This window comes from Musca autumnalis, unplaced genomic scaffold (assembly GCF_047663935.1).
Source record: "Musca autumnalis isolate F117 unplaced genomic scaffold, ASM4766393v1 scaffold_2, whole genome shotgun sequence".
Lineage (NCBI taxonomy): Eukaryota > Metazoa > Arthropoda > Insecta > Diptera > Muscidae > Musca > Musca autumnalis.
The window spans coordinates 108,661,652-108,733,740 of NW_027411755.1; the positions used below are offsets into that span (position 1 = coordinate 108,661,652).

General features: G+C 38.0%; 1 protein-coding gene and 1 long non-coding RNA gene across 2 annotated transcripts; both read right to left on the reverse strand.

Moving 5' to 3' along the window:
- Positions 1-11,218: 11,218 nt before the first annotated feature.
- Positions 11,219-12,561, reverse strand: LOC141393014 (uncharacterized). Its single transcript, XR_012409972.1, has 2 exons — positions 12,370-12,561; positions 11,219-12,292 (listed from the first exon to the last, which is right to left on the reverse strand). It is a non-coding gene; the product is annotated as an uncharacterized lncRNA (long non-coding RNA).
- Positions 12,562-32,964: 20,403 nt separating this feature from the next.
- On the reverse strand, positions 32,965-36,882 carry LOC141393015 (uncharacterized). Its single transcript, XM_073965968.1, has 2 exons — positions 36,680-36,882; positions 32,965-33,483 (listed from the first exon to the last, which is right to left on the reverse strand). The coding sequence occupies exons 1-2, from the start codon at positions 36,864-36,866 to the stop codon at positions 33,014-33,016; spliced, it is 657 nt and encodes a 218-aa protein (XP_073822069.1). The 5' UTR covers positions 36,867-36,882; the 3' UTR covers positions 32,965-33,013.
- Between the last annotated feature and the right edge of the window lie 35,207 nt (positions 36,883-72,089).

A 72,089-nucleotide genomic window follows, 5' to 3' on the forward strand; every position in this document is an offset into this window, starting at 1 on the left:
AATCCATTGCAGGCTGGATTGCCAATTGTGAGAGGTGTATAAGAGCTAAAGGTCCAACCCGGAAGAGTCGAGGCCACATGTAACAGTATAATTCAGGAGCTCCATTTGAAAGAATCGCAATGGATGTGGCTGGACCGTTTCCAATAAGCGACTCTGGGAAACGGTATGGCCAAATGGCCAGAGGTTTATGCCATTCCCAACCAGGAAGCCAAGACAATAGTGGATGTGTTGAGCAAGAATTGGATTTGTCGCTATGGTGTCCCATCCGAGGTTCATTCCGATCAAGGAAGAAATTTTGAGTCAGCGATCTTCAAAGAAATGTGTGACACCTACGGAATCAAGGAAACGATGACAACGCCCCTGCATCCACAATCAGATGACATGGTGGAAAGATTTAATCGCACCCTGGAAGAGCATCTACAAAAGGTGGTAGATAGCGGCCAAAGAGACTGGGATGAGCATATTCCAAAATTCCTTATAGCCTATAGGTCGGCCATTCATGACTCCACATCTCGAACCCCAGCCAATGTTCTGTACGGAAATGAGTTGAAGCTACCTGGTGACTTGATGTTCGGTGCCAAACCAAACCCTGAAACTGATAATGATGAAAACAGTCAAATCTCTTTCAGTGAAGTCCACGATGCAGTACGCCATCGGATAAAAATGATGAAGGCGAGGTACGATCGAGCGGCAAATACTGATGGGTTCCAAGAAGGGCAACTGGTACTATTGTTCAACCCACAATGAAAAAAAGGACTATTCCCCAAACTCCAAACGCACTGGGAAGGTCCCTATAAGGTAGTCACGTAAATAAATGACGTCGTGTATCGCAAACAGAAGAGCGACAGCCCTATTTCGAATATGAAGGTGGTACATCTAGAAGGTTGGCCCGCTATGGAATGAAGACTGTGCCCAGTGAAGACGAACAGGCTTTAGCAGGAGCCAGTGTTACCAATGTCCGTACCACCGAGAGGGAACTGTGCCTATTCGGGACGAACAGGCATAAGCGGGAGGCAATGTTACGAATGTAACTGATAGGTTTAAGTTAATTTAGTTTAATTTCCGTTAATTTAAAAATTTGAATTGTAACGTAAAGTTTTATTAAGCAGTTACTTTACTTAAGCAACAACAACTACCATGTAGAATTCTCTTTATCATTCTAGTTCTTACTTTACATGTTACTAATGTGCCTCTGTTTCCATTTGTTTTGTCATAATCATTCAATTATCGCCAAGTTTGCCATTTCTGTATTTGTTTTTGTTGTACTTTCTGGTATAATTGATTGATTGGCAAGTAGAAAAAAAATACTCAGGTATCTTTTGGTATTGTATTTTTCTGAAATGACAAAAGACGTAACCCACAATTTATTGAGACGTAACCCACAAATCAAAGACTAATGGGTCGATTTTCGATAGAAATTATAGTTGAGTGGAGTTGTCAGTTGTTAAAATTACTTTATGTATGGCAACCTTCAACTGAAGTTGGGAATCTCAGTTGACGAACAGGCTATTTCTCAGCAACAAGTTATTTTCAGTTGCAGTAAATATTTGTAATGTGGCAGGCAAGTATGACCTCTATTGGTTACCAAGGTGGACGTGGTACTCAACTACGTTGGCTCCGGCTAAGCTCTAGCGGCGAGGAGTCGCACTTGGCCACATACAAAAAAATAAATGTCATATCAAATTAAAAAATAAATAAAATCATAAACGGACTCGTTGTTGTATCGAATTTGGATGTTGTTGTTGTTGTGGGTACCCCTAGGTGAAGTTTGGGTACCCTTTTTGCCCTCCCTGTGGGTTTCTAACATAAACCCCCTAATGGGCCTCATGACTATGAAGACCCCCAAACGTAGATTATGACTGCCCAGTTACCTTTACATTACCTTATTATTATTTTCTCCAAATTAATTCATATTTTGATCGTTTTCCTTATATACAAGATTCATCACTACATTTATTCATGTACGTATAAAACAATTCAGGTTAAGGCTTACGATTACTTAAGGCTATTATGCTTAAGTCTAGTAATACTTTAATTCCATTTTTTCTGTTTAAGTGAATTGAAGAAGTAATATTATGAAATAATATTACCAATGTAAAAATGATAAACTATGAGGTTCTAAAAGGGTTAAGGATACACTCTCTGGTGATCTCCCTATTATTAGGCGTCTCCACGCACAATATAGAATTTACTTTAAAGCCAAAATAAATACCTCAACCTATCGAGCTCGAAGGGGTATTGGGGTTCGTCCATGGGGAGCCATGGATTTATATATGAATTTGGAAAAATCAATTAAATAGGGGTATCGCTGAGGTGCATCGTACAAGATTAAAAAAATTATAATTTCGTATCGATGGAAAGAATCAATATTTTGGTATTATCAACAATAAAAAAAATTAACAATATATCTGATCAACAATTAACACCTTTCTGAACATATATAAAAAAAATCCGTATATAAATGCATCCATGAGGGTATAATCAACAATTAACGGTATAATTAAACACATGCACAATTATAAGTATGTTAATAATTACACTCGGGTGTATAAATGAAATTATTCATTAATTTTTCTCTATATTCAAATCTGTTACTCGATCGATACACATATATATAAATATATATACATATATTCAGAAAGAAGGTGTGACTGATCTATAGGTTATGATATTGGGCAATAATTGTACTTAATAATTACGATGAGATCCAATATAAAATACTAGATAATTATATTCATACAGATGGATAGTATGTGACCGCAATTATTGAATGTTGATTCTAATATAACACACTTTAAAATCCATACGTGTTTAATTTAAACATACAAAATTTGTTATACGTAAATGCGTTTGATTATAATTCCGTGAACCAAATTATAACCAAGCTTATCTCAGTTCTTAGTAAAATCACATGAAAGATTCAATATGCTCAATCAAAGCCAAACTGTTTATGTATAAATGTGTTTGATTATAATTCCGTGAAGAAAATTATAACCAAACTAAAAAAAAATCACATAAAACATTCAATAATTCGATTGCTGCACTGCGGCTTCACTTAGGTCTTCAATTCAATCACGGTTCTACTTACAGTACATCCAGAGAATTTAGGCTATGTTATGATGGTGATGATGAAATATGATTGTGATAATGATGGGTATGATGATGAAAAATACTTAATGTCCAGTCTATTGGTGATGATGATCTGTGCTATTGCTGTTAAATGGGCTATTGGCATGATGTGATGAATGATGGCTGCGACTAAAGTTGATATGAATTAGATTCTCATCTAAATTCAATTGTGCACTGCAGTATATGGTCCACGTGGTGGTTAAATTTTCTTGAAAAAACGGTCACTAATTGTTCTGAACATCTGTCTCCGATATTGCGGGCATCAAAATTCAAATCCTTTTGGAAAATTGAGGTGTTTTGCGCCATAAAGGGGCCGGCATGAAAGCTCGAAATGTTTATATGAATGACGCCTCAGCGTTATGGCTGATTGGGGTGCAAAAGTTTATTGTTGGGTCTGGTGGAAATTTCCCAAAAATTTTCGTTTAGCAGCTGGCGAAACACACTGAAGTGTTTCCGCATGCATCACAAATTGAAAGCTTCACTTGAATGTCGTTTGGTAACCGGGCAGTTGTGGATTTTTGGTTACTATCCAAGTCGATGACTGTACTTGCATTAGCCAATTGGAAATCTTCCAATTAGCTGCCGTGGAACATGCTCGAAAACGGCATGAATCTGTGTTGAGTGGCATAAATGTATTTATTTCTTTTTGGGGTAACAATTTCAACAATTGTTTTATTATAAACCGGTGTTTGATCGCGTTTTAGTAGCAGGCATTGTAGTATAACAATTTGTTCTCAGCCAGATATAATGATGGTGTGGTACCATAGTACCGTTAGGCCACAATGCTTTTTCCAAAAACGTGGTTTAGCACTGGGTACAGTATCACCCATGTGACAATTCTGTAGGGACAAACAAAAAGCAATAAAATGCTTAAAATATTGTTTCGGTGTAATCCTTTTAACGTGCATTAACTCACCTTTTTAGTTTGCTGCACCAGGTTTAATTACAATTGTGTCTAACAATTGTTCCCACCAAAATCAATAAAACGTTTATGTACATCCAATTGGATGTACAATTCTCTAACTTATTTAGTATGTATACCACCAACACGATTTCTGCAAAATTCCTTATTGTTCTCTGTGATGTTGTTTCGCCGGCTGCTACTTTCAAAAATGATGCAAAAAACATATGCTGGCCGTATAGGGATCGCCACTGCGAAAAATGCATCGACCAATGTAATGGTGACACGTCAGCAACAAACATATGATCACCATACAGTGTTGCACGGAAGTGGTGATTCGTGTAATACGACGTAGGCAACAGGGTGACATAACAAACCCGAAGAGTTACCGAAGACCAGTCGGAGGAAAACTAATTCGGGAAGTCGACCTATAATAAACTTGACGTGGGGAAGAACCGCGACCCTGGTATTGGTCTCAAACCTATTAAACGCCGGGCATCTACTTCGTAGGTACCATATGTTGGAGATCTTTCGCGTGATAGATCCCTATTCTCCTACCCTGTAAATCCTCAATTTCGTAAAGTGAGTTACCTAGTTTTTGAACAACCCTGCACTTAACGAACTTTCGGCAAAGTTTTGCATTGAAATGGCGGGAAGCATCACTTTGTACGAAGTTTCTTCTTAAAATTTCTTGGCCCGGTTTAAACGTGACATCGCGAGATCTTTTATTGTATCGTGCCGCAGATTTTTCGTAAGATTCGTGTAGTTTTTTCTTTACCGCGCTTCGGACTAACTCCAAGACGATGTGTTTCGGAACGACTTCAATCGATCCGTCTTCTAAAGCGCCAAGTTTATCCGCGAGATCGTAAGCGCTGGCGTGTGTGACCATATGCGACCCAAATAATGAAAAATATGGTGAATATCCGGTAGATGTGTGTATTGTGGACCGAAGTGAACATTCTATGGCAGATAAAAATCGGTCCCAATCCTTTTGATCTTCTGATACATAAGCCCTTATCACCTGTGGCGAATACACGGCATTCCTCATCGGTTTACATCCGTATTTGTTTAAGAAATCTGTGAAATCGGTAGAAGTGAATTGCTTTCCATTGTCGGAATGGACTGTTTGAGGAACCCCAAACTTATGAAAAACTTCACATTCTAAGAACTTAATTACGCTTCTCGAATTGGCTTTCGGTAAAGGCTTTAACAAAACGAATTTTGTTAAGTGATCTAAAACAATGAAAACAAAACTGTTACCAGATTTCGATCTCGGGAAGGGTCCTATGAAATCTATAAAGATCTTCTGCCACGGTCTACACGTTACGGTCTCATCACCCATTTTGGGCCTCAAAACTTTGTTTGGAGATTTGGTCTCCTTACACAAAACACAAGCATTGATATAGTCTTGAATTTGCTGTGCCATTTTTGGCCAATAAAAATATTGCCGAATCGCAGCGATAGTTCTGCCAATACCACAATGGCTTTTTACAGAAGAAGTATGTGCATTTTCAATAATTGCCCTCGTCAAACCTGAAGGAATCCATAATTTCCATATGAAATTTTCACGGATTGGAGTGCCATCGGACGGAAGAGTTTTCTTATAAACGAATGAATCGCAGATCTTCAAGTCAGGAGGACTGTCTTGATTATCCTTGACCATCGCCACCAATTTCAAATACTCGTCGCTCTTGAATTCAGGAGAAGTTAAATCGATTATGGGCCCCTCATCTACAAATATGTTCAGCTCATCCGTGTGCAACCGCGATAACGTGTCGGCGACAACATTCTGAGTACCTTTCCTGTGCTGTATATCAAAATTAAACCCCTGGAGTTTGAGGCTCTATCTTGCCAACCGACCACTGAGGTCCTTCTGGCCCATCAACCATTTTAGCGCGCTATGATCCGTTACCACTGTGAACGGCATAAGTTCAATAAAGGGTCTGAACTTCTTGATGGCACTAATAACAGCTAAGCACTCACGCTCAGTTACGCTATAATTCCGTTCAGCCTTGGATAACTGAGCGGAGTGGAAGGCGATGGGGCGTTCCAGACCTTCAGCGTCTAATTGGTACAAGACCGCACCGATACCTAGGTTTGACGCGTCACACTGCACGTAAAACCTTTTATCAAAGATGGGATGGCTTAATACAGGACTTTTAGTGAGAGCTAGCTTCAATTTGTTGAAGGCATCTACAGCTTCTTCATCAAAAGAAAATTGTTTACCCTTCTTCAAGGTACGAGTTATTGGCGTTGTAATTTCTGCGTAATTCCGAATGAATCGCCTGAACCACGATGCCATTCCTAGAAAACGTCTGTGATTGAATTGATCTTTGAAGGGTCGGGTTTCAATTTCCCCTCACCGACGATATATCCCAAGTACCTCAATTGACGGCGACAGAACTTCGACTTTTTAATGTTTATGGTCAGATTCGCCCTGGACAACATCTCGCCTACCCTCCTCAACAGATCGACATGAGTCTCAAAATCTGGAGATACAACCAAAAGGTCGTCGAGGTACACGAAGACTTTGTTCTTCAGTTCCGGTGAGATCACTTTATCCATTAACCGACATAACCGTTGGGCTGCGTTACACAACCCGAACGGCATGACGGTGAACTGATAATGTGGTCTCCCCGGCACTGTGAACGCTGTCTTCGGACGGCTGTCAGCTGCCAGAGGAACCTGCCAAAACGCGTCTTTCAAATCGATACTTGAGATATAATACGTATCCTGTAACCGCCCTAACAACGCATCTATAAAAGGAAGAGGATACGCATCTTTAACGGTGACGTCGTTCAGCTTTCGCGCGTCCAAGCAGAGCCTATTCTTTTCCCCTCTACGTACGAGCGTGACTGGCGAATTCCAAGGACTGGTACTGGGTTCTATTACGCCTAACTTCAACATGCGATCAAGTTCCGAATATATCAAAGACTCAACAGCTGGAGACACTGGGTAGTGACGCTGTTTGATGGGGGCGGCGTCCCCTGTATCTATAATGTGCTCTTCCAAATCAGTTTTCCCAAGACCAAATTGTTCAAAGTCTTTAAAACTTTCTTTGGCTTTCTCGAGCATAGCTGCCTGATCTGGCGACAAAACATGCATATCAGAATCTTGAATATCGGACTTGATCTCTATACTGTGTATAAGTTTAGGCGCAACACTAAATTTCCTCCAAAAATCTACACCGCAGTACATTGGATTCTCTAGACCAGGAATCAAATAGATATCCATGGTCTCCGTCTGGCCATCGTACGAGAGCTCAACTTGAACTTTGCCTGAACACGAAACCCGCTGTCCGTTTGCTGTACCGACGCAGCACTTATAAATGGGAATAACCTTCAAATTCAATTTCTCAATCAGCGACAAACAATTTTTACCCAAACAGGTAACAGTTGCTCCACTGTCAAAAAGGGCTAACACTGGAGTACCGTTAACTAAGACTTCGCGGAATGGTCGAGGATCATTGGAATCAAAATGGCAGAAATTAGTCGAAGAAATACACAATCTCTTCTGACGTCTGATATTATAACGCTCACGAGCTTTCATGATGCGCTTGGAAACGAAAGCATTGGGTTCGGCAGAAATTTCGGCATTGAAAATACGATTACGGGTCTTCATATAGTTTGCCATGCGGACATGGAACGGTAAAGATAAGTCTGGTTTGGTTCTGGCTGGTAAATTGGAAAGTCCGGGTGAAATACAATTGTCAAAATCATTTGGATCTATAGATGTGAAACTATCTTTAGTACCTAGCCAGTCTACGGTTTGCGTAGACCGAGATTCAGGTTTGGAAGAATCAACGAAACGACTATTTTTCTTGCAATTGTTGCATTGTGGCGCACCAACCCCAGGAGATCCGCATCTAAAACAAAACAACGATCGTTGCGAACTTGTGCACTGCTTAAAGACGTGACCACTATGCCCACAATTCCAACAACGGGAGTTATCAGCTTTTAAAGCGGCATTAGGTCTTGACCTAATCTTCAATTCATCGATCTCTTCAGTAATTTCATCGACATCATGCTCAATGATTTCATTGACCATGCGAGGATTTCCTGTTGGCCTGAACCTTTGAGAAGTCTCTCTTTCTAAAAATTCTTCGGCCTTCTTACATTCGTTACGAAGTCCTTCTACTGAAAAGCACTCAGAACTAAAGATAAGGTGTGCCAACTTCGGCTTTAAACCATTCTTGATAATGTCGATAACTTCGTAATCATGCAAGGCATTTCTCAACTGGCTACGTAAATTAGTTATGGCGTCGATATACTGGGTTGCCGATTCGTCACGACCCTGTTTACGGTCCATCATCTGGCATAAAACATCAAGATTTGACTGATATCTTTGAAATTCTCGAATAATAGATAGTTTCAGATTAGTCCAACTCATATTTGGATGAAGTCGTACCTGTGCCCAATACCACTGATTTGGTCGGCCTTCAAGCAAATGATGAAAACCATCCAAAAGTTCCCTATTAGAACAACCATAGCTCCTTTGCAATCTTTCAACCCTGAATATGAAATCCTACACTTGAGGAGTTTTCGAAGTCGCATCAAATTTTATTCCCCACTTACTAAGGTATGGGTATTTGGGTTTATAAAAGTTGTAATCTTGAGATGGTCTATTCTGAGGTGGCCAATTAGGCACTTCCTGTCTTCTATCTAGTTCTGGATTAGATGGTGGTAATGTCGGTGGTATTGGTGGCAAATCATGTGGCCATTGAATATCTTGTGAAGTACTTCTCGGATTTTCAGCAGGAATGCCTCTCTGACTGCCTCTGCTATTGCTGTTTTCATCTCACTACGAAATAATTCTACCACCGAAGATTCAGCTATTCCTGTACTATTCAATTTCTGGGACTCTTGAATGCTACCACCTTTTTGTGTCAAAGGGCTAAATGACGGTTGGGTTATGGTGCTCGCTTCATCAGCACCTCCTATTGCTGAGGCTTGACCCTCATCATCAATATCAGAAGCATGAGAATGGTCAACCTGTGTTTCCTGAACATCGTCATTGGCCTTACTATTCGAACGGGTGATTGGCCCTTGATTTTTCTTCACAGCTCCCGTTGCAGGATCCATAATGGAAAAAACCAAAAATCGGTTCAACAAAATAAAAAAAAAACTTGTATTTCCCAGAAAATTGAATCACGAATAAAGTCTCAAATCGAAAATCAGAACTAGAATTATTGTTTCTATAGGTCAGTCTTCACCAAAAAGATACCAAAGGTAAGTCTCAAAAAAAAAAAAGATCAACAATATATAAATGCTTTTCTAAAGTCTTGGCACTTCAGAAATTATTTTCAGAATAATCTATAATTTTATACAACAATGTATTCATTCAATAATCGGTAAATGTAAAAAGGTTTGGGTCAGCCATAAATATAAACAACAACATGTGAACATCCAAAATTTCAACAACTGGAAAAATTTTCAAAAGGAATTGCGAAAATGATATAACATTAACTAGGCCGTTGGGTAATATCGCTAATAACACCTCGATCATAAATTTATCGACTGTGAATGACTATATATTACCAACTGCCAATATTGAAATGTGATGAATTCACAATAATACTTTGTCACAAATTGAAAATGTCATAAAAACTATTTTTCAAGACGACTAAAATATTTCTCAAAGAGATGGAATTTCGAGATATAAATCCTCTGAATAAATGTATTGCAATTGAGTGTTGTAGTTTAACAACAACTCAAGACTCATAATCAAAATCAAAAGATTTAAAAAGTTTTGCAAACAATTTTTAGATATGGAAATAACACTAGACATCTAATGCAAAGCATTAGATCCGAAACCCAAAAATTGCCTTAACGTTGGGCGCCATTTTGTAATGTGGCAGGCAAGTATGACCTCTATTGGTTACCAAGGTGGACGTGGTACTCAACTACGTTGGCTCCGGCTAAGCACTAGCGGCGAGGAGTCGCACTTGGCCACATACAAAAAAAATAAATGTCATATCAAATTAAAAAAAATAAAATCATAAACGGACTCGTTGTTGTATCGAATTTGGATGTTGTTGTTGTTGTGGGTACCCCTAGGTGAAGTTTGGGTACCCTTTTTGCCCTCCCTGTGGGTTTCTAACATAAACCCCCTAATGGGCCTCATGACTATGAAGACCCCCAAACGTAGATTATGACTGCCCAGTTACCTTTACATTACCTTATTATTATTTTCTCCAAATTAATTCATATTTTGATCGTTTTCCTTATATACAAGATTCATCACTACATTTATTCATGTACGTATAAAACAATTCAGGTTAAGGCTTACGATTACTTAAGGCTATTATGCTTAAGTCTAGTAATACTTTAATTCCATTTTTTCTGTTTAAGTGAATTGAAGAAGTAATATTTTGAAATAATATTACCAATGTAAAAATGATAAACTATGAGGTTCTAAAAGGGTTAAGGATACACTCTCTGGTGATCTCCCTATTATTAGGCGTCTCCACGCACAATATAGAATTTACTTTAAAGCCAAAATAAATACCTCAACCTATCGAGCTCGAAGGGGTATTGGGGTTCGTCCATGGGGAGCCATGGATTTATATATGACTTTGGAAAAATCAATTAAATAGGGGTATCGCTGAGGTGCATCGTACAAGATTAAAAAAATTATAATTTCGTATCGATGGAAAGAATCAATATTTTGGTATTATCAACAATAAAAAAAATTAACAATATATCTGATCAACAATTAACACCTTTCTGAACATATATAAAAAAAATCCGTATATAAATGCATCCATGAGGGTATAATCAACAATTAACGGTATAATTAAACACATGCACAATTATAAGTATGTTAATAATTACACTCGGGTGTATAAATGAAATTATTCATTAATTTTTCTCTATATTCAAATCTGTTACTCGATCGATACACATATATATAAATATATATACATATATTCAGAATGAAGGTGTGACTGATCTATAGGTTATGATATTGGGCAATAATTGTACTTAATAATTACGATGAGATCCAATATAAAATACTAGATAATTATATTCATACAGATGGATAGTATGTGACCGCAATTATTGAATGTTGATTCTAATATAACACACTTTAAAATCCATACGTGTTTAATTTAAACATACAAAATTTGTTATACGTAAATGCGTTTGATTATAATTCCGTGAACCAAATTATAACCAAGCTTATCTCAGTTCTTAGTAAAATCACATGAAAGATTCAATATGCTCAATCAAAGCCAAACTGTTTATGTATAAATGTGTTTGATTATAATTCCGTGAAGAAAATTATAACCAAACTAAAAAAAATCACATAAAACATTCAATAATTCGATTGCTGCACTGCGGCTTCACTTAGGTCTTCAATTCAATCACGGTTCTACTTACAGTACATCCAGAGAATTTAGGCTATGTTATGATGGTGATGATGAAATATGATTGTGATAATGATGGGTATGATGATGAAAAATACTTAATGTCCAGTCTATTGGTGATGATGATCTGTGCTATTGCTGTTAAATGGGCTATTGGCATGATGTGATGAATGATGGCTGCGACTAAAGTTGATATGAATTAGATTCTCATCTAAATTCAATTGTGCACTGCAGTATATGGTCCACGTGGTGGTTAAATTTTCTTGAAAAAACGGTCACTAATTGTTCTGAACATCTGTCTCCAATATTGCGGGCATCAAAATTCAAATCCTTTTGGAAAATTGAGGTGTTTTGCGCCATAAAGGGGCCGGCATGAAAGCTCGAAATGTTTATATGAATGACGCCTCAGCGTTATGGCTGATTGGGGTGCAAAAGTTTATTGTTGGGTCTGGTGGAAATTTCCCAAAAATTTTCGTTTAGCAGCTGGCGAAACACACTGAAGTGTTTCCGCATGCATCACAAATTGAAAGCTTCACTTGAATGTCGTTTGGTAACCGGGCAGTTGTGGATTTTTGGTTACTATCCAAGTCGATGACTGTACTTGCATTAGCCAATTGGAAATCTTCCAATTAGCTGCCGTGGAACATGCTCGAAAACGGCATGAATCTGTGTTGAGTGGCATAAATGTATTTATTTCTTTTTGGGGTAACAATTTCAACAATTGTTTTATTATAAACCGGTGTTTGATCGCGTTTTAGTAGCAGGCATTGTAGTATAACAATTTGTTCTCAGCCAGATATAATGATGGTGTGGTACCATAGTACCGTTAGGCCACAATGCTTTTTCCAAAAACGTGGTTTAGCACTGGGTACAGTATCACCCATGTGACAATTCTGTAGGGACAAAAAAAAAGCAATAAAATGCTTAAAATATTGTTTCGGTGTAATCCTTTTAACGTGCATTAACTCACCTTTTTAGTTTGCTGCACCAGGTTTAATTACAATTGTGTCTAACAATTGTTCCCACCAAAATCAATAAAACGTTTATGTACATCCAATTGGATGTACAATTCTCTAACTTATTTAGTATGTATACCACCAACACGATTTCTGCAAAATTCCTTATTGTTCTTTGTGATGTCGTTTCGCCGGCTGCTACTTTCAAAAATGATGCAAAAAACATATGCTGGCCGTATAGGGATCGCCACTGCGAAAAATGCATCGATCAATGTAATGGTGACACGTCATCAACAAACATATGATCACCATACAGTGTTGCACGGAAGTGGTGATTCGTGTAATACGACGTAGACAACAGGGTGACATAACATATTTTCGAAGAAACAAGAAGTAAAAATGAAAGGAAAAAACATTTTCTTAACAATTGTTGATTATTTGCATGATTAATTAATTTTGTGTATCAAAAATATGGTGAAAATAAAAACAAAACAACAGTTTGAAATATTAATTGATAAATTGAGTGCAAATCCAATGTGCACATGGGTTCCATCTATACAACCGACTACACCAGGGAATTTCGTTTTTGAATGAAAATGATTTTTGTTTTGTCTGTTTTTCTCCTCCGCCAACTTCGAAACGATCCAATTTGTCCTCTATCAAGTGGACAACTTCCTTCAATACGTTCGACAATGTAGATTGGGCCATGCAATTGTTGTAATCATTGCCATGGGACTTTTTGGAAACTTCCCTCCACAAAAAATTTTAAAAGTGGGGGTATTGCTGTTGATCTGTAACTAATGCTAAGTTTACATTTACGAAATCCACTCGATTTTAACTGTCAATTCTGAAATCCATTGGATTTCATTTGACGTTTAGTCTATGGATTTGACAGTTGAAATCGAGTGGATTTCGTAAATGTAAACCAAGCATTACTTTGAAGTCATCCTTTAAGGCCGCGGCACATACGGTCCGTTGAGCGTCGCGTTACAACAACCACATGAAAACTTCAAGAACAAACTTGGCATCACTTACACATTTTATATGTGGTTGTTGTTTTCAACGCGCAACGTGTCACAAAACGGACCGTATGTGCCGGGGCCATTAATGTTTCCACAATGTAAACTACGGCAACCTTTTCAATCGAAAATACTCCTTAAACCTAAAATAATTCACTGATTATACAGATATTTCTAACATGAGCTTCAACTTACAGTGCATATGGCACTTCCAATGGATTCGACTAGTCCCTCATATTTCTTCTAATATATGTCATGTCCTGTACATTTTCTTCACAATCAAAAAATAATTCCACTGAACTTATCATTTTAAAATATGTAGTTGTTTTTTTGCGAATTGTGCCTTTTGGATTTTAGAGTTCCCAAGTTTGAAAAAACACTGATCGATAACACGTTTGGGTTGATAACAATTTCTCTGTTCCAGAAGATGGTAGAACAAATACAAGCTAAAGTTAATACTACAACAAATACAACTCGAACAACAACCACAGAGGAATTTGTTTTTGTTTGTAACGTTACTGCCAGTTCTATTTGTAAACAAAACAAGGAAATGTCTATAAATTATTGGAATTTAAAAAACTAATAATTTTTCACAATTGATTGAATATTTTGGAAAACATGAATGAAAATTCAATACATTTTCAATTTTTATGTTTCCACATCATTCCACTAAATGCATAAATTCTCGCAGAAAGTAGAATTCTTGCAGAAAAGTTTGGGGTCGGTGGAAATTCATAGAAAAAGGGGAAGCTGTTTCAATGTTTTGTTTTAGAAATCAAAGAAGCACATGTTTATTAGGGCTTTATTTTTTTTAAATTTTAACAAAGTACCTCACATATTAACAAACGTTGTTTCGCCTCTACAAGCGGGGATTTACTGCGCGGCTTATCGTTCGAACTTGGAGGAGGTTACATATCATTGATATGAAGAAGTCTTTCTGGGAAATGGTTTTTTCCAAATGATATATTTTTTTCTCAAAAAATATATGTCCCTAATGTACATCGAAATAGAAATAAACGTATAAAATGTCATATGAAATTTGACGCTAACGTTACAACCCAGTTCAGTCAGCTGTGTATTGCTGCTACCTTTTCTTATTCTACCATGGTTCCAGAACCTGCAAGAAGCTACTATTTTTTACTACGATAACAATTTTTCCTTTATGTTATCGAAATATATAGTAAAAATTAGTAGATTCTTGCAGTACTGGAACAGACCAAATGATACATTTCATCTCAGTTGTGCTGACAATTGACAACGCAATTCAAGTTTATGCTAAAGTGGGGTACACACGATCAGTTTTGACTGTCAGTTTTGCTCAAATAATCAATTGTTTGCCAGTGTGGCCGTCGAAGTATTCATAGATATTGAAAGATACTTATAGGCAATTATAGCTGTGTCTGGTACCAATTGTTGCTGGAAGTCGTCTGTTAACACAAAAAACCAGCAAAAGAGAGCGATTCGAGAGAGACATTTTGACAGTTCTTTCACTGAGAGCTTGCAAATTCTTGCTGGACAAATTTCTTCTAGCAAGCACTTGCAAGCTCTTCTTCTTCCTGAAAACAATCAATCAGCCGTTTTTAGTTTTTTGTTGATTTATGTTTGTGAACATTAAAAACAATTTTATTGTGGAAATAACATAGTCTAATTGTATTGTTTTATGGAGAACAAATTTGTAAAGTGGAAAAATACTTTTTTGTTTTATTTTCTTTTTTATTTTTAATAAAATACAACGTGTTTGCTTCCTTTGTTGGCGGACAAATTGTTCTGTTTTGGCAAGTCACCTGATTGCTTGCTGGTTTTTGCTGGGAATGTGTCTGTTTACTTTTTAAAATTTTCTAGCAAAAGAGAATAAAAACCGCTTACTCTCTGAGAAAGTTCTTGCTGGACAATTCTTGCTGGGAAAGTAACCAGACAGACTTTATGCTTTCGATGGTAAGCTAATAGGCCATTTAGATATGACTTCATTAGCCGGATATAGCGTATTATCAGGTTTTATTTTCTAAATCCTACATGTTTAAATACCTACGAATAGATATTGAAATATTTTTTCTTTTATAGAATCAGAATAATTTTCTTAAACCATGTACCAAAAATCGTTGCTGTGCTTGAAAAAAAAATAATTTTTTCAAATGGAATTGCTAAAGAATTTTTTATTTCCCCATATGCATGACTTACACCAACTAACAATTTTACAAAAACAACATTTGCTTTGTTCCAATACAATATTACCTTGTTAATCGTTCTAAAAATGTTCTTAAGAAAAATATAGAAACAAACAAGGCATATTTATACAAGGTAGAAGTGACAATCAGCTGTATTCTTACTTTTTTTGTAAATTTAGTTTTCAAAATGTAATAGGGTCTACTCATGAAATTTGAAACTTCGAAATTTGCTACCATAAAATTCTTCTTTTAACAGTAAACGTGTAATAACAATGACCTACGACAGTTCTGAATGCTCTATATTTACATTTTGATTAACATTTGTTCTATTTTAGACGATTTTCAACATGTATTTATGTTTTTCCTGAACAAATTTTTGGAACGACCCTATTATTTAATATTTGTCTTTGACAAAAAATTTTCAATAAGAACAATGTTGTTTTTGTAAATTTGTTAGTTGTTGTAATTCATGCATTTACCTTATATGAATATGCCTTGGAAACAAATATAAAAGCATGGTACAAATACACAGGTAGCCGCATCGGCAATTGTTGGTAACATAAGATGTCAAAATTTGACATCAATTCAATGCAATTGACACATTATGTTACCATCAGCTGGCTTGATAATGCTACCTGTATTATTGTACCATGTATAACAGCTTTTAGTCAAAATATAATAATAACAGGTTCATGAAACGAAGTTATTTATGGATGCGAATTTCGTCTTAATAAATTTTATAATTAGACTCTTGCTCTGTTCCAGAACCTGCAAGAAGCTACTATTTTTTACTACGATAACATTTTTTCCTTTATGTTATCGGAAAAAATAGTAAAAATTAGTAGATTCTTGCAGTTCTGGAACAAACTCTTAACTCTTATGTTACACACGTGTACATTTGAAATCGAGTGGATTTATAAATCTAATGGCCTGTTCCAGAACCTGCAAGAAGTTACTATTTTTTACTACGATAACAATTTTCCCTTTATGTTATCGGAAAAAATAGTAAAAATTAGTAGATTCTTGCAGTACTGGAACAGACCATAAACGTACTATAACAGCTTTAAACGTAATTATATAGCTGTGCGCATAGTACACTTTTTTCGTAGGAAGTGCGTTATTATTAACATGGGTTTTTATTTTATTACCCTTCTATCTATTTTGGCTGGTGAGCCGCTTTTCTAGTTCAATTTATTAATTTTTTTCATTTGATTCTTTGAATATTATATATTATTGTTGATCTCTGCTTTGTAAACTTTGTTAAACATAAGTTTTAATTTGTATATGAAATTTAGATAATGGTTAGGGAATAATCTATCTGTTACTATATAATTGTAATGCAATTTTTGGTCCGAAAGACTTTCGCATTCCAATGTTTGAATTATAAATAAATAAAAACATATAGTAAAAACATTTAACAAGTGAGAAAAGGCTATAGTCGTGACTGGACCGACTATGTGATACCCTACATCACTACTCCTGTGCATAAGCTCTTCACGGTAAACATTTTTTAGGGAGGTACTATAGTTCGTGATGACCTCATTTCATTGGATATTTTGCATTGGTTAAAGAAAGTCGTGAAAGATACGATCTTTTCATCAACATTTGAACCCATTCGATCGATCCAATAGAGATGACATTTGTGTTTTTATTTACACACCTGCATATTTTACCGATTAAAATGTTTGATGACAAATCATGAATTGAATCATGGGTGCAAGTGATCTGGCATGTCATCTTTTTGTCATTTTCACTCATGATTTTTATATGAGCGTGACCCACAAAAGATGACGTTCTTTTTTGGATCCTAAGCATGTCATTTTAACCAATGCGTTGACATGCCATTTTTACCAATGCTTTGACATGTCATTTTCAACATGTCTTGTTCGGAAAATGAAAATTAATGTATTTAAATACGATTTTCATGGCAAACAAAACTTTTTATTAATTCAAACCAATACATGAAATAATTACAACTAATTTATCAGCAAAAAATTATATAAAAAAAAATCAATTTATCACCGTCGCTGTACCGCAACAGAGTTTACTTCCTCTGCTCTCCGCATTTTGATTTTGTTTCATCTTACAAAATGTTTTTTCTATTATGCTTTGTTTACATTTACGAAATCCACTTGATTTCAACTGTCAATTCCTTTGTGTATACGTCAAATGAAAACTCATCTGAAATCCATTGGATTTCATTTGACGTTTAAGCAATGGAATTGACAGTTGAAAGCGAGTGGATTTCGTAAATGTAAACAAAGCATTATCTTCCCAACACCAGTTCAGATTTCGACATGGTCTCAAACTTTATGCCATGTTCATACCAGTACTTTAATTACGTTGTTCGCTCTCACAATTACGTATACAAATTAACCCATGGTACATCCCAGCAAAAAATTTTGGAAGTTGTGCAATTGGAGTTATGATTTCACAACATCTTTCGATGTAGTCCAACAGAGTTATGAAAAATGCACTCCGTTCGATACATTTTATAAGCAGTTGCTGTAGAGATCCCTACAGAAAAAACAGTTGGTTGATCCCTACACATTTCTTCAAAAGATAAACAAGAGTGTATACATCTCGAAGAATTTGTTATAAAGTAAAGAAATAACAAATTAAGTTCCGAACATTTTTGCTGTAATTAACGAGATGGAAATTTTGAATGGAGTGGAGTTGGAGTCCATGTCGAAAGCTGAACTAGTGATGGGAAGGCAACATAAAACAACTTCAGGATGATGAAAGAAAATCAGATGCGCTTGGATTAAATCGCGAACGGAGGAAGTAAGCTCAAATTTGTGTTTATATAATAAAGTTCTTTGTGTTCTTGTTTTACACAAATAATTATTTATTTTGGTATATTTCGCAATGGATTGCATTTTAATTGAATCTTTGGACTGATTAAAAAGCATTCCGAAGAGTGCCTTTAAATTCAATCCAAAACACTACATCAGAAGCTGTGATTTGGATCGAAAATTGAGTGCATCCTAGCTGCGCGCTCTCTTGTAAAATTCATAAGTGAATTCATAGGAAAAGATGTACTCCAACGGCAAATGTACCGTACACTTGTGGTGATTCAACTGCATCCGCGGATGCAAACTTTTTGCTGGTATACTTCATACCAACATAGTTCATATTTTCATACTTTTTGTTTGTTGATTTTAAATGAAGTTTCAAACAAAATATATGCAAAATTAGTTGATATGAACTGGAAAAATAATTTTCTTCCCTCCAAACATCTATTTTATTTTATGCCTTGTTCATACTAAGGCTAATTCGCTCTCTATTCGTTGTTCGAACCCAAATTACCATATAATTACTTAATTTCCCATACAAAATTTTGATTTGATTTTTGTACATTGTTCAATTTAAATTACTCTCCGAACGACGATAAAATATGTCCCATCTCTAAGAAATGAGAGAATTTATCGAAATAAATTAATTATGACAGGAAAAATACAAAATTTAAAAATTTATTAAAAGCCCTAACATTTTTAGAAAAACTGCAGAACATGAATGAAAAGTAAACGTTAACGACTGTTATACACTCAAATCATAGGAAATTTTGTCTTCTCTTTCACTGCAGTTGCATTTCTTGTCCATCGTTTCGAATTCGCGTACAAATCTAGAAACATAAATCAAATGCCTGCCAGAAAGTCTGTATACCAAAAATATATTTTGGCAGGTCTCTCTCGTTAATTTTGAAAACAGAAAAATTAAAAAATTTACTGAAAACACCGAAATTGTGAGCAAAAATAGAAAACATGAATGAAAATTATATAATTTAATATTAGATAAATATCTGAGAGAAGGACAAATATTTTTCAGTTCATATCTATTAATTTTACTCGTCTTTTGCTTGAAACTTTCTTTAAAATCAGTAAGTCCCGGTCCACACTAACTGCAATGAATGAGAAGACAAAATCTACTATGCTTTGAATGTATACAAATCGTTCCACCGTTTACTTTTCATTCAGGCTTACCAGTTTTTCTAAAAATGTTTTTCAAAATTTTTATTTTGTCTGTCATAATTAATTTATTTCGATAAATAATCTAATTTGTTGGAGATGAGATATATTTTATCGTCGTTCGGAAAGCAATTTAAATTGAACAATTTACAAAAATAGTTCTTCGCTCTCAGAATTTTGTATGGAAAATTAACTAATTAATACATAATTTGGGGATCGAACAACGAAGGCATTACGAATTTCTTGCTAGTGAATTATTTTCAATATTATCAAAAAAAATAGAAATTTGTACTCTTTTATTTCGAAAAGAATGATATTTCTACGTAGGGATCTACAAAACGTCTTGCTTTTTAGGGATCTCTAGAGAATGAAATATCCGGAAAATATCATTTATGCGTTATTAATTTATTTTGTAGTCGAATTAACGAACACACCTATTAAATAAAACACATATCGAGTAACTGTTATGCTTGGTTTACATTTACGAAATCCTCTCGATTTCAAATGTCAAATCCATAGGTTAAACGTCAAATGAAATCCAGATGTTTGAGCTATGAAATTGACAGTTGAAATCGAGTGGATTTCGTAAATGTAAACTTAGCATTATCATGATAAAATAAGGGTTGTCAAATAAGTCGATGGTCAGACTAGCATGATTTCAACATGGCGACGTCAAGTTTATAGGCGAGGGGTATGAAGTAGTGAAACCCATGTACATGGTTTTCTGTGTTTGTTGTGTTGCCTCTTCTTGTCATTCGCTGCAAGATTTTTTCTTCCATTTTCTTTCATTTTTATTTTCTCAAGCAAACGTTAACAACTAAACAAGCATAAAAAAATTTAATAAAACCATTTAATTAACGAAATAGTGAAAATTTAACTACTATTATTAATTTACTTATTAATGTTAATTATTTTGTGTTGTTTTTTTTAGTTTATTTATGTTTGTTTTGTTTTTATCTTAAATTTCACGTTAACGTGTGTGGACACTAACGAAACTTGAAAAGAAACTTTAACGAAATTGGTTTCAAGAAACCTTGCTAGTCTGACCATCGACTAAATAATCGCGTCATTTGTGATCGGCAAACTGATGCCATGTTCATATCAGCATTTGAATCACGTTCTTCGCTCTCATAATTATGTACACGAATTAACCCGTTCATACGACATGGTACACAATTCATAGCAACATGATTCATATTTTCATACTTAATATTTACTGAATTTAAAGAAAGTTTCAGCCAAAAGACGAGTAAACTTAATTGATATAAACTGAAAAAATGTTTGTCCTTCTTTCAGATATCTATTTAATATTAAATAATAATATTTTCATTCATCTTTTCTATTTTTTTGTTTCTAACAATTTGGTGTTTTCAGCACATTTTTTAATTTTTCTTTTTTCAAAACTATCGAGGGAGAGACCTGCCGAAATAACTTTTTGGTATACAGACTTTCTGGCAGACATTTTATTTTTGTTTCTAAATTTGTACGCGAATTTAAAACGATGGACAAGAAATGCAGCTGTAGTAAAAGAGACGGCAAAATTTGCTATGGTTTGAATGTATACTAGTCATTAAACCGTTTACTTTTCATTCACGTTTTGCAGTTTTTCTAAAAATATTTGGGTTTTTAATAAATTTTTTTTATATTTTTTCTGTCATAATTAATTTATTTCGATAAATTCTCTAATTTGTTAGAGATGGGACATATTTTATCGTCGTTCTGAGAGTAATTTAAATTGAATAATGTACAAAAATCTTTGTCCGTTCTCAAAATTTTGTATGGGAAATTAAGTAATTATATGGTAATTTGGGTTCGAACAACGAATAGAGAGCGAATTACCGTCAGTCTGAACAAGGCATGAACGGACGTGTTTCAACAACTTCAGGTGTATAAACGAACGACGCTTAACCACCAATTGTGAAATAAAGACAAGCCAACCAATGAAAGTGTGATTTTAATAAAAGTTAATGAAAATTAAATAAATAAAATAAAAAATTGAATACCTGAGGTTATTGAAAAATAAACTTAAATAAAAAACTGAGGAAGTAAAAAACGAAACCTAATGCCAATTTACACTTACGCTCCAAAATCCACTGGATTTCACGAAACTCTGAAATACACCCCGATGTTTACACTTACAGCCAGTTTCTGTATATCGAAAGAAGTCAAAATTGTTTTTTTGTTTTTAAGCAAAAGCAAAGGTAAAATTATTTCGAAAACTAAAGTTTGGGCGTGTTTCATTCGCACACATTCTTCTTTCGACATACAGAAACAGGCTGTTATTTTTTGTTGATTTCAAACATATGTCAATAATCAAGGTAGATGCATATGCGCAGCTGACCGAACATGGATTTGCAAACCAAGTTGTTGTAAATTGAAGTAGTCGTTATATACGAACAAATGTCAAAGTCGGCCAATCAGACGCCGGCATCCATGTTACTATTTTTTACACGCTCAAATTTGTCGAGTAAAAAGTTTTTAAAGAGAGCGTCATTCAGCGCCATTTTTGTTTAAAGAGAAGTGAACATTTTACAACTTTTTTGTGTAAGGGAACGGGTTTTCGGGTAAAATGTGTAAAAGTCGTAAAAATTGTAAAAACTTTTTAGTTCTGGAACAGAGCTTATGTTTAAGAAAAGGGGACCCGGATCCCAGTGAATCATGTAAAAATACCGTGAATACTTTTGTTACCCAAATGATGAGAAAAAACATGGGCCGCTAATAAAAAATGAATTGAATAATAAACTGTGTGGTGTTCTTTTTAGTCCCAATAAAGGAGAAAAGCCTAACCCTGTAAAAGTAGTGATTATGGATAGTCCGTGTTTAGACACACAAATTTCTCGGGAAAGTAAATTTAGTTTTTAGGCAATAAGGGGTAGGAAAGAGTATTGAGGAGCTCTTTCCTCTCCGCTCTCTCCCAAAAAACTCAATTTACTTTCCCGAGAAATTTGTGTGTCTAAACACAGACATAAGGGAGTACAGGGTACGGAAATAAAACATATAAAGGAAATAAAGAATAATGAGAAGGTACAGGGTGCGGAGTCAAAACTTTTAAATATAATAAATGGTGGAGAATACAAACATAATGATCCCGAAAGGTAGATGGATTGTGAGGAATTTTAACCTTTTGAGGAAGTTAATGAGCCTGAGGTAATATTGGGAGAAGACAATCCCCTACAAGGAGTATGTGTTGTTAAGGAAATACAAAAGGCAGATGAATGTAATACGAACACTGAAGACATTGAGGAAAAGTGGGATATTAATCCGAATTTAAATGAATATGAAAGAAAGGAGCTTTGCATGTTGATTAAGAGGAATTATTTTGAAAAGATGGAAAGTGAACCAAGGGCTTCTGACTTCAATGCGTCAATTTTGGTGAACTCAGGGAACGCAACCTACTGTTCGCCTAGAAGACTGTCCTTTGCGGAGAAACAGGAGGTTAGCAAAATTATTGCGGACCTGTTAGAAAAAGGGATCATAAGGACTAGTAACTCTCCTTATGCATCACCAATAGTGCTGAGCAAGAAGAAAAGTGGGGAGATTAGGATGTGCGTGGACTGTAGAGCACTTAATAAGATGATCGTAAGGGACAATTACCCTCTGCCCCTAATTGAGGACTGTTTAGAATACCTTGAGGGAAAATTGGTTCACAATAATGGATTTGAAATTCGGTTTCTATCATGTGAGACTAGAAGAGGACTCGGTGAAATATACGTCATTTGTAGTGCCAAACGGACAGTATGAGTTCTTGAGGTTACCATTTGGGTTGAAAAATGGACCAGTGGTATTTCAACGGTTCATTGCGGGAATTTTTCACGACTTCTTGGGAAAAAAATGGTAATCTATATGGACGATATCGTGATAGAATCAAGAACATTAGGAGAGCATATCCAATTGATGAAGAGGGTACTGGACCGACTAGCCACGTACGGACTAAAGATCAAGATAGAGAAGTGTAAGTTTGGATATACCGAGATTGAATATTTTGGCTATAAGGTTTCGAGAAAAGGTATTGCGCCTTCGAACGGACAAGTTAAGGCAATCGAGGAATATCCGATGCCTAAGAATGTGAAAGAAATGCAAGCATATTTAGGGTTATTGTTAAAGGCTTCGCATTAATAGCAAAGCTTCTGTATGCATTAACTAAAAATGGAGCAAAATATGAAATTACCGACGAGTGCAGGGAGGCCTTCGAGATTTTGAAGCGTCATTTGACTACAAGCCCTATTTTAACGATTTATAACCCAAGTAGGGAAACGGAATTGCACTGCGATGCGAGTGCAATAGGATATGGGTCTATCTTGATGCAAAAACAGGATGACGGGGTATTCCATCCGGTAGCTTATTTCTCGAAGAGAACCATAGATGCGGAAACAAGATATCTCAGCTTCGAGTTAGGAACTTTAGTAATCATATATTCTCTGCGAAGATTTAGAGCATACCTTGAAGGAATACAATTCAAAATAGTAACATATTGTAATTCGCTCGCGTTAACGTTAGCGAAAAGAAACATAAATAGCAGAATAGCGCGATAGCGCATTAGAGCTGGAAAACTGTAGTTACACCAGCGTCCATAAGGCGGGCGAAAAAATGGCCCATGTGGATGCTAGGGATGCAGAAGTAAGTGAATTGAAAACAAAAATAGAACAAGGACCAGTAAATGGATATGACATGGTAAATGGGGTGGTTTATAGGAAGATTAACGAGGATTTGCGATTTTTCGTTCCGATGGACATGGAAACTGAGATTATTAGGAACATGCATGAGAAATAAGGTCACCTTGGAGTAGATAAGTGTTATTTGAAAATGAAAGAGCATTATTGGTTTCCAGAAATGAAACAAAAGATAGAAACATATAAGAAATTAGGGACAAAGCTGAAATAGCTATTGCGAGGACGCAAAAATATAACGAGCAGCGATCTGAGGAAAAAGGTATCAAAGTAAACTCATTTAAAGTAGGTGATTTTGTAGTGATAAAAAATGTAGATACGACAGTGGGCGTAAATAAAAAATTTATACAAAAATTCAAAGGGCCTTATACCGTACTAAGGTGTTGCCACATGACAGATACCTTGTGGGCGACATAGAAAATTGTCAAATCACCCAGATTCATTATGATGGGGTGGTAGAAGCGTGTAATATGAGCTAATGGAAGACAGATGACCCCGGTAATGGGACCTAGGGCTGCTCTGCCCGATGTATATAGTTGTAAAAAAATTGTACATAGTAGTTGTTAAATAGTTTAAGTATTTAGTCCATTAGTTTAAGCACACTATACACTTGCGTAGTTAACTTAACCCCATGTGGCCGGGGCGGTCACACCTATCAGGTTGGCCGAGCTGTAGTCGAATTAACGAACACACCTATTAAATAAAACACATATCGTGTAATTGTTATCATGATAAAATGCAACCACGTATTTGTAAGTAATCGATTTTAAGCTAGAATAAGGTTTGTCAAATAAATAATCGCTTCATGCAAGACATTCATTGTGTGATCGGTAAACTGAACGGACGTGTTTCAACAATTATTAATTTATAACATTTTCTTTCCAAAAGTCGTTACTTCTTTCTTTTCGGATTCTTGTTCCTTTTCTTTTCGGACTTTTTGTTAAAATTTCGAGAAGCAAGATTTGATTGTTTTCCTTCTATGTCAGATTTGGAACAGACAAGGGAATTTTTATAATACCAAAGAGTGCAGTCCGATTCTGTTTTAGCTCGATGATTAGGACTTCTTTTTTATTGCATTGTCTGAACGACGTTTCGAGCTAGGCGCAACACCAATTGTTTAGAAGTCGTACTTGTATGATATACAGGAAATGTAAGGCAACATTACGACGAGAGTTTTAAGAACCTTGGTCGTGATTCCGAGTCTCTGACAAGGTTATGTTAGGTTTAAGGATGCGCAGCCCTCCATTAGAATAGGTGACTGCTTCACTCGGAGACCGTTGGTCCATTGTGTTCATCCTGTGTAGGCTATTTAAAGATGATGGAGATGATGATTTAAAGATGATGAGGTGTGTTGTTGAGATGATTAAAGATGAAGGAGATGATGGAGTGTTGATGCAGATTGGTGAGATGAGGATGATAGGATAGAGATGATGATGAGTGTAGGATACTGTAGAGATTGACGTCAAGGAATTATCTGGAAAGTGAAAGGAGACTGATTATTAAGGGTTGTTAAGGACCTTTGCCAAGCCATGCTAGATGTCTGGCAAAGTTGAGTAGGACGATGGGATCTATGTTAGACAGGAAGGTCAGAGTGTTTATCTCATATCTGCCTAATGTACTGTATCTCCTTGTTTGCAACATGGGACACCTACAAAGCGGATGTTCGACAGTCTCTATCTCCTCCGCATCTTCACATAGTCTGCAGTAGTCAATGCCACTGTCGTTCCATTTTGAAGTTAGGGATCTCACTCTGCAGTGACCTGTTATAAGTCCCACCGCGATTTTCATCCCTACCTTATCAAGTGAGAGGATTTAAGCCTTTCTTCGACGGGAAACGACAGGCCAGATTGCCTTGGATACCCTACTACCAGGTTCCAATAGCCATCTTTGATGTGCTTTATCATTGAAGATCTCCCGAAGTTTGCCGATGTAGTGGCACATCGGTGGCCGGACGGCTTCATCAATTGATAAGTCGATAGACCTAGAGCCACCTCGAGCCAGTTCATGGTCCGTGACTTGAGAGCCTTGAGGGCCGCTTGACTATCGACATATATAGTCACCGGTCCTGTAAGACTGCCTTCAAGCCATTTCACCAATTGAGCTGCTTTCTTGATAGCAAGAATCTCCGCCTAAAAAACACTACAATTATCGTCAAGCTTATATGAGTTTTTAATTAGTGGATTCTCACAGTAGACGCCAGCGCAAGTACCTTCTTCCATCTTGGACCCGTCTGTGTAAATTGCCAGACCGTCCAGAGGAGATATGCACTCAGCCCATGCCTCTCTGCTTGGGAAGATAACAGTTAAGGAGTCATTAAGGAATGAGGTAGGCATATAATCGCTTACGCAACCATTGCCACATAACTCAAGTCGACTATCAACTAGTTTTAGGACATTCGAGTGTCCAAAGTGTGAAGCTCGCCAACACCCTGACTCCCGGAGTCTAAAAGCAGTTCTCGCCGACTGAAACTGGATTAGGATGTCCAGAGGTTGGAGATCCAGGATGACGTTTAAAACAGCTTGAGGAGTGCTTTTAACTGATCCGGTAATCAGCAGTGACGCGGTTCTTTGTACACTTGATAATTTGGAAAGTAACGCTTGTTCCCAAGAGCTTGGTACCGTACCATAGGTAAGTATGGGCAGGACCACGGTTACATACAGCCAGTGTATGATCTGTGGTCTCAATCCCCAGCTTTTCCCAATGGATTTATTACACGAATAGAGTGCCATGAGCACTTTCTTCGTTCGCTCCTCTACATTTATTTTCCATGACAAGCGATGGTCCAGAATAGTGCCGAGGTATTTAGCTTCCGTAGAAAGTTCCAGGGCCACCCCGTCCAGGACTGGAGGCTCGAAATTGGAAATTTTGCGATTCTTAGTGAATAGTATAAGCTCTGTTCTTTCCGGGTTTACTCCCAGACCGTTGTTCTGGGCCCAGTTTGCAAGTTGTACTAAGGCTCTTTGCATGAGCTCAGACAGGGTTGGCAGAAGTTTGCCACTTATCAGCACAACCACATCATCAGCATAAGCAACCACCTTGATCTTCGGCCGGTCGAAGCACACAAGTATTTCATTTATTACTAGAAGCCATAGCAGGGGTAAGAGAACTCCTCCCTGCGGACTGCCTCTGGTAACAGATTTCCTCACGGAACTCTCTCCTATGCATGAGTTGATGATTCTACTCTTCAGCATCTCATCAAGCCATTCCACAAGGATGGAGGAAATGCCTGTGTTGCTGAGAGCATTGTGGATTGATTCAAGTTTCCCGTTATTGAAAGTCCCCTCTATATCGAGGAAGGCCGCCAGCGTGAAGCCTGACTTTTCCATATGCTTCTCAACATGCCCGACCACCTCATGCAAGGCAGTCTCCACTGATTTGCCTTTAGTGTAGGCATGTTGTGATTTGCTGATGTTAATGGGGTTTAATTGTGTTCTAATTTCAAGATCCAGTAACCTTTCTAATGTTTTTAAGATAAAGGAAGAAATACTAATTGGCCTGTAGTCTTTTGGTAGAGTATGACTTGGCTTCCCCACTTTGGAGATGAAGGTCACCTTAACTAACCCAAGAATATCGCTTAGCTTTCTTGATTTCACTCTTGTACTTATTGAAATTGACCTTGTAGGCATCCCAATCCGTTCTGAGTTTCGTCTTACTGGCTTTATTGTTTCGTCCACCACACCGGTTGAGATTTCTTCCCCGGACAAGTGATTGCACAGGAGTCCTCATAGCTCGTCAGAAGGGTTTTGGTAAATCGAAGACAAAACTAAGGGTTTGCTCCGACCTTCTTCCATCCGTACCGTGGTTATATCACCTATACTGTAATTGGACAGATGGATTAGGTTAAGATTCTTTTTAGCAACTATACATGTCCTCACCTTGTCCCCATTTGAGGCAGCGAAAACAGAATAGTTCTTGCCGCTAAGCCCACTCGCCTTATTTTTATATAGATATCGATGTCTTGAGTCGAGAGGTTTTTCAGTAGTTCAGCAGCTTTGCAATGATGCAGGTTTATCTGCACAAAGCTACGCTTTTGCCGCTTCCTACCTACTGGTGCTTTGCTGGGATTCGGAAACATAATCGTCCTCATCCAAAGTTCAGCACCCCTCCTCGACTCCTTAGGCCTGCGTACATAAGCTGCTCTGCCTAATTGCCTTGCTTTCCTTCTTCATTTTTGACGTAATAAAAATAAAAGAATAAAGAAGGCCGAGGAAATTTCAAACTGGGTTGCCCTTTTCTTTTTTATTCTTTTATCAGAAGTAAGCAAGGTAAGCAGGCAAGGCAGCTTATGTATGCGGGCCTTTAGAAAGTCATCTCCGGACTTGTCCGTGGCGAATTTTATGACCAGTCCGTCGTTCTTCTTAAGAATCCTCCAATTTCCCATCTGAAGACCGACGTTCTGCTTCTCAACCAACTTCAGTATTCGTTCAAGCTTTATTGAAGGAGGAGGAGGGACCCACTGAGGTTATAATCCCACATGGTATCTCAGACAAAGCTACAACCGCCAGATTGCTACCTTCCCAAAGAGAGCCAATGTCATTAACTGTTTTAACAAGGAAATCTGCCGATTCCTTGTTTTCACAGCTAATTACCTTGACCCCCTTGTAAAGAGCAGACTAGCCCAGCCACACATTTGCCTTTTCAACCACGTCCGAGATGAGGATGTCCCGAAGACGACCCTCAACTAGCAACCAATGACAGTCACTGAAACGCCCATTGGAATCAGCCCTGTCTATGATTGCCAGCCGGATGTCACCCGGGACAATCCGTCGAGCAGCGATGTCATCCTGCTTCGGGATTGACGAGCAAGGAGTCTGCAGAGCTGTAGGCATCGCGTTGTCCTTACTCACCTTCGTGGACGAGCAGGGAATCTCCAGACCACTAGGTCCTGGATTTTCCTTACTCGCCTTCACAGACGAGCTTAGATTCTGCAAAACACCAGTTTCCGCGTTGTCCCTACTCGCCTTTGTGGACGAGCAGGGAGTGTGCAGAGCACTAGGTTTTACCTTATCCTCACTCGCCTTTACAGATGAGCATGGAGTCTGCAGAGCACTATGTTCCGCGGTATCCTTTCTCGCCTTTCCAGATGTACAAGGCTTCAGAGGAGAAGCACACGATGAAGAGGCTTTAACCTTTTCATTAGTGATCCTCTCACTAGCCTTCCTCGTCACCGAAGCAAACAATGCCGGCGGATAGACCGGCTGTGGCAACGTAGACTTCTTCGCAGAAGGAGGTTCCTCAGACGACCTCATCCTCTTCACAACCACTGGTTGTGATTTTGGATCGGTCGCCCGAGGTCCGTTATCCTTTGAGGATGTCAATGCCGTCACTGACCCATCACTGTTCTGCCCGCTCGTGTTCCCACTTGTGTCGGATGGTATATTCTTCTTCATTAGCCGACTCACCTCTATCACCCTTTGTTGGGGTTTAGAAGTTGGGCCAGCTGCAGAATCAGTTGATACCTTCCCAGAGGATTTGGTTCCCTTCTTCTTCCTTTCACTGACACACACTTCCCTCTTTGTTACGTGAGGATATTCTCTTTCAAATCTCCTCACGAACTTGAGGTTAGACCGTATCATTTGAAATTCCCTTACGCTGATGGTGTTGGGGGCCTTATTGGCATACCGATTGCAATAGTTAGTTGCCCTTCGGTATGATTTGTTGTCTCTTGCTTCCTTGGCCTTGGCAGAGTTGGAGATCTGTGGATTCAGCGAATAGTCCATCTTATCGATAGGTTCTTCGCTCGAGCCACTCTCCTCCTCTACTGCTTTTTGCCTTAGAAGCAGAGGTTTGTCGGGATTATCCGACACCAAAGAATCCGACAACATCAAGCCTATTGTAAATAATATACCTTGTATAGCTTTAAACATATTAAGATAAATAAAAGAAAATATAAAGGTGTGTAAATAAAAAACACAAACATCATCATTATTGGATCGATGGAACGGGTTGAAATGCTGATGAAAATATCGGATCTTTCATGGTTTTCTTTGCATGGGTTCAAATGCTAATGAGAAGATCAGATTTTTTACGACTTGGTTTGAACCAATGCAAAATATGATATGAAATCACGTCATCTCAGAGAACCCCTTCTTTCGAATTTTGCTGGGTTATTTATCTAAATATCGAATCCTTCCTGCGAAAAAGATGAAAGTGACAAAAAACAAATATTATAAGAGACGTTTTTTATTTTATAGCTTTTGATCTAACCGAAATTTCATATAAAATTTATTATACAGAGAATAGGTCTGTCTGGTTACTTTCCCAGCAAGAATTGTCCAACAAGAACTTTCTCAGAGAGTAAGGAGTTTTTATTCTCTTTTGCAAGAAAATTGTAAAAAGTCATGGTATAATAAAGTAGAGGTAGGCCAGGTAAGGAAATAGCTGAAAACTACAACCCTGCAGCCATGGCTTAAAACGTCAAATGACATGGAGATGTATATGCGTAGATAGTCGGTTTTACAAAAGCATATGAAATTTAGAACTTCACTGTTTATTTTAAAAGTACCAAATAGTGTAAAAATAAAAATCACTTCAGTTATGCTCCAGAATATTATTGCTAGATAACTGTTCCAAAAATAGGAAAAGTTGTACCCAAAACTTAAGACAGCGAAAACAAAAATGTCATTCTCTTATTTTCTACTTGAAAAGTTTGGCTGATCTAATATAGTGATTGCTGGCATCCGATTTGCAGATTCGGCGACATTTCAGCTAGAAATTTTACAATATTTGTAATATTTCCGTTCCTGTACTCTTAGAACAAATTCCAGTAAGTGTCAATACTTGACAAATCGTTCATTCGCATGTATTATGCTTGGTTTACATTTACGAAATCCACTCGACGTCAACCGTCAATTCCTTTGCGTATACGTCAAATGAAAGCAATGGAATGGACAGTTGAAATCGAGTGGATTTCGTAAATGTAAACTTACTATTACTGCTTATTAAAAACTCAACATTTTTATTTAGCCACGCGAATAAAATTTCTTGTCCATCAATCATTTTTTGTTGGAACAATTCACCGATGCATCTACCTTTATAATTGAATAATGGCAACAACAGTAAAAATGTCAACCCTGCTTTTGACAGAATAGGCCATAACAAGAAAAAAATTGTAATCAGCTGTTAGCTGTGGACTACCTTATACATTATTGTACCATGGTAAAAAGTAAACAGACACCTTCCCAGCAAAAACCAGCAAGCAATCAGCTGACTTGCCAAAACAGAACAATTATTGCACCATGGTAAAAAGTAAACAGACACCTTCCCAGCAAAAACCAGCAAGCAATCAGCTGACTTGCCAAAACCGAACAATTTGTCCGCCAATAAAGGAACCAACTCAAGCAAACATGTTGTAATTTATTAAAAATAAAAAAGAAAATTAACAAAAAGGAATTTTCACATTGACACTTTGTTCTCCGAAGAAACAATATAATTAGGTTTGCTATTTCCACAATAAAATTGATTTTAATTTTCACAAACATAAATCAAAGAATAATTAAAAACAGCTGATTGATTTTTTTCAGGATGAAGAAGAGTTACAAGTGCTTGCTAGAAGAAATTTGTCCAGCAAGAATTTGCAAACTCTCAGTAAAAGAACTGTCAAAATGTCTCTCTGGAATCGCTCTCTTTTGCTGACTTTTTGTGTTAATAGACGACTTCCAGCAACAATTGACACAAATTGTTACAAATGCTAGACAGACAGACTCAATATTCGCAATATAACGGTAATTTTTGTCGCTTACCTCTTTTTCGCTGTCATGCCAGCAGGCAAGTAGAATATGTAGTGGCGGTTACATTAAAAAATCTTTACTTACAAAAACTAATTTTTAGAGCATTTCATGTGGTTCATTTAATCTGAACGCATGAGAGTTGGGATTTTTTTTCCCATTCCCACTGTTACCGCCGCCACTGTTTATTTACCTTTCTTCTTATTTATGTTGTTTTATTAAATACGATCGCAACCTTGAATTTTCATGTAGTCAATACACTTTTGCATTGATCTCTATTTCTCTATTTGTTGCCCTTTATTTATGTGGCCCTTTGCCTATGTGTATATACATACATGCATTAAGTAATAAGTATGTTGTTATTGTTTAATAACGGTAGCTTCAAAGGGCAACGAAGAGATGACAATAATTAGTTCGAATTTGAATACGCAGTGAACAAATTGTTTTTAAAGCGCCATAAACCTTTTGTTATTAATAAACATTTTATGTGAATATTTATTTTCAAAGTGTTTTATTTCGAAGTGGACGACTATTAAAAGTTGTTTTGCGTATCGAACTCAACATTCTTTAAAACAATTTAACTCTTTAAAAACAATTTAAAGTGTTTAATAAAACAAAATAAAAATAATTTCGCGAGCTTGTTACAACTACCGCGGTTTCGGCAATAAATTTACAGGAAGTGTACAAGATATTTTATGTCACAAAAGAATAAATTTAAAAGCCGTGAATAACATCAAAGAACCGTGGAAAGAGTGTCGCACATAAGAAAAGGAATTATTTTCTGAAAAATAAAAAAAAATATTTTCTCAATAAAATAACAATAATTTTATATCGTGTTTCAACAATTTGACGACATGTCAGAAACCGATTTTAATTGCAATAAGTGTGATTCGAGAGACACCGAGCGTATGGTGCAATGCGATTCTTGTGACAAGTTGTTCCATTTCGAGCGTTTTAAAGTGGACAGCAACATTGCAAACGTAAGCTGGAGTTGTTCGTGCTGTGGTGACCAATCTGTGGCCCAAGGTAACGAGTGTGAAGAAATGCATATGCCAGCAGTAGATGGTTTGGTTTGGTTTTAGGACGCGCAGCTACCGTTGTTGGCAGCTACTTCACTCGGAGACCTTGAGGTCCATTGTGATCATCCTTAAAGAAACTGTTTGTTGTGGTTGGGTTATGTGTGGTGATGATAGATGCTGGATTGTTGCGGATTTGTTGTAAAGTTGAGTATGTAGGTGATGCTGTGATGATGGATGTGAGTTTATAGGTTGTTGCTGAGGTTGTGATGGTGGATGTAAGTTTATGATTGTAGAGTTGTTTTGATGGGTTGGATGTAATGATGGTGGATGCTGATTTATAAGATGGGTGTTGAAAGTGGTGACTGCTTTATTCTGAAGTAATATGTAGTGATTGGTCTGTTCCAGTTTGTTGATGTAAAGTGGTTTGATGTGATGGGTGCGATGAGTAATGTATATGGATGCGCGGCTGCTGTGATTGTGACAAAGATGATGATGTAGTGGGTGTGATGTGGGTGTGTTGCCGCTGAGGTTGTTGTTCAGTGTTGAGCCGATTTTCAATCCCCCTGTGTGAAGGAGAAAGAAAAACAAAGATTAATTAGTTTTGTTTGCCAGCCATGTGAGGTTTTTGGCAAATTGGTACAAGTAGATGGGGTCTATGTCGGAGAAGAAAGTCAGAGTATTTATCTCATATCTACCGAAGAAGCGATGTCTCCTCGTGAGTAACGAGGGGCCCCTACATAGTAGATGTTCGACCGTCTCTGTTTCTTCTGGATCTTGACATAGCCTACAGTAGTCTACACTACTGTTGTCCCTCCCATCTAGAAGTTAGGGACCTGACCATGTTGTGACCGGTAATGAGACCTACAGTGATCTTTATCCCTAACTTATTTAGTGAGAAAAGAGAGTTGGTTCTACGCTGAGAATAGCTGGGCCAGATTGCCTTGGATACCTTACAGCCAGTTTCCATTTGCCATCTTTGCCCCGCTTTCTCGAGGAAGTAACCTCGAAGTTTCCGGATGTAATAGCACTTTGGTGGTCTGATAGATAACTCGACTGGTAAGTCAGTCGACTGAGAGCCACCCCGTGCTAGTTCATCCGCCTCTTCGTTTTCCTTTATATCACTGTGTCCTGGAACCCAGCAAAGATCAACGAAGTCACGTACTTCAAGCAGAGCGTTTTTGCAATCGAGGATAGCTTTTGAGTTTATGGTCCATGACTTGAGAGCCTTAAGGGCCGCTTGACTATCGACAAAAATAGTCACCGGTCCTTTCAGGACATTCCCAAGTTCTTTGATCATCTCCGCTGCTTTCCTAATTGCAAAGATCTCTGCCTGAAAGACGCTGCAGTTATCGTTGAGTTTGAAGGATTGCTTAATTTGTGGGTTTTCGCAGAAGACCCCGGCACCTGTGCCATCCTCCATCTTTGAACCGTCTGTGTAGATGGCCAGACCGCCAAGAGGAGGGCTACCACTAGACCAGGCATCTCTGCTTGGGATTATTACGTTAATTTGGTTGAAATTGAGTGCAGTGGGTATATAATCACTGATGTGATCGGGTCCACTGGACTCAAGTAAATCGGTGAAGGGGAAGAAGACCTTTGCATGTCCAAATCGTGAACACTGCCACATACCTGCCTCTCTGAGCCTGAAAGCCGTTCTCGCCGCCTGAAAGTTGATAGTGATGTCCAGAGGTTGGAGATCCAGTATCACATTCAGGGCGGCTTGAGGTGTGCTTCTAATGGCACCAGAGATTAGCAGAGATGCGGCTCTTTGAACACTAGATAATTTGGACAGAAGTGCACTGTTCCCGAGTGCATGCCACCAGACAAGCCCTTCATAGGTAAGAACTGGGAGAACCACGGTATCATACAACCAGTGTATGATCTTAGGTTTGAGACCCCAGCTTTTACCAATGGAGTTCTTACAGGAATAGAGTGCCATAAAACCTCTCTTAACCCTCTCCTCAGCATTCTTTTTCCAATTTAAGCGTTGGTCCAGGATAACACCGAGGTATTTGGCTTCCGATGAGAGTTTTAGGGCAACACCATCCAGCTCTGGTAACGGGAACACGGGAATTTTGCGCTTCTTCGTGTAGAGTACGAGCTCGGTCTTCGTTGGATTCACACCAAGTCCATTGGTGCGAGCCCAGCGAGACAGCTGCACTAAAGCACGTCGCATAAGGTCTGATATAGTCGACAAGAATTTGCCGCTTATGAGGATAACAACATCGTCAGCATAGGCTACCACCTTTGTCCTTAGTTGGTTGAAGTTCACAAGAATTTCGTTTATTACAAGGAGCCAGAGGAGGGGTGATAAAACTCCTCCTTGAGGCGTACCCCTGCAAACCTTCTTCCTTACAGAACTCTCTCCTAGATGGGAGTTGATGATTCTGCTCTTCAGCATTTCATCAACCCACCTAACAAGGATAGAGGAAACTCCTGCGTTAGTGAGCGAATTATGAATTGATTCCAGCTTCACATTGTTGAAGGCTCCCTCTATATCGAGGAAGGCTGCAAGTGTGAAGCACGAACCCTCCATATTCCTCTCAATATATCCAACCACCTCATGTAAGGCGGTGTCCACCGACTTGCCTTTAATGTAGGCGTGCTGCGAGTTGCTTATAGTATGGGAATCTAGATGAGACCGTATGTCGTGGTCGAGTAGTCTCTCTAGAGTTTTGAGGAGGAAGGAAGAAAGACTAATAGGTCTGTAGTCTTTAGGTAGTGTGTGACTAGGCTTCCCAGCTTTGGGAATGTAAGTGACCGTTACCTCCTTCCATGAGTTAGGTATGTACGACAGACGCAGGCAGGCCCTGTAAATTTCCTTTATGGTTGCCAGTACCGAGTCAGCTGCATTCTGCAGCATGGCCGGGATAATGCCATCCGGTTCAGGAGACTTATAGGGTTGGAAGCTGTCTATCGCCCATTTTATTCTTGGGATGCTAGTTAAGCTGTCAATCAGTTGCTCGTCCTGTGCCGTACAGCCCTGATTGTGACTCGTTCGTTGCGAGTCACTCTCTAGGTCTGTACAGCCTGGAAAATGCACTTCAGACAGCAGATTTAGAGTCTCTAGACCAGAGTTAGTCCACGTGCCGTTTTCTCGTTTGATGCTACCCATGGGTTTGGGATCCTTGGATAGAATCTTACGAAACCTGGCAGCTTCGTTTACTCCTTCTACAGACTCGGCGAAGCAAGCCCAAGATCTCTGTTTAGCCTTTTTAATTTCACTCTTGTACTTATTGAAATTAACCCTGTAGGTATCCCAATCTGTACTGAGAGAAGATTTGTTGGCTTTGTTGTATGATTTCCTGGCAGCCTTGCGAAGACTGGCCAGGTCTTTATTCCACCATACCGGCTGAGATTTCTTCCCAGGGTATGTTATTGGGCAGGAATCCTCGTAACACCTCAGGAGGGACTTACTTAGATCGTTTACAGCAACCTCGACTTCCTTTGATGTAGACAACCTTTGAGGATTGCTTAACACCGAAGTCGTTTGTAAGCTGTAGTTGTTCCAGTCTGTCCTCCTGGGATTCCTGTATGGTTTTTGTTTCTCCGAACTTATGGGGACTTTGAAGAGTATCATCTTGTGATCTGAAAAAGAGCACTTTTCAGATACCTTCCAGTCCATAGCTTCGGAGTCTTCCAAATTGGTTAGGGTGATATCAATTACTTCGCCTCTAACTCTATTTTGGAAAGTGGGTGTGGTACCCCTATTACAAATTCTTAAATTGTTTTGCAAAATGAATTTGAAAATTGACTCACCTCTAGTGTTGGTATCGCTGCTTCCCCAATGGAAGTGATGAGCATTTGCATCGCATCCCAGAATGATGTGGCCTGTGCTCCCCATTTCGTCCATTAGATTACTTACGATACCGCCGGGTGGGTCGGGGTCTTCATAGGGAATGTAGACAGAGGCCATTATAAAGGGTTTTCCATGCCCTCTGTCCATCCTTATGGTGATGTCTCCTCTGCTGAAATTAGAGAGAAGCATTAGTTTTAGGTTCTTTTTTGCGACTACACATGTTCTCACCTTGTCTCCGTTCGAGGCAGCGAGGACAGTATAGTTGTTATTACTCAGTCCAGCAACCTTATTATTGTATAAATATGGTTCCTGGACTAGAGCAATATCAATCTTGGAAGTCGAGAGAGTAAGTAGGAGTTCGGTAGCAGCAGCCTTACAATGATGCAGATTAATCTGCAGCACACTGAGCTGCTGTCGCCTACCTCCTACTGTTGCTTTGTTGGGATCTTGAAGCATAACCTTCCCAATCCAAAGTTCAGCAACCCCTCTCGACTGCGTAAGTAGGCCTCCACGCTAACATCCGTTGCAAAACGAATGACAAGACCGCCGTTCTTCGGATAGGAGCTGAGAATTCTCCAGTTTTCCATCCGAAGACCGACGTTCTGCGTCTCGACTAACTTCAGTATTTTGTCCAGCTCCATAGATGGAGGGGGGACCCATACTGAAGTCACCATCCCACACGGAATCTCAGCAATGCTGACAGCAGCCAAATCACTCCCCTCCCAAAGAGGGTCAAGGTTGTTAACCGTAGATTTAAGGAAATCTGCTGATTCCTTATTCTCGCAGTTAACAACCATGACCCCCTTATAGGGGGCAGACTGACCGAGTCTCACCTTACTGCGATCCACCTCGTCTGAGATGAGGACGTCTCTAAGATGACCCTCGATTTGCAACCAATGACTTGTGCTGATCCTTCCATTGGGGTCAGCCTTGTCAATGATGGCCACTCTCTGGTCATCCGGAACTGTCCGTCGCAACGCACTGTCACCCTGCTTGGATGTGCAGGGTTTCTCTTGAGACCTGCTGGCTGGTTCACAAGGTTTTTGTGAAGGGACAACGATTTTGGAAGTATTGCTCTTCCCTGTGTTGTCTTTCACACTCTTCTTGATCACCTTCGGCTCGCGAGGTTTTTGCGTGGTGGCGGTCGCTGCGGAGTGTGAAGCCCCACAGTTACTGGGACCTGCACTGACCTTGATTACCGGTGCAGCAGAGGTCTGCGAGATGATTGGTCGTGTCTGCGATGACTTCTTCGCAGCCGGTGGTTGCTCCTCAGAGGACCTCATCCTCTTCACCACTACGGGTTCGGTGGAGTTTGTCCTCGAGGTACCACTGGTTATTGAAGGAGTCTTCACTGGCACTGACTTCTCATCCCGTTTTGGCTTCTTCACAGTCTGTATAGACTGTGATTTTGCCAGGTCTCCGGCGGGTATAGTAGTAGGAGGGTGGTCTGTCGTTACGTCCGTACGGGTTACGGCAGAATACCCTCCCTCACTCGACGTGGGAAATTTATTGATTAGGAAATCCTTATTCGTTAAGTGAGGATATTTTCTCTCAAATCTCCTCACAAACTTTAGGTTTTTCGTAATCAATTTAAATTCCCTTTCGGTGATGGTCTTGGGGTCCTTATCGACAAATCGCCCACAATACGATATTGCAAACCGATAGTCTTTCCTATCCATAGCCTCTTTGCTTGCTCGTTTTGAGGTTGAGGGTTTTTGCGACTCATCCATGACCTCCATGGCTACGTCGCACTCTCCGACAACTTCATCAACGGCAGTTTGTCTAAGAAGCTGTGAGGGTTTTTCTCCTGAACAAATTGGAGGAACGATTTTGTCGGACAAAGGTGACGACTCAGCTTGACCTGTGGAGGGAATAATGGTGGTTTCCATTATTTCTTCCTCGTTGGTTAAGGTTGAGTCATTCACCTCGTCGACCTGTTCGTCATCCAAATTTGTTGATGTGAGAAAGCTCTCATCTATCTTGGATAGGAGGACCCTGCTCTGTCTATTTAGACTGTCGTTTATGACGTCCAGCGTAGGGCTGTCGACCTTACCCCTGGTTGGGGTACCACACGAAGTGGAGGGGGAAATTAAGTGAGAATTGTCCGTGTCCATATTCCTAATCGTCAACGAGAGAGAGGTACTTGCGCTTGTGGAAGTGAAGACTGAAGGTGCCAAGGCATCCACACCAACATCAGTCGGGGGTTTTTGTTTTTTTGAAAGTTTTTGTTTTTTGGGGGTTTTTTTAAAAGTTCTATTATCCATACGTTATTTGTTTAAGGGAAGGATGGGAGGTCAACCGTGGCATTGCCTCCTTACCACGGTAAGGGCATTGGCAGAAGAACAAGTTCGTTACTCGTTGATTCGCCCAGGTGTCAACGAGGCTCCGTTCGAATACAGTTTTAGGTACCCCACTGCAAACCTTAAAACACCGATAGGCACGAGTATTACGCATAACACCCCGGTGTTGGGGGATCTCTGATGGGTAGGAGATCGCTACCTGGATAACCTTTGGTCAGCCGCACTTTCTCGCACTCAAAAAGTCAAGTAAAAACAGAGCTTTATTAGTCCGTTTAAAATGCCATGTCGAGTACCGAGAAATTGCGACCTAAGCCCCTGTATCGCGTCAAGATTGTTACCCCTGACAGGGATTATCTACTGCCAGCAGTAGATAATACCGCTGATTTCTCCGCCGGGAGGCAGGCTTCATCATCACCAGCCACTATGACGCAACCTGGTACATCACAACAACAACAAAAAAAATGGATCCCGTTCTTGGAAAAGGCACATAACCCAAGTACGAGCAAACATGGCTCCAATACAGTGTCATCAACACCAACAACAATGTCTCAAACGACAGTTATGCCACTGACAAAAACAACATCGACATATTCAAAAAGTATTAATAAAAATTTTCATAAAGTGTTCCGATAGTGAAAGTGTTCAGTGATTGGATTTACAACATAGCCGGTGCTGCCAGCCAAGTCTGGTCTGGGATGCAGCAGCCAAATCCGATAATAAATCAATCAACGATTATTTGCTAAGTGGTCCTGATTTGCTTACGTCTCTCTTCAATGTTTTAATCGAATTCCGAGTTGGCCAAGTTGCAGTCTGTGGTGATATTGCTGAGATGTTATATAGAATCAACGTCAAAGATGAAGACATGCATGCTCAACGATTTTTGTGGTTCGAAAATGGTGACGTAGACAAAATCAGTGTTTATGTGATGAAGGCGTTAACTTTTGGAATTAGCTGTGCTCCATGTATTGCTCATTTTGTGCGCAACAAGAATGCAGTCGAATTCCGTGACAATTATCCCAGAGCAGTGAAGGCGGTGGAGTCGTACCACTACATGGATGATTTTATCGAGAGTGTGCAAAGAGAAAAGAAGAAGCCCTCGAGTGTTACAAGTTAAAATGATACATGCTGCTGGTGGCTTCCACATGAGAACTTGGGTGTCGAATTCCAAATTGGTGCAGGAAAAATTAGGCGATGGAGAGCTGACAATGAATACGTTTGGAGCCGTCGAAAAAATTCTTGGGAATCCAATAATGATGTGTTTCAGTATAATTGCAGATTTTCACGGCTCTGGAGAAACGTATTCGAGTCGCATGTGGTCCCTACCAAGGTGGAGGTTCTTCAAGTCCTGATGTACATATTTGATCCGCTTGGATTCATCTCCCATTACACGATAGGGTTGAAAATACTTCTACAACAGATTTGGCGATCGGCAATTAAATGGGACGATGAATTAAATGACGAGCTATATAACAACTGGTCTTCATGGTTGTGCAATTTGGAGAAAATTTCACAAGTTCAAGTTCCAAGATGTTACTCCAAGCTGTTGAAGTTCACTCAAGATGTCCAAATTCATACTTTTGTTGATGCTGGAGAAGACGGATACGCAGCGTTGTGCTACTTTCGCATTAAGTATCTCGAAGAAGTCAATATCAGTCTTGTAGCAGCAAAATCCAAAGTGGCTCCCCTCAGACCAATTTCTAAACCGAGATTGGAACTTCAAGCAGCCCTAACTGGTGTGCGCCTGTCAGACAAAATAATAAAAGCAACGAGACTTCAATGTACACAAAGTTTCTTCTGGTTGAACTCAAAAACTGTACTGAGCTGGTTGTCCATGGATCCGAAGAATTTTAAGCCGTTCGTCATATACAGAGTTGGAGAAATCCTGGAGTCTACAAATATTACCCAGTGGAATTGGATGCCCTCAAAATTAGTTTTTTAATTGATTTTGCGACGAAAATTGGATCTTTTCATGATAATACGTGGTTCCATGGTCCTAAATTTCTCAAAGAAGATGAAAGTTCTTGTACAAAAAATCCCGTATTAGGAGAAACCAAAGAAGAGGTACGTAATTGTCTGTTACATATTTCGAAATCACATTCGTTCACCATAAATATTGAGTATTTTTCATACTGGAGACGACTTTATAAGGCGCTGTCGCTATTCTTACTTTTTATGGAGAAGTTAAAGTCCGTGGTCCGTAGCTGCAAATTACCAGAAAATTCGAATTTCGAATGTGTCCAGAAAGCCAAACTTGTTTTGTACAAGTATGCCCAAATAAGCGGTTTTCCTGAAGAAATATGGTGCCTCAAGAATAACAAGCCGATAGAAAAAGGCAGTAAACTAAAAAAATGAATATTTACTTAGACGAAAACGAAGTTTTGCGTGTCTCAGGAAGAGCTGAGATGTTAAGTTGCAACAATGCAATAATTTTACCCAATGGTCATCACGTAACAATTTTAGTGGTTCAATTTTTCCACCAAAAATTTCATCACTGTATGCATGAAGCAGTAATGTCAAATATCAAGTCTGAATTCTACATTCCGAGATTGAGAGCATTTTATAAGAGTGTACGCAGCAAGTGTCAAGAATGCAAGAATTTAGCAGCAGTACCTTGTCCACCTCAATTGGCAGCATTACCGTCAGCCCGAGTATCCAGTCTTGAACGTCCATTTACTTACGTTGGAATCGACTTCTTTGGCCCATTATATGTCACAGTCGGCAGGCACCAAGAAAAGAGATAGGGTGTTCTGTTTACATGTTTAACTGTACGTGATATTCACATCGAGGTAGCTCATAGTCTTGACACCAGCTCTTGCATAATGTGCGTTCAAAATTTCATAAGTCGCCGTGGCTCTCCCAAGGAAATATTTAGCGACAACGGCACTAATTTTAAATCTGTTGAGATAATGCTCCAAGAAGAAAGACGACATTTGGAGTTCAATAAGCTATCTTCCGGATATGATTTTATTAAGTGGCGATTCAACCCTCCAGCGGCACCACATATGGGCGGTGCGTGGGAACGTTTAATACGTTCGGTTAAATCAATTCTATACTCAATGTGTCCAGCCTTCAAATTTAACGATAACACCCTACGATGTGCACTCTATGAGGTCGAATTTATCATCAATTCTAGCCCGTTAACATTTGTGGCTCTAGATACAGTGGAAGACGATGCGCTAACACCGAACCATTTGTTATTCGGCTCAGCCGCAGGACAGAAAAGTCTATGCGAATACGATTACGATCTACGACAACGATGGCATCAAACCAAACAATTTGCAAATAACTTCTGGAGAAATGGGTACGTGAATATGGTCCGATGTTGGTACGAAGAAGCAAGTGGTTCGAAAAGGTTCCACCACCAACTGTCGGAGATGTCGTAATTATAGTTGACGATACACTACCTCGCAACATGTGGCCCAAAGGTATTGTAACCGAGTTATTTGCAGCAAAAGATGGTCAAGTTCGAAGCGTCAAAGTTAGAACCAGTTCCGAAACGCCAGTAACCAAAATAGCAGTCCTAGACGTCGGTATTAAGAAGGATGACAGTAAGCTCAAGAGGCCCTAGTTCGGTTATTTACCTTTCTTCTTATTTATGTTGTTTTATTAAATATGATCGCAACCTTGAATTTTCATGTAGTCAATACACTTTTCCATTGATCTCTATTTATCTCTTTGTTGCCCTTTATTTATGTGGCCCTTTGCCTATGTGTATATACATACATGCATTAAGTAATAAGTATGTTGTTATTGTTTAATAACGGCAATGTCTAATGGACGAAAACAAGTAGCTTCAAAGGGCAACGAAGAGATGACAATAATTAGTTCGAATTTGAATACGCAGTGAACAAATTGTTTTTAAAGCGCCATAATCCTTTTGTTATTATTAAACATTTTATGTGAATATTTATTTTCAAAGTGTTTTATTTCGAAGTGGGCGACTATTAAAAGTTGTTTTGCGTATCGAACTCAACACCCATATTTTCGTATTCTAAATAAAATTTGTTGGGAGTTTATTCCCATCTCCCCTCATTCTGAATGATGTTTGAATTGGGAGATGGATATATTGTTTTTAAGATGGATATGGATATATTACGCCTGTTCGATAGCTTCGCAAGTAAAAAGTATTTGCAAGTTCTTGAAAGTACATACTTGCAACTGCTTCTCAGTTCTCTTTTACTGAACAAGTTTGTTATCGAACAACATTTTGTAAAATTTTGTACAAATTTGTACAAACTTTTGAGTTGTCGTACAGACCTATTGCTTTTAAGACATCTACAACATGAAAAATGATTGGTATTATATATAAACTGCATTTTTTTGCTTAATAAAAACACACAAAATGTACTGTAAAATATGTCAATAGTAGACTTCGGATTTTGCATATTCTTATATGATGGAAAATGATATACTATAAATATCGAAAGAAACAACATCATTCCGAGGACGGATTTCTTGGGTTAAAAAGAGCATTTGTTTTTTGATATGACAAATTGATACTTGGCCAGTACTGCAAGAATCTACAAATTTTTCCTACTTTTTTCGATAGCATAAGGAACAAATTTTATCGTAGTAAAAAATAGTACCTTATTGCAGATTCTGGAACAGAGCAATAATGTATTGAAATACAAGAAAAAGAGTCATGTAGTACATTTACATTTACGAAATCGAGTGTATTTCAGCTGTCAATTCGTCAAATGAAATCTCATCTGAAATCCATTGGATGTAATTTGACGTTTAAGCAATGGAATTGACAGTTGAAATCGAGTGGATTTCGTAAATGTAAACCTAGCACTGGGGCCTAATTACGTGATTCGATTCGATCGAGTATTTGCTCCTGAAAAAGATTTCGACGCAATAAAAAAACCGGCATGACGATCGAAATCGTTGATCGAATGTTTCGAGAGTAACCGCTAATCGAACTATGAAATCCTTTGTATTCTTCAGAGAATATTGTGAAAGTACGTGTTTATACAGGGAAATTAGATGGGATAAAATTGAGTTTATGGGCGAAGGAGTAGAGAGGAATAAGAGGGGGTACATACACCTCTGTACTGGCAAATTCAGTTTTGTTTCGTTTTTCTTCGTATACAACCTAAAGTTGGCTGCAGATTTGTTTTTGCATTTTCTTTCATTTTATTTTCTCTGTCGAGGAACAAACACCAGCGAAGACAATTGAAAAAAACCTTTTGGAGGAAAAACTATTTTTTAAACAAAAACAATTCGAAATAAGTGGAAATATCAAAATTACAATGCAATTCAAGGGATCCTTTAATAATTAATTGTTTATCACTCACGTCCATTTTTACTTTCCATTACAATTTTGCCTTGGCTTTGTTTTGAACGGCGCAATGAGAAAATGAGTGTGGAGAAGAATAAGAAATATTATAAAATTGACACAAACATGATTTCCGTGTCTAAACAACAAGAGAATTTTAAAAGAAATTGAGAAGAAAAATTTTCTTTCTAGTTTGAGTGTCTAAACACGGTCAAAGTAGATGTAAAAAAGTGTTTATTTGAAAGCAAGTATTAAAAAACAAAATTATGAATGAAAAATGTAAATATTTGTGGAATTTGTTGAACAATATACTGAATAATAATTTGCTGAGAAAATTATTAATGTTTGCTAAATCTTTTGAACATTATTGTAACAGATTGCTAATACATCTATCTTAATAATTCTCTCTCAAAATAAATGAGAGAGAATTTGGTGGGGTTTTTTGCATTAGCCTCTCTGAGAGAGTATTTCCTTTAGTAAACAACGGGTGATACCTACTTACTTATTTACCTGGACCATTACAGAACATTTGTTCCATAGACCGAACTAAGAAAAGATCTCAATCCCACGGCGGCCGGTTCTATGCACCGGATTGACACGGAGGAATCTTCGACCAGGGGCCGTCACCTCAACAATTATGTGTTTGTGTTCGTGTTTTCTTTTCACCATGGGAGCGGCAATTTATCCCGGAATGCCTGCTCCGAGCTCTTCTGGTCCGTGCCGGGATAGAGAAGAACTCCGGCGTTGTCTGCAAAGGTTAGCAGTACGCAGTGGAAGAAGATTCAAACCTGCCACAATGCTGCCCTGAGGACTGCAACAGGGTTCCTCCTCATGACACCAGTGGACCATCTTCATGAGGGGACGAAGATTTTACCGGTGCGTCAACACAATAAAATGTTGTCGATGCAGTACCTGCTTGGGTGTTATGGCAGTGAGCAGCCCTGTCACGATTTAATGGACAGGCTTCCTTCACCCAGGCACGTCAGGAGAGATCATCATGATCTAAAGAGAAAGGTCCAAAGGTATAAAAGAGAACCTCTAGACCAACGAGCTTATCAGGCAGGCTTGGATAGCATTCACACTGACATGGTTGCGCAGGCAGTACAGATATACAGTGTGAATGCCGTACTTGAATCTGGATACAATGGAACCTGATAACAGAAATAATACACGAACGAACACATTTGCGTTGCTACAACAACAATAAGAAAAGATCTGCAATTCTCACTGTTTAGTGCTTCGCTTTCTGGAATACCGCGCCTTGTCATCTCTTCATCCACTTGTTTGCGCCATCTATTCTTTGGCCTGCCAATTCTGTGTGCAACGCCATGTGACCCGAATTTATACGCCCTTTTAGCGGGTTCATCATCGCTCATTCTTATTATATGGCCTAGCCAATGCAATCGCAATCGATACGTTTAACTATATTGATGTCGTTGTATAGCAGATACAGCTCGTGGTTCATACGACGTCGATATTCACCGTCAACGCAGATTGGTCCGTAGATCTTTCGAAGAATTTTTCTCTCAGTGTTTTGTAAAGCGTTATTTTTGTTTGACGAATTGTAGCTTTGTTTTTGAAGTGCCTACTTAAGCCAAAGTAGCGTCTGTTGGCCAATACAATTCTTCTTAATATTTCACAACTGATGTCGTTTGTTGTGTTTACGGCGGTGCCGAGGTATACGAAGTCTTTTACTACCTCAAAATTATAGGAACCAACTTCAACAGTTGGTCCGACGCATTGCGCGTCGACACCACCAACTTGGTCTTCTCGCCGCTTACTGCCAGACCCACTTTAGCAGATTCTCCTTCGACCTTCATAAAGGTATCGGTTACTTCTTTTACTGATCGTCCCATGATGTTTATATCATCAGCATAAGCAAGTAACATGTGGCTATTGGTGCATATTGTGCCACTTCTTTTGACTTTTGCCTCTCGTATAACCTTTTCTAGCAGGATGTTGAAAAGATCACACGAAAGGCTGTCTCCTTGCCTGAAACCTCTTTTGGTACAAAACTCTTCGGAGAGGTTATTTCCTATTTTAACTGAAGATCTTGTATCAGTGAGAGTCATTTTACAAAGCCGAATGAGCTTTGCGGATATACCAAATTCAGAAATGGCTTGGAATATCTTTAAACGTAGCGGGCAGTCGAAGGCTGCTTTATAATCGACAAAAAGGTAGTAGGTGTCGATCTGCATCTCTTGGGTCTCCTCCAGGATTTGCCGCAGTGTAAATATCTGATCAATGGTGAACTTGCCAGGTCTAAAGCCAGTCGTTCGCACAATATCCCTGACACTATCTTGTAGGCGATAGGGAGAAGACTTATGCCCCTATAGTTGGAGCATAAAGTCTTATCTCCTTTCTTATGGACGGGACAAAGGATGCTCAGGTTCCAATCGTCGGGTACGGGTACTTCTTGCCAGATGGAGCTAACTAGCTGATGCATACACCTTATCAGCGTGTCGCCTCCAGATTTAAGCAGCTCGGCTGGTAGACCATAAGCTCTTGCTGCCTTATTATTCTTCAGCCGGTTTATTGCTGTCTTTACCTCTTCTTGGCCGGGTGGTATACATTCAATACCATCTTCTGGGATTGGATCTGTGGTATCTTCGTCGACTTCGCTACTATTGGATAGCAACAGTTTGGAAAAATGCTCTTTCCATATCCTTAGCACACTATCTGCATAAGTTTGCTGTTTCACTCTTTGGTAGAAATTTCGGACTTCATTCTGTCTCCTGTACATCTCGATTTTTTCACACTCCTGCTTTTCCATCTCCCTCTTTTACCTGCGGAAAAGACGTTTCTCCTCCCTCCTTTTCTACCTTCCTCGTGCGCTACGCGTTGCTACTGATTGTAAAGTAGCCCCATATGTCGAATTTTTCCCTTCGGTAGCAGCACGACACTCCTGCTCATACCATGGATTCCTTGGTGGAGGTTTCTGGTATCCAAGTACTGATTTTGCGGCTGTTTGCATGGAGTGGGCAATGTTCTGCCATTGTCCTGATATGTTAATGGGACGAGGAGTGCTTTGATTAAGCAGTTGGGCCAGTTGAGTGGAATATGCTGTGGCTATCTGTTGTGATTGCAGCTTATGCCCGTAATTTCTACGCGTAGTTATCTATGAGTTCATAGATATCCCCCGTGTAAGCAAAATGTCATAATTTCAATCCATAGGTAACGTTACCGGGTCGAAAACGGCCGTGTTACTTACTCCAAGGATTTTGCCTGGTTAATCATTGCCAATGTGTTAAAAATTGTGAAACACTTATATGTATGTGGCAATGTTTTTATGAAATAAAGCCTTTACCTAATTAACTGCGTGTTGCGTGTGCGTTCAAAAATACAAAAACAAAATACATGTATTTTGTTTTTTTTGAACGCACCCGCAACACACAGTTAATTAGGTAAAGGCTTAATGAATGAAAATCACCAATGTTACCACACGTTTTCAAAATTTACACGCCTCGGTAAATGGCACGTAGAAATTACCAAACGAGTAGGTAAAGATAACTAATAGGTAGGTACCTACCCGGTTACCTAGGGCTAGAAATTACGGGCATTAGTGTGTCCAACTTCCGTGTTGTGTCTGTTCGCACTTTGTTTGCTACGTTTAATCTGGTACGTACCTTTGCTGCAACAAGGTAGTGGTCCGAGTCTATGTTTGCACCTCGGAACGATCGTGCATCCAACACGCTTGATGCATGTCTTCCATCTATCACAACGTGATCAATTTGATTTCTTGTTCTTTGATCTGGCGACAGAAAGGTGCCCTTATGAATATCGAGATGCTTAAATCTTGTACTGCTAACTACCATGTTTCTTGCAGCTGCAAAGTCTATCAGCCTCATACCATTGTCAGATGTTTCACTGTGGAGACTGAATTTCCCGACTGTTGGGCCAAAGATATTCTCCTTTCCAATTTTAATGCCAAATCGCCAAGTATAATTTTAATGTCATGGGTAGAGCAACGGTCATAAGTTTCTTCAACGGGTGATGAAATGTTTAAAACAGCCATGAACGCGTCAACGGATTAACATGCGTACGGATGTACACTTTATATGATATTTATTAAAATTGTTGTTGTTTGAATAAATTTTCAACTTTTGACACAAAGTTCTTTATTTAAGATACCTTTTTGGATTTCTCCGTATTGATGTAACAATGAAAAAACTAATGCCAACCGGTTCTCTTTCCCATGCAATCACCTAGTACAGCATGCTCTTCGTGTGCACCTCTGCTTTAAAATAAAGGCTAATAATATTAAATATTTTTTGTTTTGCAGAAATGCTTATTTTTCAACTTATTTTTTAACAACTGCAAGCACTAAATTTTGGTTAATGATTGCATGCATATGTTTTTATTTTAATTCTATTTTTATCACAATTTCTCTAAACGACTGCAAAGGACTTTTCCCGATTTCTCTTGTTACTTTGTGTTAAAAATGCTGACAATTACCCAGTGAAGAAAGTTGCCAGGTACTTTCTGGTATTGTTTGAAAACTTTAAAACCTGGTAGAGAGAAGAGTAGGCACGCAATTTCCAGAGATAGGAGAATCACTACAAAAGCCATCGAAGTGTGGCTAATGATTACCTTAGCGGGGATAAACAAAAGAAATACCAAGTAAGTTTTAGATAGAGTTTTATTACTTTCCTTAGAGCTGAGATGTGGTTCCTTCGGTGGCCGTGGATAAAAGAGGCCAAAATTTATTAATTTATTGAAATTTTGCCTGTTAGGGCGAAGATCATTTTTTTTAATGATTTTATTAATTTTCTCGTTTAGAGTTAAGCTTAATGATCTGAAATTATTTGCAAGTGAAAAAGGAAAGCCATGGACTCGAACCCACATAGTCACCAAATTACGTTACCTGGTTTCATTGGTGGTAAAGCAAATCTTCGGACGTATCGACTATGTAATGGCTTCTCTGTCCTAGAACTTATCGTTTTTCAAATGCAAATGTGTTTTTATACATTAACGGATATTTGGCCGTTTGAAATGTATTTTTCTTCACAACAACCGCTTTTTGCGATGCCTTTGAAGTTATGAGTTTTGGCTTTGAACGCTAACACGCCGTGACAACATTTTTTGATATGTTTTCAAGGACGTGGGTTCAAATCCCAGCCGGGCTCAGCCTATTTTTTATTTTTTGAAATTTTGCCTGTTAGGGCGAAGATCATTTTTTTTAATGATTTTATTAATTTTCTCGTTTAGAGTTAAGCTTAATGATCTGAAATTATTTGCAAGTGAAAAAGGAAAGCCATGGACTCGAACCCACATAGTCACCAAATTACGTTACCTGGTTTCATTGGTGGTAAAGCAAATCTTCGGACGTATCGACTATGTAATGGCTTCTCTGTCCTAGAACTTATCGTTTTTCAAATGCAAATGTGTTTTTATACATTAACGGATATTTGGCCGTTTGAAATGTATTTTTCTTCACAACAACCGCTTTTTGCGATGCCTTTGAAGTTATGAGTTTTGGCTTTGAACGCTAACACGCCGTGACAACATTTTTTGATATGTTTTCAAGGACGTGGGTTCAAATCCCAGCCGGGCTCAGCCTATTTTTTATTTTTTGAAATTTTGCCTGTTAGGGCGAAGATCATTTTTTTAATGATTTTATTAATTTTCTCGTTTAGAGTTAAGCTTAATGATCTGAAATTATTTGCAAGTGAAAAAGGAAAGCCATGGACTCGAACCCACATAGTCACCAAATTACGTTACCTGGTTTCATTGGTGGTAAAGCAAATCTTCGGACGTATCGACTATGTAATGGCTTCTCTGTCCTAGAACTTATCGTTTTTCAAATGCAAATGTGTTTTTATACATTAACGGATATTTGGCCGTTTGAAATGTATTTTTCTTCACAACAACCGCTTTTTGCGATGCCTTTGAAGTTATGAGTTTTGGCTTTGAACGCTAACACGCCGTGACAACATTTTTTGATATGTTTTCAAGGACGTGGGTTCAAATCCCAGCCGGGCTCAGCCTATTTTTTATTTTTTGAAATTTTGCCTGTTAGGGCGAAGATCATTTTTTTTAATGATTTTATTAATTTTCTCGTTTAGAGTTAAGCTTAATGATCTGAAATTATTTGCAAGTGAAAAAGGAAAGCCATGGACTCGAACCCACATAGTCACCAAATTACGTTACCTGGTTTCATTGGTGGTAAAGCAAATCTTCGGACGTATCGACTATGTAATGGCTTCTCTGTCCTAGAACTTATCGTTTTTCAAATGCAAATGTGTTTTTATACATTAACGGATATTTGGCCGTTTGAAATGTATTTTTCTTCACAACAACCGCTTTTTGCGATGCCTTTGAAGTTATGAGTTTTGGCTTTGAACGCTAACACGCCGTGACAACATTTTTTGATATGTTTTCAAGGACCGGCTGGGATTTGAACCCACGTCCTTGAAAACATATCAAAAAATGTTGTCACGGCGTGTTAGCGTTCAAAGCCAAAACTCATAACTTCAAAGGCATCGCAAAAAGCGGTTGTTGTGAAGAAAAATACATTTCAAACGGCCAAATATCCGTTAATGTATAAAAACACATTTGCATTTGAAAAACGATAAGTTCTAGGACAGAGAAGCCATTACATAGTCGATACGTCCGAAGATTTGCTTTACCACCAATGAAACCAGGTAACGTAATTTGGTGACTATGTGGGTTCGAGTCCATGGCTTTCCTTTTTCACTTGCAAATAATTTCAGATCATTAAGCTTAACTCTAAACGAGAAAATTAATAAAATCATTAAAAAAATGATCTTCGCCCTAACAGGCAAAATTTCAAAAAATAAAAAATAGGCTGAGCCCGGCTGGGATTTGAACCCACGTCCTTGAAAACATATCAAAAAATGTTGTCACGGCGTGTTAGCGTTCAAAGCCAAAACTCATAACTTCAAAGGCATCGCAAAAAGCGGTTGTTGTGAAGAAAAATACATTTCAAACGGCCAAATATCCGTTAATGTATAAAAACACATTTGCATTTGAAAAACGATAAGTTCTAGGACAGAGAAGCCATTACATAGTCGATACGTCCGAAGATTTGCTTTACCACCAATGAAACCAGGTAACGTAATTTGGTGACTATGTGGGTTCGAGTCCATGGCTTTCCTTTTTCACTTGCAAATAATTTCAGATCATTAAGCTTAACTCTAAACGAGAAAATTAATAAAATCATTAAAAAAAATGATCTTCGCCCTAACAGGCAAAATTTCAAAAAATAAAAAATAGGCTGAGCCCGGCTGGGATTTGAACCCACGTCCTTGAAAACATATCAAAAAATGTTGTCACGGCGTGTTAGCGTTCAAAGCCAAAACTCATAACTTCAAAGGCATCGCAAAAAGCGGTTGTTGTGAAGAAAAATACATTTCAAACGGCCAAATATCCGTTAATGTATAAAAACACATTTGCATTTGAAAAACGATAAGTTCTAGGACAGAGAAGCCATTACATAGTCGATACGTCCGAAGATTTGCTTTACCACCAATGAAACCAGGTAACGTAATTTGGTGACTATGTGGGTTCGAGTCCATGGCTTTCCTTTTTCACTTGCAAATAATTTCAGATCATTAAGCTTAACTCTAAACGAGAAAATTAATAAAATCATTAAAAAAAATGATCTTCGCCCTAACAGGCAAAATTTCAAAAAATAAAAAATAGGCTGAGCCCGGCTGGGATTTGAACCCACGTCCTTGAAAACATATCAAAAAATGTTGTCACGGCGTGTTAGCGTTCAAAGCCAAAACTCATAACTTCAAAGGCATCGCAAAAAGCGGTTGTTGTGAAGAAAAATACATTTCAAACGGCCAAATATCCGTTAATGTATAAAAACACATTTGCATTTGAAAAACGATAAGTTCTAGGACAGAGAAGCCATTACATAGTCGATACGTCCGAAGATTTGCTTTACCACCAATGAAACCAGGTAACGTAATTTGGTGACTATGTGGGTTCGAGTCCATGGCTTTCCTTTTTCACTTGCAAATAATTTCAGATCATTAAGCTTAACTCTAAACGAGAAAATTAATAAAATCATTAAAAAAAATGATCTTCGCCCTAACAGGCAAAATTTCAAAAAATAAAAAATAGGCTGAGCCCGGCTGGGATTTGAACCCACGTCCTTGAAAACATATCAAAAAATGTTGTCACGGCGTGTTAGCGTTCAAAGCCAAAACTCATAACTTCAAAGGCATCGCAAAAAGCGGTTGTTGTGAAGAAAAATACATTTCAAACGGCCAAATATCCGTTAATGTATAAAAACACATTTGCATTTGAAAAACGATAAGTTCTAGGACAGAGAAGCCATTACATAGTCGATACGTCCGAAGATTTGCTTTACCACCAATGAAACCAGGTAACGTAATTTGGTGACTATGTGGGTTCGAGTCCATGGCTTTCCTTTTTCACTTGCAAATAATTTCAGATCATTAAGCTTAACTCTAAACGAGAAAATTAATAAAATCATTAAAAAAAATGATCTTCGCCCTAACAGGCAAAATTTCAAAAAATAAAAAATAGGCTGAGCCCGGCTGGGATTTGAACCCACGTCCTTGAAAACATATCAAAAAATGTTGTCACGGCGTGTTAGCGTTCAAAGCCAAAACTCATAACTTCAAAGGCATCGCAAAAAGCGGTTGTTGTGAAGAAAAATACATTTCAAACGGCCAAATATCCGTTAATGTATAAAAACACATTTGCATTTGAAAAACGATAAGTTCTAGGACAGAGAAGCCATTACATAGTCGATACGTCCGAAGATTTGCTTTACCACCAATGAAACCAGGTAACGTAATTTGGTGACTATGTGGGTTCGAGTCCATGGCTTTCCTTTTTCACTTGCAAATAATTTCAGATCATTAAGCTTAACTCTAAACGAGAAAATTAATAAAATCATTAAAAAAAATGATCTTCGCCCTAACAGGCAAAATTTCAAAAAATAAAAAATAGGCTGAGCCCGGCTGGGATTTGAACCCACGTCCTTGAAAACATATCAAAAAATGTTGTCACGGCGTGTTAGCGTTCAAAGCCAAAACTCATAACTTCAAAGGCATCGCAAAAAGCGGTTGTTGTGAAGAAAAATACATTTCAAACGGCCAAATATCCGTTAATGTATAAAAACACATTTGCATTTGAAAAACGATAAGTTCTAGGACAGAGAAGCCATTACATAGTCGATACGTCCGAAGATTTGCTTTACCACCAATGAAACCAGGTAACGTAATTTGGTGACTATGTGGGTTCGAGTCCATGGCTTTCCTTTTTCACTTGCAAATAATTTCAGATCATTAAGCTTAACTCTAAACGAGAAAATTAATAAAATCATTAAAAAAAATGATCTTCGCCCTAACAGGCAAAATTTCAAAAAATAAAAAATAGGCTGAGCCCGGCTGGGATTTGAACCCACGTCCTTGAAAACATATCAAAAAATGTTGTCACGGCGTGTTAGCGTTCAAAGCCAAAACTCATAACTTCAAAGGCATCGCAAAAAGCGGTTGTTGTGAAGAAAAATACATTTCAAACGGCCAAATATCCGTTAATGTATAAAAACACATTTGCATTTGAAAAACGATAAGTTCTAGGACAGAGAAGCCATTACATAGTCGATACGTCCGAAGATTTGCTTTACCACCAATGAAACCAGGTAACGTAATTTGGTGACTATGTGGGTTCGAGTCCATGGCTTTCCTTTTTCACTTGCAAATAATTTCAGATCATTAAGCTTAACTCTAAACGAGAAAATTAATAAAATTTATTAATTTACATTTGACGTTTATATAAAAGTGACAAGGAGAAAAAGGAATAGAGAAAAATGTAAAATGATGCCAAATTTAAAATGCATTTACAGGGATGGAAATCCTTATACATATTATTGATTATAATATAAGATTTAAACGTAGTTTAAACATGCTCCCCGCCTTGGCCAGAATGGACAATGTATGAGATAGTAACTAAGTAGGCACGTTTGAAGATGAATTCCAACTGCTGAGATTGGTGGAGGTTGTTTGCTAATTATCCAAAGCTACGTCACAGTTGATGTTGAGACTTGAACCCAGGAGACTCGAGGAGGTGTTGCTTCCATTTACTTAATGTGATGACCAAGTCAGACCATGTATGTATATGCAACGGCAGGCAAACCCAATACTAGATGTGTTACCAATTTGCTTATTGCGATGCTGAGAGAAATGAGAAACGATACATATTAGTGTTTATTAATTGATATGTTAGTAATGTAATACTGCCGCAATTGGAGTTTTGCTGTTTGAAATACAGCAAACCCTCCGGGGGCCAGCACATTTGTGGCTTGCAGAAAGTCAAGGGAGTGAAGTGAGACTTGAAGTGAGCATGTTTGCAATATGAGCAATTGCAGAGAGTTCACACATTTTTGTGCGTACAATTTTTCATGAGACGAGGCGGGATCTTTCTTGGGATGAAAGATAGAATGTGATGATTTATCAACAACTTTTGCTTAACTTCGGTGTGGTCATGATCAAAGTTTTATGTTCTATTTTTATAAGTTTGCAATTTTTTATCGAATTTGCATATTTATTTGAACAATTTGCAACCATAAAATTTGAAGTGAGGATTCGATGGCTTCGTGGTTTGAACCACGATCCTTGGTTATGCCAGCCAGACATATATCCTTTACGCTACAGGCACTATATTAACATTAGTAGCTGTAGCATTACATGAGACTGTCTGTTCAAACTTAATGAGTTTTGAATTTAAATTGCGAGAGCTCACACTGCTTTATAAATTGCATGTTTAATTGCACACACTGGGAATATGTTTATATTTATGTCTTTACAGTATATTCTGGGGTATTTTTAAATATCAGGGTTGTTCTTCCCGAACGAAAGCAATGGGAGAAAAGCTTACAGATGTTATTACGCTTTTCTTTTTGTTATATACTGTAATGAGAAAAATCACTTTTTAAAACTTTCTGGAGTCCGGGATTGAACCGCCGCCATTGTGTTTGGTAGTCAACTACGTTAACTGCATGCTAACAGCCATTTTGGGAGAAAAAAATCTTTCTTCTTTTTTTTGGGATTATGGTTTGGTCGATTATTTGTTTTTTCTTTTTTGTGAGCGAAAACAATTTTTTGCAGGAAAAAGAAAAAAAATTACAGCGAAAAAGAAAAAAATGTTTTTAAGAAAAATACGAGCGGGAGTTGAACCTCGGTCTTTATGACCGGAAACTGGGAACGCTTGCTTTGAGCCACCATTTATACAAGTTATATGGAAAAAGACGGGATTTGTAACTAAGAGATTTTTGTTGTAGTTTTGTATAAAACTTGACTTGCGTTTGGGTAAGTATATTTTTTTTCTTTTATTAAAAAAAAGAAAAAAATACGTGTATAAGAAAAAAAAGAAAAAATCGATGGAGACAGGAGACGAACCGCGGTCCTCATGACCGTGAATCTTTAACGTTTGCATTGTGCCAACAATTTCGTTATTTGCTTGATTATTTTTAGAACAGAATTTTTTGAGAATTTGTTTTCTTTTCACTTTTGTTTGAAATTTGCACAAAATTTAAGAGTAGAAAAAACATATTTTTTTTTTAAATTGAGTTGAGATAGAAATTGAACCCCGGTCCTTATGACTGGGAATCTAAGATGCTTGCATTGCACCACCGGCTCACATATGCGGTGGGTAATACCATTGCAATTTGTGCTTTTTGAGATAAAAATATGCGGTTGTTAAAGAAATTGAAATAATAATAACGTGTAGTTATTTTTAGCACTGCACTTTTTTTGGGTATTTTGTTTTGCACTTTTTGTTATAATTTTTGCACAGAGTTGAGAGTGGACTGTATTTTTTTTGAGATATTTACACGAATTGATGTAAATACTTTGGCGTTTTGCTCAATTACCCACCACAGCACCTTTTTTGGAAGGATGTGTCACCACGGGCTGTTTCAAGGTAGGCTCGAATGGACCATGAAGAAAGTTGCAGGGCACTTTCTGGTACTGTTTGAAACCTTTAAAACCTGGTAGAGAGAGGGTAGGCACGCAATTTCCAGAGATAGGAGAATCACTACAAAAGCCATCGAAGTGTGGCTAATGATTACCTTAGCGGGGTTGAACAAAAAAAGAAACACCAAGTAAGGTTTAGGATTATAGTTTTTATTACTTCCCTTGAGCTGAGTTGTGGTTCCTTCGGTGGCCGTGGATGGAAGCTGTGCAATTGGAGTTATGATTTCACAACATCTTTCGATGTAGTCCAACAGAGTTATGAAAAATCCACTCCGTTCGATACATTTTATAAGCAGTTGCTTTAGAGATCCCTAGAAAAAGAATCAGTTGGTTGATCCCTACCCGGCGTTAGCATTTTTTCTAAAGACAAAAAAAGAATGTTACCCCCATGAGTCTCGAGCCACACTACAGTAATTTCGGTTTCATGTGTTCTGCAATTTGCCTGGTTAATCATTGCCAATGTGTTAAAAATTGTGAAACACTTATATGTATGTGGCAATGTTTTTACGAAATAAAGCCTTTACCTAATTAACTGCGTGTTGCGTGTGCGTTCAAAAATACAAAAACAAAATACATGTATTTTGTTTTTTTGAACGCACCCGCAACACACAGTTAATTAGGTAAAGGCTTAATGAATGAAAATCACCAATGTTACCACACGTTTTCAAAATTTACACGCCTCGGTAAATGGCACGTAGAAATTACCAAACGAGTAGGTAAAGATAACTAATAGGTAGCTACCTACCCGGTTACCTAGGGCTAGAAATTACGGGCATTAGTGTGTCCAACTTCCGTGTTGTGTCTGTTCGCACTTTGTTTGCTACGTTTAATCTGGTACGTACCTTTGCTGCAACAAGGTGTGGTCCGAGTCTATGTTTGCACCTCGGAACGATCGTGCCTCCAACACGCTTGATGCATGTCTTCCATCTATCACAACGTGATCAATTTGATTTCTTGTTCTTTGATCTGGCGACAGAAAGGTGCCCTTATGAATATCGAGATGCTTAAATCTGGTACTGCTAACTACTATGTTTCTTGCAGCTGCAAAGTCTATCAGCCTCATACCATTGTCAGATGTTTCACTGTGGAGACTGAATTTCCCGACTGTTGGGCCAAAGATATTCTCCTTTCCAATTTTAATGCCAAATCGCCAAGTATAATTTTAATGTCATGGGTAGAGCAACGGTCATAAGTTTCTTCAACGGGTGATGAAATGTTTAAAACAGCCATGAACGCGTCAACGGATTAACATGCGTACGGATGTACACTTTATATGATATTTATTAAAATTGTTGTTGTTTGAATAAATTTTCAACTTTTGACACAAAGTTCTTTATTTAAGATACCTTTTTGGATTTCTCCGTATTGATGTAACAATGAAAAAACTAATGCCAACCGGTTCTCTTTCCCATGCAATCACCTAGTACAGCATGCTCTTCGTGTGCACCTCTGCTTTAAAATAAAGGCTAATAATATTAAATATTTTTTGTTTTGCAACTTATTTTTTAACGACTGCAAGCACTAAATTTTGGTTAATGATTGCATGCATATGTTTTTATTTTAATTCTATTTTTATCACAATTTCTCTAAACGACTGCAAAGGACTTTTCCCGATTTCTCTTGTTACTTTGTGTTAAAAATGCTGACAATTACCTAGCAAAAAAATGGAAGCTGTGCAATTGGAGTTATGATTTCACAACATCTTTCGATGTAGTCCAACAGAGTTATGAAAAATCCACTCCGTTCGATACATTTTATAAGCAGTTGCTTTAGAGATCCCTAGAAAAAAAAAATCAGTTGGTTGATCCCTACCCGGCGTTAGCATTTTTTTCTAAAGACAAAAAAAGAATGTTACCCCCATGAGTCTCGAGCCACACTACAGTAATTTCGGTTTCATGTGTTCTGCAATTTTGCTTCGTTGCAATATTCGTATGAAACAAACACACCGTTTTATTTTACATTTTCTTTTACTTTCATGTCAAAATTTCAGTGAAATTACTCTTAGTGTGGCCCGGGACTTATTATAAGTCTTCTTTTGTTATAGTTTGGATTTACCGAACAGATTTATAGCGTTCCGTTTAACTTAAAGTTAAAAGTGATGATTGAATTTCAAGGAGGAGCTTCTTGTCATTAACTTTCAATGTGGAAATTTTATTTTTATCCAAATTAGTTTATTTTGCATTTTCAAATGTCCCAATTTACATTAGGCGAGTTTACTTGCGGCAATTGTCAGTTTGTGGGTGAGAGAGGGTGCTGGGAGGCAAAGGGTTACCATATGCCTCACCTCTCTCTCCTACAAAATGACAATTGCCGCAAGTAAACTCGCCCAATGTAAATTGGGACAATCCATCAGATAGTAAAAGAACACATGTAATAATGGCCCTTAAAGTTTCTAAGAATTTGTTATAAAATAAAGAAATACAAGCTAAACACGAACATTTTTGCGGTAATTCACGAGACGGAAATTCTTAATGGAGTCTATATCGATAGCTGAACTAGTGATGGGAAGGCAACATATAAAAACTTTTGGATGATGAAGCAAAATCAGTTGGGGTTGTATAAAATGCGAGGAGCATGGTAGAACAATAAAAGGTAACAGTAATACACAGCTGACTGAACTTGGTTGTAAAGTTAGTGTCAAATTCCATACGACGTTTTAGCTTTGTTCCTTTACTTCAAGTTTTACCACTTTTTACTTGAAAAGCGTTTCTTTACTTTAGACAGCATACAATTCATATGGGAGCATTTTACAACTTTCACTACTTTTGTCGGTTTTACCATTTTCAAAAGTAAAGGAACAGACCATTTATATATTTATTTCTATTTCGATGTACATTAGGGATATATACTGTTTGGTATACAAAGGATAATACTTCAGTGGTTTCCCGTTGCCGTCTGAAGGGTTAAGTTTTCCGTCTATTGCCGCCAATTGTTGGTCAGACGCTGCATTTTTATACCCTCCACCATAGGATGGGGGTATATTAAGTTTGTCACTACGTTTGTAACTACTCGAAATAATCAATGTACCCCACAAAGTATATATTGTTACGGAATTAGGTTTAACTAATCTCCGTGTTGACGTTGTTTTATTCCCCAGTACGATTTGTACCTAATAAAACAGGGTTCGTTTTAGATTACGTTTCTACAATGCTTTATTTACTTTATTACACTTATTCAGAACCGACTTTAATTACAAAGCACACAGCAAGTCTCTAGTTAGCACGCAGCTCTTATTTAACCGATCTGTTCAGTTCAACGCTTATAACACAACTCACTCGTCATTGCCAGTTCCCCTGTATTTATACCCCAAAGTCTCCCTGTTCTAGAGTCCTCTAGAACACATATGGCAACACCTCGAATCTGTGCAGCGAACACACAGACGCACATTCGCACTAAGCGAACAACCATACTCACATACATACATGGGGGGAATACAATTGGACGACAAGCACAGTAATGACGTAACTACAACAACAAACAGATGCAAGAAATAAAGAAGTGACAAACTAAACAATAATTACATGACTATGGCAAAACAAAATAAAAGCACATTAATGAAAGGTAAAGTAACATCCAGAATAATGAAGAGAGTTCTACATGGTAGTTGTTGTTGCTTAAATAAAGTAACTGCGTAATATAAACTTTACGTTACAATTCAAATTTTTAATTGATTAAGCAGTTGGGCCAGTTGAGTGGAATATGCTGTGGCTATCTGTTGTGATTGCAGCTTATGCCCGTAATTTCTACGCGTAGTTATCTATGAGTTCATAGATATCCCCCGTGTAAGCAAAATGTCATAATTTCAATCCATAGGTAACGTTACCGGGTCGAAAACGGCCGTGTTACTTACTCCAAGGATTTTGCCTGGTTAATCATTGCCAATGTGTTAAAAATTGTGAAACACTTATATGTATGTGGCAATGTTTTTACGAAATAAAGCCTTTACCTAATTAACTGCGTGTTGCGTGTGCGTTCAAAAATACAAAAACAAAATACATGTATTTTGTTTTTTTTGAACGCACCCGCAACACACAGTTAATTAGGTAAAGGCTTAATGAATGAAAATCACCAATGTTACCACACGTTTTCAAAATTTACACGCCTCGGTAAATGGCACGTAGAAATTACCAAACGAGTAGGTAAAGATAACTAATAGGTAGCTACCTACCCGGTTACCTAGGGCTAGAAATTACGGGCATTAGTGTGTCCAACTTCCGTGTTGTGTCTGTTCGCACTTTGTTTGCTACGTTTAATCTGGTACGTACCTTTGCTGCAACAAGGTAGTGGTCCGAGTCTATGTTTGCACCTCGGAACGATCGTGCATCCAACACGCTTGATGCATGTCTTCCATCTATCACAAAGTGATCAATTTGATTTCTTGTTCTTTGATCTGGCGACAGAAAGGTGCCCTTATGAATATCGAGATGCTTAAATCTGGTACTGCTAACTACCATGTTTCTTGCAGCTGCAAAGTCTATCAGCCTCATACCATTGTCAGATGTTTCACTGTGGAGACTGAATTTCCCGACTGTTGGGCCAAAGATATTCTCCTTTCCAATTTTAATGCCAAATCGCCAAGTATAATTTTAATGTCATGGGTAGAGCAACGGTCATAAGTTTCTTCAACGGGTGATGAAATGTTTAAAACAGCCATGAACGCGTCAACGGATTAACATGCGTACGGATGTACACTTTATATGATATTTATTAAAATTGTTGTTGTTTGAATAAATTTTCAACTTTTGACACAAAGTTCTTTATTTAAGATACCTTTTTGGATTTCTCCGTATTGATGTAACAATGAAAAAACTAATGCCAACCGGTTCTCTTTCCCATGCAATCACCTAGTACAGCATGCTCTTCGTGTGCACCTCTGCTTTAAAATAAAGGCTAATAATATTAAATATTTTTTGTTTTGCAGAAATGCTTATTTTTCAACTTATTTTTTAACGACTGCAAGCACTAAATTTTGGTTAATGATTGCATGCATATGTTTTTATTTTAATTCTATTTTTATCACAATTTCTCCAAACGACTGCAAAGGACTTTTCCCGATTTCTCTTGTTATGTGTTAAAAATGCTGACAATTACCCAGTGAAGAAAGTTGCCAGGTACTTTCTGGTATTGTTTGAAAACTTTAAAACCTGGTAGAGAGAAGAGTAGGCACGCAATTTCCAGAGATAGGAGAATCACTACAAAAGCCATCGAAGTGTGGCTAATGATTACCTTAGCGGGGATAAACAAAAGAAATACCAAGTAAGTTTTAGATAGAGTTTTATTACTTTCCTTAGAGCTGAGATGTGGTTCCTTCGGTGGCCGTGGATAAAAGAGGCCGAAATTTATTAATTTACATTTGACGTTTATATAAAAGTGACAAGGAGAAAAAGGAATAGAGAAAAATGTAAAATTATGCCAAATTTAAAATGCATTTACAGGGATGGAAATCCTTATACATATTATTGATTATAATATAAGATTTAAACGTAGTTTAAACATGCTCCCCGCCTTGGCCAGAATGGACAATGTATGAGATAGTAACTAAGTAGGCACGTTTGAAGATGAATTCCAACTGCTGAGATTGGTGGAGGTTGTTTGCTAATTATCCAAAGCTACGTCACAGTTGATGTTGAGACTTGAACCCAGGAGACTCGATTTACTTAATGTGATGACCAAGTCAGACCATGTATGTATATGCAACGGCAGGCAAACCCAATACTAGATGTGTTACCAATTTGCTTATTGCGATGCTGAGAGAAATGAGAAACGATACATATTAGTGTTTATTAATTGATATGTTAGTAATGTAATACTGCCGCAATTGGAGTTTTGCTGTTTGAAATACAGCAAACCCTCCGGGGGCCAGCACATTTGTGGCTTGCAGAAAGTCAAGGGAGTGAAGTGAGACTTGAAGTGAGCATGTTTGCAATATGAGCAATTGCAGAGAGTTCACACATTTTTGTGCGTACAATTTTTCATGAGACGAGGCGGGATCTTTCTTGGGATGAAAGATAGAATGTGATGATTTATCAACAACTTTTGCTTAACTTCGGTGTGGTCATGATCAAAGTTTTATGTTCTATTTTTATAAGTTTGCAATTTTTATCGAATTTGCATATTTATTTGAACAATTTGCAACCATAAAATTTGAAGTGAGGATTCGATGGCTTCGTGGTTTGAACCACGATCCTTGGTTATGCCAGCCAGACACATATCCTTTACGCTACAGGCACTATATTAACATTAGTAGCTGTAGCATTACATGAGACTGTCTGTTCAAACTTAATGAGTTTTGAATTTAAATTGCGAGAGCTCACACTGCTTTATAAATTGCATGTTTAATTGCACACACTGGGAATATGTTTATATTTTTGTCTTTACAGTATATTCTGGGGTATTTTTAAATATCAGGGTTGTTCTTCCCGAACGAAAGCAATGGGAGAAAAGCTTACAGATGTTATTACGCTTTTCTTTTTGTTATATACTGTAATGAGAAAAATCACTTTTTAAAACTTTCTGGAGTCCGGGATTGAACCGCCGCCATTGTGTTTGGTAGTCAACTACGTTAACTGCATGCTAACAACCATTTTGGGAGAAAAAAAAATCTTTCTTCTTTTTTTTTGGGATTATGGTTTGGTCGATTATTTGTTTTTTCTTTTTTGTGAGCGAAAACAATTTTTTGCAGGAAAAAGAAAAAAATTTACAGCGAAAAAGAAAAAAATGTTTTTAAGAAAAAATCGATACGAGCGGGAGTTGAACCTCGATCTTTATGACCGGAAACTGGGAACGCTTGCTTTGAGCCACCATTTATACAAGTTATATGGAAAAAGACGGGATTTGTAACTAAGAGATTTTTGTTGTAGTTTTGTATAAAACTTGACTTGCGTTTGGGTAAGTATATTTTTTTTCTTTTATTAAAAAAAAAAGAAAAAAATACGTGTATAAGAAAAAAAAGAAAAAATCGATGGAGACAGGAGACGAACCGCGGTCCTCATGACCGTGAATCTTTAACGTTTGCATTGTGCCAACAATTTCGTTATTTGCTTGATTATTTTTAGAACAGAATTTTTTGAGAATTTGTTTTCTTTTCACTTTTGTTTGAAATTTGCACAAAATTTAAGAGTAGAAAAAACATATTTTTTTTTAAATTGAGTTGAGATAGAAATTGAACCCCGGTCCTTATGACTGGGAATCTAAGATGCTTGCATTGCACCACCGGCTCACATATGCGGTGGGTAATACCATTGCAATTTGTGCTTTTTGAGATAAAAATATGCGGTTGTTAAAGAAATTGAAATAATAATAACGTGTAGTTATTTTTAGCACTGCACTTTTTTTTGGGTATTTTGTTTTGCACTTTTTGTTATAATTTTTGCACAGAGTTGAGAGTAGACTGTATTTTTTGAGATATTTACACGAATTGATGTAAATACTTTGGCGTTTTGCTCAATTACCCACCACAGCACCTTTTTTGGAAGGATGTGTCACCACGGGCTGTTTCAAGGTAGGCTCGAATGGACCATGAAGAAAGTTGCAGGGCACTTTCTGGTACTGTTTGAAACCTTTAAAACCTGGTAGAGAGAGGGTAGGCACGCAATTTCCAGAGATAGGAGAATCACAACAAAAGCCATCGAAGTGTGGCTAATGATTACCTTAGCGGGGTTGAACAAAAAAAGAAACACCAAGTAAGGTTTAGGATTATAGTTTTTATTACTTCCCTTGAGCTGAGTTGTGGTTCCTTCGGTGGCCGTGGATGGAAGCTGTGCAATTGGAGTTATGATTTCACAACATCTTTCGATGTAGTCCAACAGAGTTATGAAAAATCCACTCCGTTCGATACATTTTATAAGCAGTTGCTTTAGAGATCCCTAGAAAAAGAATCAGTTGGTTGATCCCTACCCGGCGTTAGCATTTTTTTCTAAAGACAAAAAAAGAATGTTACCCCCATGAGTCTCGAGCCACACTACAGTAATTTCGGTTTCATGTGTTCTGCAATTTGCCTGGTTAATCATTGCCAATGTGTTAAAAATTGTGAAACACTTATATGTATGTGGCAATGTTTTTACGAAATAAAGCCTTTACCTAATTAACTGCGTGTTGCGTGTGTGTTCAAAAATACAAAAACAAAATACATGTATTTTGTTTTTTTGAACGCACCCGCAACACACAGTTAATTAGGTAAAGGCTTAATGAATGAAAATCACCAATGTTACCACACGTTTTCAAAATTTACACGCCTCGGTAAATGGCACGTAGAAATTACCAAACGAGTAGGTAAAGATAACTAATAGGTAGCTAACTACCCGGTTACCTAGGGCTAGAAATTACGGGCATTAGTGTGTCCAACTTCCGTGTTGTGTCTGTTCGCACTTTGTTTGCTACGTTTAATCTGGTACGTACCTTTGCTGCAACAAGGTAGTGGTCCGAGTCTATGTTTGCACCTCGGAACGATCGTGCATCCAACACGCTTGATGCATGTCTTCCATCTATCACAACGTGATCAATTTGATTTCTTGTTCTTTGATCTGGCGACAGAAAGGTGCCCTTATGAATATCGAGATGCTTAAATCTGGTACTGCTAACTACCATGTTTCTTGCAGCTGCAAAGTCTATCAGCCTCATACCATTGTCAGATGTTTCACTGTGGAGACTGAATTTCCCGACTGTTGGGCCAAAGATATTCTCCTTTCCAATTTTAATGCCAAATCGCCAAGTATAATTTTAATGTCATGGGTAGAGCAACGGTCATAAGTTTCTTCAACGGGTGATGAAATGTTTAAAACAGCCATGAACGCGTCAACGGATTAACATGCGTACGGATGTACACTTTATATGATATTTATTAAAATTGTTGTTGTTTGAATAAATTTTCAACTTTTGACACAAAGTTCTTTATTTAAGATACCTTTTTGGATTTCTCCGTATTGATGTAACAATGAAAAAACTAATGCCAACCGGTTCTCTTTCCCATGCAATCACCTAGTACAGCATGCTCTTCGTGTGCACCTCTGCTTTAAAATAAAGGCTAATAATATTAAATATTTTTTGTTTTGCAGAAATGCTTATTTTTCAACTTATTTTTTAACGACTGCAAGCACTAAATTTTGGTTAATGATTGCATGCATATGTTTTTATTTTAATTCTATTTTTATCACAATTTCTCTAAACGACTGCAAAGGACTTTTCCCGATTTCTCTTGTTACGTTGTGTTAAAAATGCTGACAATTACCCAGCAAAAAAATGGAAGCTGTGCAATTGGAGTTATGATTTCACAACATCTTTCGATGTAGTCCAACAGAGTTATGAAAAGTCCACTCCGTTCGATACATTTTATAAGCAGTTGCTTTAGAGATCCCTAGAAAAAGAATCAGTTGGTTGATCCCTACCCGGCGTTAGCATTTTTTCTAAAGACAAAAAAAGAATGTTACCCCCATGAGTCTCATGTGTTCTGCAATTTTGCTTCGTTGCAATATTCGTATGAAACAAACACACCGTTTTATTTTACATTTTCTTTTACTTTTATGTCAAAATTTCAGTGAAATTACTCTTAGTGTGGCCCGGGACTTATTATAAGTCTTCTTTTGTTATAGTTTGGATTTACCGAACAGATTTATAGCGTTCCGTTTAACTTAAAGTTAAAAGTGATGATTGAATTTCAAGGAGGAGCTTCTTGTCATTAACTTTCAATGTGGAAATTTTATTTTTATCCAAATTAGTTTATTTTGCATTTTCAAATGTCCCAATTTACATTAGGCGAGTTTACTTGCGGCAATTGTCAGTTTGTGGGTGAGAGAGGGTGCTGGGAGGCAAAGGGTTACCATATGCCTCACCTCTCTCTCCTACAAAATGACAATTGCCGCAAGTAAACTCGCCCAATGTAAATTGGGACAATCCATCAGATAGTAAAAGAACACATGTAAGAATTTGTTATAAAATAAAGAAATACAAGCTAAACACGAACATTTTTGCGGTAATTCACGAGACGGAAATTCTTAATGGAGTCTATATCGATAGCTGAACTAGTGATGGGAAGGCAACATAAAAAAACTTTTGGATGATGAAGCAAAATCAGTTGGGGTTGTATAAAATGCGAGGAGCATGGTAGAACAATAAAAGGTAACAGTAATACACAGCTGACTGAACTTGGTTGTAAAGTTAGTGTCAAATTCCATACGACGTTTTAGCTTTGTTCCTTTACTTCAAGTTTTACCACTTTTTACTTGAAAAGCGTTTCTTTACTTTAGACAGCATACAATTCATATGGGAGCATTTTACAACTTTCACTACTTTTGCCGGTTTTACCATTTTCAAAAGTAAAGGAACAGACCATTTATATATTTATTTCTATTTCGATGTACATTAGGGATATATACTGTTTGGTATACAAAGGATAATACTTCAGTGGTTTCCCGTTGCCGTCTGAAGGGTTAAGTTTTCCGTCTATTGCCGCCAATTGTTGGTCAGACGCTGCATTTTTATACCCTCCACCATAGGATGGGGGTATATTAAGTTTGTCACTACGTTTGTAACTACTCGAAATAATCAATGTACCCCACAAAGTATATATTGTTACGGAATTAGGTTTAACTAATCTCCGTGTTGACGTTGTTTTATTCCCCAGTACGATTTGTACCAAATAAAACAGGGTTCGTTTTAGATTACGTTTCTACAATGCTTTATTTACTTTATTACACTTATTCAGAACCGACTTTAATTACAAAGCACACAGCAAGTCTCTAGTTAGCACGCAGCTCTTATTTAACCGATCTGTTCAGTTCAACGCTTATAACACAACTCACTCGTCATTGCCAGTTCCCCTGTATTTATACCCCAAAGTCTCCCTGTTCTAGAGTCCTCTAGAACACATATGGCAACACCTCGAATCTGTGCAGCGAACACACAGACGCACATTCGCACTAAGCGAACAACCATACTCACATACATACATGGGGGGAATACAATTGGACGACAAGCACAGTAATGACGTAACTACAACAACAAACATATGCAAGAAATAAAGAAGTGACAAACTAAACAATAATTACATGACTATGGCAAAACAAAATAAAAGCACATTAATGAAAGGTAAAGTAACATCCAGAATAATGAAGAGAGTTCTACATGGTAGTTGTTGTTGCTTAAATAAAGTAACTGCGTAATAAAAACTTTACGTTACAATTTAAATTTTTAAATTAACGTAAATTAAACTAAACTAACTTAAACCTATCAGTTACATTCGTAACATTGCCTCCCGCTTAAGCCTGTTCGTACCGAATAGGCACAGTTCCCTCTCTGTGGTATGGGCATTGGTAACACTGCCTCCCGCTTAAGCCTGTTCCTCATGACCTGGCACAGTTATCGTTCCGTAGTTGTAGCAACCAATTTAGTTGTACCCTCTACGCCATTAGCTTTGGACTTTCGCTCTTTTCTCTCCAGGTATCGTGACGTTATATCTTCTTTCTCGGTCACCCTCCTAAGTGCCACCTGGTCGTCATCGGACTTGTCCTTCCTTGTTGTACGGCCGCTTTTCGATGGACCTTTCCTCGACGCACATCTTCGCTTTCTCGTCCTCGTTGCTGGATTTTTCCGCTTTCCTACGGGCCAATTGCCGGCGGCTTCCACCTTCAGCGTACGGACATCGATCTCGCCGGATTCTGCCTTTGGGCGATGTTTGCTTTTCTCGTTGTAGCCCACACTTATCGGTATTTCCACATTGGACCAAGTCATCACACGGTGCTTTATGTCCAGGTTGATATCGAAGGCAATCATGAAGTCTACACCAAGTATAACTTCGTCCACAATATCGGCCACTATAAAATCGAAATTTACAGATTTTCTACCCATGCTCAGCCTTTGGTAGGCCTTTCCATGCACCGTTGTAGTCTCGCCTGTGGCCGTCCGCAATTTGACTCCATTTAACGGCAATACCTTCCCTTTTACCAAATCCGGTCTAATAATGGACTTTGCTGCACCGGTGTCCAATGTCAAGTTACGCAAAACACCATTGATGAAGCCTTTAACCGTTAGATTGTGATTCTTCTGTTGGACTATGGCTATAGAGATGGTGGGACCATCGTTTTCTTCATCTGCCAGCGGCGCCTCGTGATTGACGGAATCCACTTTTGTTGATTCACCTGATGTCTCTCTTTCCAGATTCTTGGCCACCAGTTGGTCGTCGCTTTTTGAAGGCGGTGAGGTGGATCTGGGCCTTGCTTGTCTCAATCTGCATTCTCGGGCCAATTGTCCAGTTTTCCGACAGTTGTAGCAAGTCTTTCTCGTTTTTCCAGCCCCTCGTTTCACTTTATCTATTACCTGCATTAGTGCATCTTTCATTAGTTCGACAACGGTCTGGGGATTGTTGTCCTCAACTTCCAGCCTCCGCACATTGCAAGCCTGAGGTTTCACCATTGTCTCTTGCTTATGTCCGCCACCGTACTTAAGTTCGAGAGCAGCAATTATATCTCCATATTTGCTTCTAGAAGCGGCGGGAATATTCTGTAATACGTCAGCAGCACCGCCCTTCAATGACATAAGCAGTTGTACCGCCTTGTCGTTGTCGTTCCACGAATTTCTCGAAGCAACCGTCTCAAATTGTAATTTGAAGACATCAAACGATGTAGACCCGTCGAATTCCGGAGGCTTGATTTTCAGAGTTTTATCAATAACTCGCACTGGTCCTCCTTTGATTTCCAGTTCAGACATTTTCTTTTCCAGATTCACAATCTTCTCGTCGTGGGCCAGAAATTGCCTATCCAATTTCTTTAAATGGTTTTCCACAACCTCGAATCGCTTTCCAATAATTTGCGTAATTTTGTCGAGTCTTTCGCTGATTCTTGCCTCTAATTCTTCCAATTTTTCGTCCAATTCCTCCGTCAGACATTTGAAGCTTTCATTTATTGCAATAGATTCCTCTTCCATTCTCTTACTAAATTCCTTCGCCAACGTTGCTGCAATCACTTTTGCAACCTCCGTATAACTCGGAACCGCATCTGAAGTTTCATCTCTAATATCAAACTCACATTTGTCGATGTCCACTTCACGGTACTTTAACTCTTCCAAAAGGCGTTTTTGTAGCACAGGCCTTACTTCCGGTAGTTGGCAACCCAAGCTTAGATAGGAACTTCTTCAAGTGTACCTCTTGTAGATCCTTGAATTTTAAGTTCATTGTAGGATTATCGTAATCTCACTTCCTGACACCAATTGTTACGGAATTAGGTTTAACTAATCTCCGTGTTGACGTTGTTTTATTCCCCAGTACGATTTGTACCAAATAAAACAGGGTTCGTTTTAGATTACGTTTATGCTTTATTTACTTTATTACACTTATTCAGAACCGACTTTAATTACAAAGCACACAGCAAGTCTCTAGTTAGCACGCAGCTCTTATTTAACCGATCTGTTCAGTTCAACGCTTATAACACAACTCACTCGTCATTGCCAGTTCCCCTGTATTTATACCCCAAAGTCTCCCTGTTCTAGAGTCCTCTAGAACACATATGGCAACACCTCGAATCTGTGCAGCGAACACACAGACGCACATTCGCACTAAGCGAACAACCATACTCGCATACATACATGGGGGGAATACAATTGGACGACAAGCACAGTAATGACGTAACTACAACAACAAACAGATGCAAGAAATAAAGAAGTGACAAACTAAACAATAATTACATGTCTATGGCAAAACAAAATAAAAGCACATTAATGAAAGGTGAAGTAACATGCAGAATAATGAAGAGAGTTCTACATGGTAGTTGTTGTTGCTTAAATAAAGTAACTGCGTAATAAAAACTTTACGTTACAATTCAAATTTTTAAATTAACGTAAATTAAACTAAACTAACTTAAACCTATCAGTTACATTCGTAACAATATATTCTTGATCAGCGTGCAATTCTACATCGATATAGCCATGTCCGTCCGTCATTCCGTCTGTGGAAATCACTCTAGCGTCCGAACGGATTGACGTAGGTTGATGAAATTTTGGGAAAATATGTTATATTTACGTAGAACTTTTGGTATTGAAAGCGGGCTATGTAGGTCCACGCTTTCGTATAGCCCCCATACAAAATGACGCGTGACGCGTCGTCGTTTTTAGGAATTTTTAAGATATTTGGCCCATTTTACGACCGAATTGGTTGTAATTTGGTACTTTGTGTCTACAGAGGCCAAAAATATTGCTACCAAAGTTGGGTTATATAGGTCCACGTTTTGGTATAGCCCCCATATAAGGTCCCATATATAGTACGCGTCATTTTATTTATTTTTTTATTTATTCAAATCCATTCTAGTAATACTAGGCCTACAAGACCATATAAACGTATTACTTAGCATATAAATCCTGAGTATTTAATACTACATTATAAAATATAAAAAATTATTGACATCAATAATCCTTATTCTTGGCTCCCCAGCCGTAAAAATATATATAAAAAAACAAACAAATGTAAAATGGCCAAGTGAACAATAACCCATACAAGCTACAATTATGTAACTAAATGATTGAAAACAACAATACGTAGTTGCGAAAAAAAGACAAAGTGATAAAATTGTATTTCAAACAGTTCGGCGTGAAATTAGATGAGCATGAAGTTTCTTTCTAAACACATTATTAGAGTGAGAAAATATCCTTAGTTCATGAGGCAGTGGATTCCAGGTACGTGCAACGCGAACTAAGAACGATCTTGCATATGTATTTCTAATAAGTATAGGAATATTTATCTGCGGATTTCTTATTGAATGGAAAAACGTAAAGCTCGAATATAGGGACGTAGGTTTTCCAGACTTAATAATATTGTAAAAGGTTAAGAGGATACGAATAGATACAAAGTCAGCAAAAGAACACCCCAGAAAACGTTTCACGTATTCGGAAATATGACTTCTGCGGGGAACGTTGAAAACGAATCTCACAAGCGCATTCATAGCTCTCTGCAAACGAGCAAGTTGGATACCTACGCAGCCTGAGACAACTTCTAAACCATATAATATGTTAGACATTAGCATGGCATGGGCTAAACATTTCTTGACCCGAAGAGGCATGTATAGATTGGAAGCATATATCCTTCTTAGCAAAGACCAAATTCTTCCAGATAAAGCATCAATATGCTGTTTAAATGATAGTTCATTGTCAACTACAACACCTAAAATCTTGTGGTGCGTAACAAAATCGATATAGTTATTGTGCAAACAGATGTTCATATCAGGAGCTGCGTTCTTAGTCCTACCAAACATTAAAGCCTTAGTTTTTGAAGAATTTATAGTAAGATAGTTGGTGGTTGCCCAACACAAAAATTGCTGAAGACATTCATTTATAGAGTTCTCGAACGATAACAAATTACTAACGTGACCTACAAAAATCAAGAAAATATCATCTGCAAATTGAAATGTCCTGCAAAACTCAAAATCTAAGGCATCACGCAGGTCATTAACATAAAGAATGAACAACAATGGTCCCAAAACAGAACCTTGCGGTATACCACTATGAAGCGAAACTGTGTCGGACTGACAGCTGTTAGCAACAACAAACTGACATCTGTCTCTTATGTATGAGTAAATAAGCTTGCAGGCAGTGAAAGAAAAATTAAAATTGTCTCTTAGTTTTGTAATCATATGAAAAAAATTTATAGAATTGAAAGCTTTCGATAGATCAAGAGATACTAAAACACTTAACTTTCCTTCATTTATATTCTGACGAATGAAATCAGTTGCTTTCAAGAGCAAATGTGTTGTGTTGTGCCCCTGACGGAACGCATACTGGGTATCTGAAATCAAATTAGATGTGTATTCTAAAATCTGATCTTTCAAAATGACTTCGA

Excerpts from the sequence above, each read along its gene's own strand:
- LOC141393015 (XM_073965968.1), bottom strand. The coding sequence starts at position 36,866 with ATGGACAGAGGGCATGGAAAACCCTTTATAATGGCCTCTGTCTACATT. Across the intron at positions 33,484-36,679 it reads CAGCGATACCAACACTAGAG|GGGGATTGAAAATCGGCTCA; the intron begins GTGAGTCAATTT and ends TCCTTCACACAG.